Raw genomic sequence first — 72,089 nt, 5'->3', positions numbered from 1 at the left:
TAAAGATTAAATCATGGTGAATATGTGTTAAAGGTTGAATGATGTAGTTAGGCTCTCTGACGCTACACTTTAGAGTTAGCCACTTTCAGAATAGTACCTCAGGGTTTAGAGTTGAAAGTAGGGTGTGTTAAGAGGTCTCGTATGTTGAATTTTAACACGTTAGTGTTTTGATTGTAGGAGGAAGTGTGGCACACGTAGACAGAAACACATACGTGTTTGGTGTTCTTTTACAACACATGTCAGAGAGCACGGGGAGAGATAATTAAAATAGTCATGAATGAAATAAGAATGTTAAGAGAAGTATATTCTATATGTTAATTGCAATGTCATTCTGTAACATTTCATTAAACTAGTTTTCCTTCCAGATCTCTGGAAGGAACCAGAATTGAATAAAGCTCCTGTTTAGATGCAGTACAGATGAAAAAAAAAAAAAAAAAAGATTGTTGTATATCCCGGGAGCTACTATTGTAACAAATTTCTTTCTTTTAAATTTTCTAGTTTCTAGCTAAGTTATGATTGTAAAAGGTTGGCCTCGCGTTAGTTTTTAGAGCTAAAAGTTTTCAACAAGGTCGTTTTAGACCTCAGTTTCAAACAAATTAACTCTGGCGGGAAGTATGTAAGGATCTTAAGTTTTACTAACGTTTATTTTATTTTAAATCTTTACTATCACTTCTTATTTTCTACTTCCGGCCAGAATTATAAGCGTGAAGGATTTTATGCAAAGTTGTCTGGCGAACGCCAAGTATTTAAGTGTGGCCTTTTTGCCAAGCAGGAGAGAGGAAGCAGTGAGTTCGAAGCAGGCCGCTTACCTTAGAAGTTACGCAGTTGCTATTTGCCTTCCAGGCCAGAGGTTTTAATCCTCTTGATAAATTAAACGTATTGTAGTGTTCACAGTCTCTGTGCTACATACGCTTCCTGTTATTATAAGGCCAATCTTATTCTAAAGTTAAATTAGAGTTTAGTTTTATTTTTATACCTTTTACGTTAGACCCCGAGTGGAGGGTCATTGTATTCCGAAGTACGGAAGTCATTGTATATAAAGAAAAATAAAGGGTCTTGTATACCCTTCGTCTGTATCCTGTCTACTTACTACAATTAGTGAACATAGCTTTAGTAAGCTCTCTGTTCCTAGTCAGGTCATTGTATGTTTCCGAAGAAGGTTAGAAGAAACATTGAACCTGATAAACTATCTTAAAAAATTGGCAAAACAGTTTGACAATCAGTTCTCTTTCAACGTTTTTCTTCTTATGCTTGATAATACAGGTTTGGTATACTATGAAATATCAGTTATTCTGTTTCCTACCAGAAAATACAAACTAGCATATTTTCTTATGTATCCCGTGCATTTTATATGCATCCTGTTACCTTTTTCTGCCATTACTATATCAGCTTCTCTCTTATTTGAAGCTTCTGTGGACGTCGGTTCTGAAATAAAAGAACTTCTCGAAAAAAAGTGGTACTCCTGTGGAACTCGACAGACCATACGCGCTTTTGCACAAAAAGAAATTGTGTTAACAGTATGGAAAATAGTTCCAGTAAAAAGAAGCTTCATTTTAACAACGATAGGTACATTTTTTACTTATGTTATTCTCATATGTAATCTTCTGTATGCAGAAAAATAAATTCATTTGTATTTAGAAAATAAAGATAACCCAACAATATATGTCAAACTTACTTATCGCTGCCTTTTCATCATCGCAGAAAAGGAAGATATAACACATATGCTCATTCACCATTTATTCATGACTGCTGAGCTTTCTCATGTATTTTTATGAAAGAAAATCAATCTCAATCTTCATCTAGTTTATAGTGAAATATATACTGTAATATAACTACAATATTTGAAATTTCAGTAGTCAAAATATATATTAATCATTTATAACTATTCTGGGCTACTACTATGAATCATTGGAGTTTACAGAATAAATTCAGAACAAGGGTCTAATAACGACTATGGAAACTGCACATTCATTAAATATGTGATTTAACACTCAAGTAAAAAATTCAAAGTTTTAGAGACATTAGCTTATTTAGAAGCAGGAGACATGAAAAATGAGCAGTGCCCTCACCAGGACTCGAGCTTCGGACCTCTCGAATACGCGCCGAGTGTGCTGGCCATTACACCACGAAGGCTTGCTAAGAAGGCTGGAGAAACACTTTATAAAGTATGATAAAAAACAAAGTGCTTTATTATTGGATTTTGTGCACATTTTAACTAAAGCCTTACATTTTACGCGGTATTGTATAATTTGGATCGGTCCTATGTACTCACATACATGGAAACTGACAAAGCGTTGGCTGAGTTCATTGCAGGAGTGGAGTAAAGTACCATAAAACTAATGTTATAGATACGTTCTCTACTATTAAGGTAAATTTTGACTGTTGCGTTCTTCATCATCAAGAATAATGGAGCTGCATAAACTGAAAAAGTGATTTGAAAAATAGACTATGAAGAAAATACGTTTGCCACATAAAGCGGTAAATAGGATAACTTAAGCCACTCTTCCTAGGAAGCAATTTAGACAGAGAAATTACCTCTTCACTTAGGACAGAGTTGTCTGCCGTAGACAAACCTATCAGAGGACCACTTCGTAGCTTCAGTTGGAAAGAGGCACAAGTGGAGGCCAGTAAATCAAATTTCTCTAACTGACAAGGACCCAATCAGCGACATTTGCTCTATGTATCAGGCTGCACGAAAAGCATGTAGCTTGTTTTCATCTCATTTTAAGCACACGCTGTTGTTCTTTCAACTTAAATAATGCGCAATTATCATTTTATTATATATATATTACTAGTTATTACGAATGCACTGTCATAAATATAAGTGCGAAAAACTTTTGTGGTATTTCTTACGCCTTCTTAGCACGCCTTCGTGGTGTAATGGTGAGCACTCTCGGCCGTATTTCGTGAGGTTGGAGGTTCGAGTCCCGGGAAGGGCATTGCTCATTTCTCACTTCTCTCGCTTCCAGAATCCTAATATCTCTACAGTGGTGCCCGAACTAAATAAAGGTGGTGGATGATGATTCTTCACCATCAGTATTTGGAGATTGGGGTCCTTTAATCCCCAGTCGCCCTTTAAAAGTGAGAATACATAAGGTATTTCTCCCTCATTCTTAGCATGCCTTCATGGTGTTATGGTCAGCATACTCGGCGCGTATTCGAGTGGTGCGAGGTTTGAGTCCCGGCGAAGGCACTACTCATTTCTTCAGTTTTGCGATTTAAAAAAATCCTAGTATCTCTGCAAATTAAGATACGATTATGAGGACAATCTTTGCACATTAATATACGATTATGAGAAACGTATTTTCTTATGCATGAAAAAAACTTTGGTACTTTCTGATTAGCTTCAGTCCCAGCTTCAAATTTCACTAAATTGCAAGAGTATGTACACGATAACAGCAGGCCAAGCATGCGTATACGACACACATGCAGTTACATGTTTTATATTTTAATTTTATTGGATTATTATAGTCACACATGTCTAAAGAGATAAAGCGAAAAATAATTTTGATTATCACTCCCTTCCCCGATTTTCAATAGAAACTTTAAGCAAGTTAGGTTTTAAATTTTTGAATTATTATGTAGCTCAACGTTAACACGTTTTGTTCCTGATTGTGAAAGTTCCTAAAAGGATGAAACGGTGTTTATTAGGACAGATAATTAACTCTGTCTGAGCTGAAATCTAACATAACCACGCGAAGTTTTGTATGACCACTCAATTACATTGTCTACACGCTTCTAGCATGTCATTCATGAAAAAAAAATAGGCATAAAAAACACTATCAGAAGGGAAAAAAAATTTATTTTCTTCACTTATGTTTGTGGTTTTTAAGCATTAAAATTAAACTGATCGAGTTGAAAACAAATGTCGTTGAAGCAAGCAATTTTAGAGATATCTTTCTTAGCCTGCTTTCCCAGCGTCCTCAAAAGAATATGATTCCTTCTTCTTCTTGAAGCTTGGCTTCCCTGTGCCGCCTTATGCTCCAACTCAAAATATGATTCCTGTTCTAAAGATGCTACACATTGGACACCCATTTTTACACAGATTTTTGCCCACTAAAGCGACACGGCAAAGTTTGTTGCAACGCAGTTTCTTTGCGTAAGTAAACGTTTTAATTCCCCTTTAGTTTTGAAACAATTTTGACTCACCTTATATATGAAGGAAAGGCATGGAACATAACTGTGCACATTAACAAGACTGTACGTAAATTTTGACAGTTAAAACAAAACACATCTAAATGCAAAACCACTTTATTGACAACTGTTCTCAACACAGGCGAGATGTCTGATTTTTATGTATGGTACTAAGTTTTGTTTTAATTATTTCATAAATTAAATTTCGTAAAAATTTCCATAAGAAAAATTATACAAGTTCAAAGCATACACTGATGTTCTTACAGTCGAGTCCATTTTACTTACAAAACCCGCTCTGCGAAGTGTTTATGAATAAACCTGAAAAATTAAAACATTTATTAAATTCATACATCCGCATTTATGTAGTAAATATCTTGACATGTTGAAGATGTGTAAGCAGAAGAATTAATAATTAGATTTTCTACAATAAACGAATATCATAAACATGTGAAGTTCTGAATTATATAAATGTGAGGTATTTTATCTACAACTAGCACGAAAAAAAAAAATGGCACAGTTCTATATCTCCCGTTCTACTAGACGATTCTCGAAATTTAACCTGCCTTTTTCATGTCTTGAAAGCGTGACTTATTTTATATTTATATATAGCATTGTTTTAACACAGGTATTTTGACACAAAATCGGACTTTTCTGAAATGACACACCAATGTTTCTTTCGTATTTCCATTCTACGACTCAAATTATGCCTAGATATTAAATTTTGTAACTTTTGATGATAATTTATTTTGGTGCATTTTTTTTAGTTTGAGCCAAGAAAAACTCACTTGGCGAACTTCTTAATTTAAAGCAACCTATTTTCCCTTCCTTTTTTTTTTTTTTTTTTTCGTTGTACAGGAGAGGAAAAAATGTAATCTTTCATAGTTTCAAATAATTTTAACAGAGTACACTCACTACATTTGGCGTTATTATTGCTCATAACGAATTTGCCAAATTTTCAAAACGCGCCAATATGTAAATTCCCGTATATCTTAGGAAATTTTGAATAAAAATCTGTAATTTGTTGCCGTTATTCTTACAAATACATCCACTTTAAGATAATGTTAAAAAAATTTATAGGTCATAATTCAAAATTGTTTTCGAAAAATTTATAAAATTATATAAATATACAAAGTTTAAAAATAGATCACAATAAATGGGCGAATTTTATTTGAAATGAACTTAAATTTTGAATTGTGGAAGTAAGAATGAAATAAGTTTAATAAAAAAGGGATATTAATAAATATATACCGTATTGAATCGATATGGAGGAGCTAAAATGTTTAGAGCTAATTTTTCAAAAACTACTCAGGAGATTTTTACAAAACTTCGCATTGTATAATTTTAGTCGTAGTATCGAAATATGGAAAATATGGAAAAAACGTGGTATGTTATTTCAGAAAAAGGTCCGATTTTGTGTTTGAATAATTCTTTATAAAAATCTAATATATTTCGTAAGTCGCGCTTTCGAGACAGAAAACGCAAAGTTAATTTCGACATTCGGTCCAGTAGAACAGGAGATACAAAACTGTTTTTTTTTTTATTTATTTTTATTTTGTTTATTAATTTTTTTATATTTTCTTATGTGTGTGTCTTTCGTTCGCGCTTGCGCGTAAGCTAATAGACTCACGACTACGAAATTTGGTACATAGGGTGCATCTAGACAAGAGCCAATGCACCTCGAAGCGATTTTTTCGAAATTCAAATTAGAATTTTTTTATTTTATGTTTTGTGACGAAATCGCGTCATTTTGAGATATAATGGGCTATAGGAAAGCGAGATTTTACTCTACACGCTCCATTTTCACATCGTCATGAAACGTAAGCACTTAGCTATTTTACGAACTTAAAATAAATTTCATGTTTCAATAAATCGTTTAAATACCAATTTATTTAAAAAAGGGAGCTTAACAAGTTTCAACGGGATTTTTTCTAAAATAGTTTATTTTTAAAAATGTACAGTTTATTTTTCTTTGATTTTTGGACACGTTAAATCCTTGCGACTGCTTTTACAAAAAGAATTTTGGAAAAATGGTAATATTTTGTATTTTTAAAGAATTTTTTAAATGAAGCTTTCGAGTACACTTCTCACATCTCACATGTTTGAAAATGTGATTTTGGCAACAATTTCCTATCTTATTGTTGTTGATAGATTTTTGATGAAATCGCATCAATTTGAATAGTTACATTTTTTTAGAAATATGGGTTTGGCAAGCAATTTTTATCGTATTTTTTATGTCAAGGTTTTTAAGAGATTGGCATATTTCATTGTCATTTTTATATAGATATAATACATTTTTATTCATTTTTTTATTATAAAGTTGTTCTGCAGAGTAAAATTCTGCGCGGAATTTTATGTTTTTGCGAGTTGCTTTCATGTTATGTTTTGCTTATTTCACTGTTTGTAAGACATTGAAAAGTTTTGCATTCAACGGAAAATTGGTTAATTTTTTATTAGGATAATTAATATTTGTATTAAGGGATATAGCTTATTTCATTGTAATTTTTTTTCTCTTAAAAATATAAGATAAAATACCATTAATTATACTTTGCTTTTTAGAATTTTTTGTATTCTTTTATATTATTTATTGTTCATTTCACTCTTTTTAAGATATTGAAAAGTTTTGAGTGATTTTTTTTAGGAAATAAAGTTCTTAACGTCCTTTATACCATTTGAGTTCTTAAGATTTTGCAAAAGGAAATTGGTTAATTTATTTATTAGGATAATTAATATTTGCTTTAAAGGATATTGCTTATTTCATTGCAATTTTGTTATACGTAATAACTTTTTTTTTATGAAGTTGCTCTGCAGAGTAAAATTCTACAGTTTTTAAATTGAACGTTTGGTGTTTCCTTCAGCCATTTTCCCGGACGAAAGCTGGCAGAGAAGCTGCTAGTTATATATATAAAAAACGTGCTCACTAAAAGAATGATAAAACGAAAATTGAACTTATTCTCAATATTAATAATAGGTACCTATTCGTTTAACATAATATGAGAAATATTGAGAAAAATTGCCTTTACATTTTGAATAAATGTTAAAACATAGACTAGAAATTCATTGCTGTTCATTAGGTAGCTCTAGTTTAAAATGCACGTGAGGGTAGGAAGAAATTATATGCTGAAAACTTTAAAAATTTTATACATTTAAAACATATGCAATCTGAACTGCGTGGACCAATAAATTGTGCAACATGAGAGTTTGCTCCGCACTGCTTTTTTTAACTTAGATGATGAAAATTCATTAAACTATTTTATGCGCAAGTAATTGCGTAGCTTTTCAATCCATTAGCACGAATCCCCATTCTCCTAAGAATTCTTAGATTATTGATGTCTTATAAGTAAACAGATGTGATGTCTTATAAACAAACAAGAAGCTCTGTAGTTGAATATTTTTGTGTTAGACACTTACTTTACATTGTATTTATTATTGGAGCCTATTTAAGCGGTTTAAATTGAATAGGAGCCAGTCGTGTAGGTAAAATTTAATGTATTGTGCCTACACATACTACGTTACTGAGCCACAAGTAGTAATTAAATTGCAAACGTTACTGAGCCACAAGTAGTAATTAAATTGCAAACGCAGATTGAGTGCATGTTCTGTTCTGTTTAATTAAAATTAAAAAGCTGTTATAAAATTCAACTGCAATCATCTGTTCTTTCAAGATATAGCGAAAATTCGTTACTCCTTCTTTTATTCGGGGTTTACAGTTTATGCTCCCTAAACAAACAAGAAGACTCTACAGTATAGCATTTCAACATATTTCGCCGAGAGAATGCATGGATGTTTGTAAATGTATAGTGTCTGTGCGGCAAGGGGTCACTAGAGTGAGCAGTTATTAGACGCGAAATTTAATAAACTAAATTTATACAAATGCAAATTAGTAAAGTTCACTTTGATTAAAATTCTGCATTGGTTATTATTATAGAACATCTTTTTCATATAGACTGCAATAAAAAAAGGCTGACTTCTATTTACATATATAATTGGTGTAAATATTTTTCTCATACGCATAGTTTTATGTAAAGATTGCATTTGGGCTCAGATGTTTATCACATATTTCTTTCTTTATCTTATTTACCACTTATTAAGTAATATTTCACTTCGATATTTTTGCGAAGTATCCAACATGTATTTGTATTTATTTCAACCAGGTAGTGAAATCTTCATAATTTCGTATAACTGATTTAACTTCGCCATGAAAATTTTCAGAAGCAATCGACGATGCTTTAATTATTTTGTATAGAAAATTGCGTGGCAGAATATTTTCAAACATCTTGCTTATTAAAGCATGCGAAAAGTCATGTGACATGACAGAAATATTACTGGATGCTCATTGGTCCATCCTAAAAGCCACTCCCTCGGTGGCTACACAGATGTGCACTTGTGAAATATACGTACCGGTTTTATAGCTGGGTATGTATCACTATTTAAATATGACAGCTGCTGTCCACTTCTCAAACAAGAAACAAATACAACTTAGGGTTGATCTTTACATTATGGTAACTTGGCGATTTTTTGGCGAAAATTTGGCAACCAACTCTCCTACAACAACCCTCTATTTTTTTCCCCGCCGCCATTTTGTCTTCACGAAGTAAAGACATGTTTCTTCTTTTTTTATCTACTGAACACTTCTTCCAACAATCTAGTAGCCGAATTACACTTATGCTAGAAATTTTATCAAACAAAACTGCTTAATCATGACAAATATTCACTGCAAAATTGGGAAAAAGTGCACAATACCATACTCCTTACGCGTTTTTCAAAATAACACATACACATAAACCATGTACACGCCGACTTATTTTTACTTAAAAAAACATCCCAGAATTGCACAAAAATGGCATTGCGCACACTCTTCACTATATCCATGTACACTGCTTTTTTCTCATAAATTAGAAAAATTTCACGAAAATACATGACAATTTTCTCAATCTTTAAACCCGGTAAAAAGAACATATATGAAATTACCTGATCGCGAAAAAGTATTTACCCTTTCCAAATATGAACATTTCCACATATAAAATAAATAAAATATCCAAAAACTTTTACCTCTAAATCATCTATTACATTATACACGTCACCAACGAATTCATACCGCAACCATTACAAATACTTAGTGTCAGATATTTAAATTATTTCCATGCACGTTTATTTCAACTTAAACGTATACCAAATTCCTACAAACATAAAATTCACAAAATAACTATCATTTAATTAAAATATCACTAAACCATGTACACGTCGACTTATTTTTACTTATAAAAACATCCCAGAATTGCACAAAAATGGCATTGCGCACACTCTTCACTATATCCATGTACACTGCTTTTTTCTCATAAATTAGAAAAATTTCACGAAAATACATGACAATTTTCTCAATCTTTAAACCCGGTAAAAAGAACATATATGAAATTACCTGATTGCGAAAAAGTATTTACCCTTTCCAAATATGAATATTTCCACATATAAAATAAATAAAATATCCAAAAGCTTTTACCTCTAAATCATCTATTATATTATAAACGTCACCAACGAATTCATACCGCAACCATTACAAATACTTAGTGTCAGATATTTAAATTATTTCCATGCACGTTTACTTCAACTAAAACGTATACCAAATTCCTACAAACATAAAATTCACAAAATAACTATCATTTCATTAAAATATAATTAAATTCAAAAACACTACGTAAAATATAAATGAGCACATACATTAAATTAATAAAAATTACCTTACAGTCCTAATTACTTTAAACTAAATCATTGCTAATAACAATTTTCCCAATAATACCAAATTCCTTTCCACCTTACATTTAGAACAATGCATAAAAATATTATCCTCAAATAATTAAAAATACTAACTTACCTAATCTTCTTCAGAATCTTGATTACGTGCGGATACACTTTTCTAATTCATTCAATAAAATTATTGAAAGATTTTTTCTGCGAATTTTTCCTCCATACTTCCTCCGCTAAATAAAAAGCAAACTTCTCTTTATCACAATGCCTAAATACCCATTTCGAATTCACTTTAGTTAGGGCCATGGGATCCAAAAATTAAACAACACTGTTTCACACAACACAGAATAAAGCTAAATACAAAATTTCCACATTTTTTCCCGATTTCCTCCCTTTTCCGATTAAAGAACCGTAATTCGTCCATTAATATCACATGACATATCCCATGATCTCTCATTTCCCTCACGCAAAATAATGCGTAATCGGAACTGAGTACTGCTCACATTATTACCCCAGGTAGTCCCAGGTAGTAACCTTTATCGCCTCCAAAATGTCGCCAAACTACCAGTTACCATATTGTAAAGATCAACCCAACTTAGCGTAGAAATACAGCAATTTGGCTTAGATCCAAAAACTGAATTAGTTAAAGCAGTAATGTAAGATTACTTGCGGGGTATTAGATGCTGCATTAAGAGCAAATTTCTGAGAATGAATGTTCCAGTGACAAAGCACCTTAAGGAAGAATTCCAAGATTCCAGTGGTTATGCTCTTGATATTTCCCGTCGAAGCTATGCGTAACGACTCTGAACTAAAACGTTTTAACATTAACAAAGGGGGGATATGAGAACTTTGTTGGGACACTTAACAGAATCTGAAGAGCACAATATTTTACAGTATGGAAAAAAAAAATGTATAATGCGAATTGCTCGGCACTTTGCATTATTCAGATGTAATGTAATTAGAAATCCCTAATTTGCTCTCAGCACCAGCTCCCGAGTAGTTAAACCCGGTAAACTTTGGTAGTTTGGCTCGACTTCCAATCCAGGTAAATGGGGTAGCTGCGTGAGGTTGGTTTTAGTGGTTTTTCCCATGTTTTAAACGTGAGTGCTCTTTCACTAATCATATAATAGAAGTTTTGATTATATATGATAAAAATGTACGAAATTCTGCTACATTCTATAATTCGCATTATATAAATAAATGTTATCAACTTAGGAAATCCTGTTTTCTACCACCAACTGTCTAATGGTTATAGACGCTAAGGATTGACAGTTTGACTCTCTCCAGTCCAAGCAAATGAGGTTGCTGCATGGATGATCATCGTGGCTTTCTCAATGTGTAACAGGAATGCAAGTCAATTTCCCATCAAATGTGCTTCCCGAAGGTTTCCCTTCACTTTGGAAATGTGCTTTATCATGCGAATACAACCTAACTTAATTTATTTTACAAACTGTGTAAATTTTAGTGCATTATTTTTCCATCCATTTTCGATTAGCAAAATTAATTTAATCTAATAAATTTAATGTAAGTGTTGCCATGAAATTAAGGAAATGTTAATATATTTACTATTTGATAAGAATGATACTTTTCCAAACAAATTGTATGCAATACAGTTTTTTTATGTCATGTGCCTAAAATCCAAAGCCTAAAATGATATCAAGAGATATTAATTCATAAGAAAACAAATTCTTATCATAGTTGTTATTTATTCAAATAAAGGGAAAAAAAGACGCAGAAAATCTGGTTGGAAATATGGGAATTCATTGTTTTAGACTAGTTTATTTAGTTCTTAGTTTATTTGATTACAATAATTTGCGAAGAATATGTTAAACTTGCATATTTGCAACAATTTGTGTCTCTTGAACAACAGACAACTCAACAAAGAGTTATATTTCTCTTATATGAGATTTTCTAGCGAATTTCTTGTTTTGAGACTTTCGTGCGATTTTATACGTATTTGAAAAACGTATTAAGTTTTGATTATATTAAGATGGTATATATATACCATCTTAAGATGAGTTTGAATATGCATTCGAAACACCCATTTACCATCATATATTTTCTAGGGAGTGTATTTCTTGCCGTACCTTTTAGCGCTGCGAAGAGTGTCTCTAGTAAGTCTTCATTCTGGAATAATTTTATGAAATTTATTTGCTGTCCGACACCATTTTCTACACTTGACACATTTAAAGAGTAAAGTGGAAATAAATTTTTAGGCTTAATGTTTTTGTTTAGTGCTCCCAGCTTTTAATTTTTTAGAATAGTATGCCTTGTTTCGAACGTAAATTTTAGAATTATGAAATTTTGCATTAATGAGTAATTTTATGTATTCAAACATGAGACTGACTGAACGATTCAAAATAAATATTATTAAATTTAATGTTTTACTTCAATCTATAAAATTATTTCTGCCGGTATATGTCTTGAAAATATTTGCTCGAATGCTATAATTCGATGTCTGAGAGAATATTTCGAATGAAATAAAGAGTAATGAATATTTTTTATTTAAAATATTGTTATTTGCTGCATTAAATAGATTTAATGTTATCTGATAACAATTTATAAATCTTAAAAAGAAATGATTAGCTATTTTAAACGATGAGAGTCGCTGCTTTCATTCATAATCTGTAAATACCGTGATCATGAACGTCAAGATTTGAAAAGGTATTCAATGAACATCGTCTCAGATTTAATTAAATTTATCAACGTATTACCGTATTCCTCTTCCATCGTCAAATGTGCATTAAATCTTACTATTAAATTTAATTTATTATAAATAAATTTCAAAAAATTTATGAACTCTTTATCACTATAAATTTACATATTAATGTAATAACTATGATTATTTGCTAAATGTATTTATATCATAGTTTTGTTTTCTTAGTGATTATTCTCAATCATGAATTATTTCTATATAAATGTAAATTTCTGTATAATGTGATTATGCTTTTATAAATATTTCTCGGGGAAAACTATTAAACTGCATGTTTCACGAACAGCAATGGAATCCGTTTTCAGGTGAAATGAAAATGCAGTAAAATTAGGCAAACCATCAGTCTTATTTTGGCATAGATTTTAAATGAAACTTTAAGGATATTTTATCTAATATATACCCCAAAATATAGCTGATGTTTTAAGTTTCATGTTCACGTGTTCCTCATGATGTTTGAAAATGCATTGTTCAAACTAAAACTAATTGATTTAGCGTAGAGTAGACTTTACGGTACCTCTTGTATTATGGCGACGTTGTTGTTTGATTTATCGCCAAGTTGTTGTTTCATTTATGGTAGCCTGAGTAGTTGAATGTTATGGAAACCCTATTGTGACGTAATCGGGTGTATGATTCTGGGAAATTTTGAATCATGGGATGTTTTGTAAGCGTTTTTGTGGTGTGTGTTGGTTTGATTCTTTAGACATTCAACTACTCAGGCTACCATTAATGAAACAATTTGACAATAAATGGAACAACAACTTGGCGATAAACCAAGGGCCACCCTATATATAGAATAACCAAGTATTTTTTAATGTGCGTACTGAGATATGCAATACTAAAAAAATTGTTTCCAAAAAAATGCCCGATTGTGTCAAATCTACATCTTTCCCATGATATGTTAAAACTGAATATAACACTCACCTCCGCAAAGTCCAAAATATTCAATCCTTGCTTCTATACATTCAAATCAAAGTAGCTCGTGACATGACGGAATAAAACTCTGTGATATTACCGAATTTGGGGGATTTCAAATTTCCACTTATGGTGTCCGAAATTTTTGCGAATATCCTTGAACATTGCTTGCCACATCGGCGTGTTCCTCTTGATGTTTGAAATACATTGTTCATACTAAAACTAATTTAAAGTAACTAAAACTATATATTATAATTTTAGTTTGGGCGAATAATAACAGAAATTCAATACATATAACGTGAAAGTATATGCTTTCATATTATGCCTTTTTTTATCTGCAATAGATTTGAGTACTTTCGTAGTATTGCAACCACCTTGGCGCAACTCAGCTACTTTTTGAAGAAGTAAGTGAATTGTAATTTCAAAACAGAGAAATTTATTTCATTATAATACATAATATTATGTACATATTTTTATCTCAATTCGATAATTATTACTGAAAACAATTTATAAAACAACTTACAAATATTATCTTCCACATGTATTATTCCTGTATACCACAGACTTATCGCCATTTCTAAGTTTTCCAAGCAAACTTTAGCATTCGTTAATTCTTTTCTTCTGCCGTATATAAATATGATGCAGTAGTAAAATGGCAGGCGACTGTTTTCGAACCATTTACGCATTCGAATGCCGATGTGTTCGCTAGACATTTTGACGTTACTTTTCCAAACTTTTTTCCAAAAATACATCATCATCATCCAATACAATTTGGAACATTTCAGCCTTTGTGGCAAAACATAATATCCTTCCAAACACTTCGCAGAACGTTCTTCGTTTGCAGGAAGTCTCACAAGCGCATATTTCAGAATGCAGCTGAAGGTGAAACATATTCCAATTTGCCTTTAGACCTTTAAATATAACCAAAACAGCAGGTAGAAAAATGGCAACTGTGCTTATTCAAACTTACAGTTATCGATAACGTTATCTGAAGAATTGATATGCAAATTCTTTCTACAGTTTGCCTACTTCCGAAAATTGGGCGACTTCTGTCAAGGTGGTTGCGATAGTGCTAAAATGTAAATGCATCTAAAACAATAAATTTTGTACATATATAGATATATTATATATAAAACATTAAAGTAAAGTAATTTTACATGTACGTATTGAGATTTAAAATAATAAAAATTCTTTCGAAATTAATGGCCGATAGTGGCAGGTCTACCTATTTTACCGGTATGATCTCGTTTATTTAATTATGGCAAAGCACTCGAGGGTTATCTCCATAAATGAAGGGATATCTTCGTGAAGACATTCTAAGGGCAACTTGCTCGAATACTTGGCTTGTGACATCACCGAATAAAACAATGTGATATTAGAAATTTTGTGGAATTTTGAATTTCTACTTAAAATGTCTAAATTTATTGCGAATATTAATAATCCGTAAACAATGTTTCCCAAAAATTGCAAATAGGATGTATTCAAAGTCTCAGGCTGATAATGTACACATCGAAACTAAATCATTCCGAGTAACAGATAAAAAAGCAAACCAGTGCTCGCACTATGTGAACTTAATGCAATATTTATCGCATGATTAAATACAGCTCCAAGCATTCAGAAGCTACCTGTTGGGTTAAAGAAGTGAGTACCTGAGTTGCACATTACATTCAGAGAATAGCAGAGGACACTCTTAGGGAATCTGAATTGCGCTTGAAAGACGTGAGATTTGCGTACTCGTTTGCAAACCGATTCCTTCATTTGATTTTAAAAAAATGGGTCAATTGTGTTTTCACAAAGTACCCTCTGGATAAAAAATAATGCTGGGTGAGTTCAGTATATCCCCTTTTAATGGGCCGATTAGCCAAATTTAAATTGCATTTTCCACATCTCGGAAGCGCAACTTGAGATGTATATTATATTTATATATAGCAGTGTTCTGACTTAGGTACTTCGACACAAAATATAAATTTTACTGAATTGACATACCGATTTTTTTTTCATATTTATATTCTAAGATTTAATTTTGCAAAATACCAAGTTTTGTCGAAATCTTACTAAAAATTACCTTTCAAAATTTTAGATCTTCAATATCAATTTAATTTGATATATATTGCTTAATATCTCTTTTTAATTTAACTACAGATATTTTCTGATTACATTAGAGGTTTGTATTTTACAGCAGTTTTTATCAATCTTTTGAAAACATTTTTGAACTATGAACTATAACATTTTTATCATCACCTTAAATTAGATGTATTTCTGGGCATAACCGCGAAACATTAAAGTTTTTTATTCAGAATTCTCTAGGATATACGCGAATTTATGTAACAGCACCTTTCGAAATTTCCTGTTATAAGAGATGATTTACGTCAAATGTGGTTTACACGCTTTGTTAATATTATACGAAAGAATGAACGATTGTTCTTTTTTTCCGTTCGTGCATAATGAAAGGGAAAGTAAAATAGGTTACCACTAAATTAGAAATTCGCCAAATGATTTATACCTGGAGCAAACTGAAATATTCACTCCAAAATAAATTTTTAAGCTGCTCGCTAAGTTTCTCATCAAATGTTACAAAATTTAATTTTAATGGGTAATTTGAATTGTAGAATCGAAATATGTAAAAAATTCGACATGTCATTTCAGGAAAAGTCCGATTTTTTCCGATATCCCAAAATATCTATCTTAAAATAATAATATCTATAAATCTAATATATATCCTAAGTCGCGCTTTTAAGACTTGAAAACTTTTAATTAAATTTCATCAATCGGAGTAGAAGGGAGATATAAAGCTGTTCATTATTTTTTTTCCTGTGCAGAGTGTCTATAGTATTTTAATAGAGTTGACATATAGCTGTTAGCAAACATAACCAAAAGATCAGGATCAACAATTATAACTTGAAGGTTTTTGGATCCGACATTCTTGCAAGGCTGAACATTGAACAGTTACAGCCGAAAACATCACGGACGAAAGCGTCGCGGAGATGGAACGCAAACCGAAAACGTAGTGGTAAAAAAACATCGTGGGAGAAAAGAAAGAAAAAGCATCGTAGTTCTGAACCATCGTCGTACAAAATATCGTCTTCGACAATAAAGCGGTTCAAAAACTTCACAGGTTAAAAACATCGTTGTCGAAAATATTGCGATAAAAAATAAAGCACCTACAAATCATCGCATGACGATAACATTGCAGACATGCGTTTTTGAGGTTTGAAAATTTTTAAATGCATATTAATATAAAGTGCAAGGTATATTAACGACACTTTACGAATAAGCGGAAACAAAACAAGGTATAATTTTCACCAAAATAATAACAGACCAGCAAACGTGAAATAAAGTAATTTGATAATTAACTAAGCAATTTTTATACAGGTAACCACTTGCATTTATTTATCTTCCTACTAGTAAACATTTTAGGCTGTATTCTTCTAGAAAAATAATGAGTAAATCTTTATGAAAGAGGATTTATTTATTAATGGCCCTTCTGAATTAACTGTATCAATATAAAATTCTATTAAGTTCCACATGCATTAATTTTCTACTCATTTTCAATTTTTAATGCTTAAGTTTTCTTCTCAATTTTTAAGCAAAAAATTATTAATTCATTCAAAAATCTGAGACATAAAAGGGAAAAGTGCATTTACAGAATTTAAAACCTGAAAAATGCATGTGTGCGATGTTATCGCCGTTCGATGATTGGTAGGCACTTTATTTCTTACCACAATATTTACGACGATGATTGATTTTAAACTGCGAAGTTTTTCAACAGCACTATTTTCGATGTCGATATTTCGCACAACGATGTTTTAGAACTGCGATGTTTTCTCTTCGCTTTCTTTTCTTCCATGATCTATTGTACCACGACGTTTTCGCCATGAGTTGTTTCCTACGCAACGATTCGTCCGAGATGTTTTTCCACGATGTTATCGGTCAAGTCCACATCGAACGCATGCATCTCTGTGTAACATGCAAAAAATTAACGACTTCTAGTGACTTAATTCAACCTAAGTGTTTCAGGTTTGCCATTGGCAATTAGTATTTTTTTTTTTTTTTGCTCAAGATATAATTTAATTAATCAAGATTTTTTGCTCAAGATTTTTTTGCTCACGCGATTTTGATTATAAATTTGTTTTATAAAATTCTAAGCTGCTGAACTACAAAAATATAGATTTTAAGAAAAATTTTATGCTTAAAGAATGAAAAATACCTTACGGTACATTTAAAATTGTATACGTCTTTCGATACCCTTGATAGAGTATTCGCTACTTTTATTTTATTTTCCAAACGCCAAAGTGTTTTAAATAAAACAATTTTTTTTTCACATCCATATATTATTGTTGCATATTATTGCAAAAAGCATGTATCTGCCTTTGACAAAATACATAAATATTCATTAAATTATTTATAAAGAATGAAGAATTTATTCACTTATAAACAACTGTGAAAGTACTGTGAAGAAATCTAATTATTAAATGTATCTAATTTATAATGATTATAAATGTTATCTAAATATATAATAACCTTAATATTGAATTGTAAACATAAATTGAAATCCTGTTGACAAATACGTTATAAAACTATTTAAGCAAAAATTGTTCGTATTGGAAAGCAATCTGTTAAAAGGTATTGTAAAGCAAATGCTATGAGATGCGCACTTAAGAAAGTAATAAAGAGTTTTGGAATATGTATTGTTGAAATGAAGGGTAAAAAAATATCTGATAAGTATAATTAAAAGAATTATTACCCTTTCATTTTATAATAACTCAGTTACAAGTTTTAAATAATACTTTAAAAAAAAAAACTTATTTTATTTCCTTTCAGAAATGTTCAGAGGAAGTCAAGTGCTATTTAAAGTATTACGCTAATTCCTAATAATTCTCTAATTTAAAATGAACCGAATAGAGCATTAATTATAAATTGACTTACATTTTTCGGTTTAAAAGATGCCTCATAAGCCAAAAAATCATGTCATATTTAAGAAAGTATTTTAGGAAGAAGCTCTATAAATAGAAAAGAAATAATGCATAATTTTAATATTAATAATACAATAAACTTTTATCTTAATTTTTGTACCTTAACCGAATAAAATCGAATTACCTTAATTTTTTTCTAATGTAATTAACGCAAACTTGTGAAAATATTTCATTCAAATTAAACCATTCTGAAAAAACTGTCCTGTGAAAAGTATAGCATTTAATTCCGTTCAGAATGAAATGTTGTTTAAAAATATGTTGTTTTCATATACTTAGGACTCTGAAGTGTTGTAGAAAAAGAAAATATATACATTTATATGTATATTTACGACGTAATTACAAAATATTTACATCCGAACGCGTCAAATCCCATTGAACTCAATGGTAAATGATCCAATGTTTTGGTCACCACGTAGGGATCGCCGGTGCTTCAGAGCAGGTTATGGGAGAAACTTGTTTAGGGCAACTCCATCTTACTTCCTACCTCCATGGTTTCGTCTGAGCTGTTTTTGCCACGATGTTATCGGCAAACCCCACATTCAACTCATGCATCTCTGTGTAACATGCAAAAAATGAACGACTTCTAGTGACTTAATTCAACCTAAGTGTTTCAGGTTTGGCATTGGCTATTAGTAATTTGTTCCAATTTTTAAAGAGGAACTGGGTCACTAAGCCCCTGTATTGATACCAATGCAAATTTCTTAGTTCATCATAATGGCAACATGATGGCATCCTCTGCTGCAAAGAAATCTTTGCATTAAAGTATTTGGCTGCAAGGGAATTATTTGTTTTGAATAAAATTAAATTCTGTATGTTTTTACCGCGATTTTTGTTTTTGCTGAACTTTTTTATTTATTATTTATCTTCAAATCGGCCTATCATTACGAAACTATCCAATATACAAATTTATCTCGGCGTAAAAAATCTTCTGGAAATTCGTAATATTAGCTTGAACCTTGAGCAATTTTATATCGATCTTTTATTACCGTATAAATAAATTATATTACATCAACATTACTTACTTTAGAAACAAGGCTAAATTATTATTTTAAACAAAAAAAAAAAAAAATTTAACAGCATTGAGAATACTAAATCGAGACATGTAAATAAATTATATATTTAAAATACACATTTTTGGTTCATAAACCTAATCGAATAATGGCAATGTTTAATTATTAGATGTACTCCCGATGGTGTTAAAAAAACCTTACTATTATTCCTTTAAACAGAAATATGATTAATACTTAATTCTCTTCTTCCAGGTTTTTGTATGCCTTTTTTTGGAAGTTACTAGAAATGTATTACTAATTTTTACTGATATCACATATTTTTATTTTACTACATATTTTACGTAACTGTCATAAGGCATTAAAAAAAAGGCGTATTACAAAGTGGCGTCAAGGAAATTAAAGACTAATTGATATTTTAGAATAAGTGATTTTATTTAAACAATTCTTGATATCTGAATAATATTTACACAATTTAGTTTTATGCATTTAATTTCAGTTTAAAAATACCATTTTATAACATATTCGTACTTTTTTTAATTAACCTTAGGTACGATTAATTGATAAATCGATTACTTCCGGTAAAGGCTTTGTTTATTTAATTATGGCAAATCGAAGGTTTTTCTGTCTAAAAGGGATGTGGAAATCTTTAACCCAGCTCGTATTAACGTTAAACATGCCGAAAACAATGAAAATGGCGATGATGCCAGCCAGTTCACCATGATTTGAACCCTGGACCGAACTACAAGTGTTCAGCGACTTTACCGCTCGGCCGCTGGTGGGCCTCCTCACATTATGAAGTAGTATGAGAGGATGTCTGCAACTTACTAGACTTTATTTTAAAGTGTAGTAAACGCATGCGAACTATCGGACATTGATAGGGGTGAGAAGTATTATGAAAATTGAAGTCCTAAGAATGGGATATATTGTAACCTCTTTAACACATGAAACGAGGAATAACTCGTTTCGAATGATGAAATCCAATATACTTTATAGTTTGCTTCAAAACCACAGACTTGAAACACAAATCAGGCCATTGAATAATCTTTCAATTTTTGCATATCTTTGTATTTAAGGCTCACTATGATATATATCATTGTGATTAGATGCAAGATGTATTTTTGATTTCTACTTTAATCCGTAAATATACTCAAGTATATATATAATATAGATATATAATATCGTAAATATATTTTAAAACTTTATTTTTGCAGGAATTCCAGATGTGCATTCTGTTGCTGGTTCCCCTCCTATACTAATTTCAGAACCTACCCGAACAATGAAGTCATTCCCAAATTTCCTAACTTCTGAAAAACGCTCAGTATCAGATGCCATAGCTACTAGTATTCCGCATTCAAAGGCACAAATTAAAATCCCAACACAACGCTCAAATTTTTTCCAGAAATTTCCCATCAACGAATACGAAGCTTTCTCAAAAGACCTTCCTAAACTCTTTTTGACGAAAGACTATATTCCTTATAAAGACTTTTTTCATCGTTATACCACTTTTCGAGATTTTAAAAAACATCTTATTCTTATGAAAGCCGAAAGACTCCGACAGTTAAGCCAGAAAATTAAAATAAAAGAAACACGAACAGAGATATTTTATACAGGGTGTATGATGTTTGGAGGTTTTAGCCTATTTTTCATAGTTTTCTTTCGTTGTTTAATTTTAATGATTCTATATTTAAAAAATCTGATGTGTACACCACATGACTTCCTTGTATTGGAATATTAAATTATATGCATTTTTTCTTGCGTTTCATTTAAACTTATTGGACTGAATTAAATCTACTTCGCCGACAGCGCATAAACCACAATAGAATAAATGCATTCTTTAAAACTCACTCTAGTATTTGTTTACCATAGCGACACTCTGGCGCTAGATTCACTTAACAGTATTAATAATTATATAACAGTTAACTTATATAATAATTTTATTACGGAAACTAAGTTAACTGTTATATAATCCAAAAATTATATAACAGTTTACTTATATATTTCGTTCATATTATAACTCATAATGCACAAAATTTATATCATTTAAAGAATAGAATTATCTAATCGTTGCCACATGTTCTATTCAAATACTATAATAAAGCTAGAATGATGTATAAAAGAAATTAAGCAAACAAAACAAAAAAGAAACAGTTTTTCACAGACAATTGAGTATTTCTCATTTAATTAATTCAGTTCTCACTTCGCAAGAAGGCAAAAATACATAAAACCTCAAAATATCTATATTAAAAATTACGAAGTAAATCTTAAACGCTTATTTTCTCGAAAAAATTCCAGAAAGGATTAAGCATGATTTTAATAATAAATGAAGGCGTTATCTTTGTTGTTGCGAAGCTAAGTTTCTCTAAATTGGCAACAAATCCACTAGTCTCCTGTTTCAAATGTAAACATCAATGGCCGCCATTAAAAAAGGCTTAGCGGCAATTAAACAACTTTAAAATTGCTGATAATTCTAAAAGTATTGCACACATATTTACTAAAAATCCTTAACCGGAAGGTAAAAACAACAGAATTCAATCATTTTTAAAGCAAAAAATGTACAATTCCTGTCTTCAGTCCGACAACAGGTATTGCATAAGTCGAGAATTTCCGAAGTCACTTCTGTAGTTTTCAGCAAAATGCTGGAGGTTACAACAGAATTTCATATCGAAACTGTATTTACACGATTAATCGTCTGGATTGCTATATATATTGCTTTCTTTATGTATAGTATTTCTCCATTTTCCCGAAGAATTCTTCTATATTCTCTGACGTAAGTAGAGATGGTAAAATATGAATTAAAATTGCAAAAGTGTTCGCTGACTTGGATGAGTTTCGAGTGGGTTTGTGTTGTCCGATTATATTAAAGCACACAAAGACTTCTGCCTAATGAGGTTTTGCCATCGAGGAGGAATTTCTAGAGCAAACTGGCTCGTATACACGTGACACACGAGGAAAAACACGATCACGCCCGTGCAATCAGCCTGATTGCCGAGATTTGTTTCTCGAACAAACTGTAAATATTCAGCGACTTTCTCGTTCTGCCGCTGGTACACGACTTTTCAAGTGGAAGAGCATTACCATTTTGAGCTGCTACTTAAAGTGCTGCTTGACTTGAAGGCAAAACGTGATAGCAGTGCTGCATATTTAGTCGTCGTATGGATATTTCTTTTAGCCCCTTGCATGTGTTATCATTGTGACTGACGGCGATTGCATTAGCGATATAAGTAGACTATTTTTGTCTTGATTTGACTTTGAACTGACGTTTCCTTAATAAAGGAATATATGGACCAGCTGTCTTCAAAGCATAAACTGCCTTTGAAAATACACTCACGTTTGTGAAAATTGCAACACCAAGAAGGAATCGTCATAATTGAATGCAATTTAATACACAGTTGAGTGGTAGTGGTACAAATAAATGATTAAATGTTCAAAGCAAACAAACAAGAACAAGAGATCAGAATCAGTATTTTGTGTGGCCACCACGCGCCGAAATAAGTGCTGCTACACGACGTGGCATGGAGTCAAACAAAGTTTGAATGTCTGACTGAGGAAGAGCATTCCATATCGTTTGTACGCGTACTCAAAGTTCGTCTGCAGACGCAACAGGACGAGGATCACGAGCAAGACGCCGACCAATGACATCCCACACATGTTCAATTGGCGACATATCCGGGAACACGCAGGCCAAGGAAGAAGCTGTACCTGCTGCGCTGCAAAGAAGGATTTAACAATCCGAGCAGTATGAGGGCGGGCATTGTCCTGTTGAAATACAGCGCCTGGCAAGCTTTGAAGGAAGGGAACAGCTTCGGGCTGTAGAACTTCACGGACATACCGGTTGCTGTTCAGATTGCCCACAATTCGTAGCAATTGAGATCGTCTATGATATGCTATGGCGCCCCAGACCATAACTCCGGGTGTTCGTCCACTGTGGCGTTCGATAATGCACTCCGGAAGGTGGCGTTCACCGGCATAGCGTCTGACACGAATGCGGCCATCATGGTACCACAAATTAAAGCGGGATTCGTCAGAAAACACGACATGCTGCCAATCAGCACGCCAGTCTCTATGCTGATTGGCCCATTGTAGCCGCAGGCGGCGATGGTCGTGCGTTAAGGGGATCCTGTATAAAGGAGTCCGTGCGCGCAGTCCACACTGCAGCAGACGTCTACGAATTGATGAAGCACACAATGAAACACCTGTAGCTATTGACCACAGTGCTGCCAATTGTCTAGAGGAAGCTGTACGGTCCGTCCGCGCCATGCAGACCAGGTGTCTATCATCGCGAGCTGACGTCACATTTCGGGGTCCACTCCCGGATTTCCGAGTTGTCCGACACTCGTCCGTCCACTGCTTCCAAACGCGCATCACTGTGCTGCTGTTACGCTGCACACGAGAGGCTACTGCACGATACGACAATCCAGCTTCACGAAGGCCGATGATTCTCCCTCGTTCAAACTCTGTAAGTTGTTCAAATCTCGCTCTCTTTCGTCGACGAGGCATAAGTACAGATTGAGTTAACGTTTACCACTAGCAGATAACCACCGATAACCATACACGCCTCGCTACAGCCGTCTATTTATTCGGATCCATCAGCCGTTCAGAGGGCGCTGCTCAGCATACGCATGCGCTACGGATTTGCAATTCTAATCATTTGCATATCATGCGCTACTTTGCATTTCCTGAAAATTTCAGCTCACTCGCGTAAGTCCTTCATGGTGTTGCAATTTTCACAAACGTGAGTGTACATCAGCAACGCCTATATTTTCTGTGGAAAATTAAACATATATAATTCCTTAATTATATATTTATAATGAATTGTCTGAGTGCCAGTTTCATATTTAATTTGTAATAGGTATCAGTTTTAATTTATAAATTTCTATGGTATTATGCAGTTTAATGAGTAAGATATTGGGACTGGGTCATTGTTTATCCAAAATATCGGAATTCTGGCTGTATGTTTATTTTCTGGGAAAGTAATTGCCATCTGGTATTGAATCTACTTCTGTATTTCGTTTTCCTTACTGTGTAGACTAAAAGCAAAGCTTGGCTGAATTAAATTATTAAGAAAGACTAGTAATCTGACAGCTTAAACAATTCAGGATAATCTGTATGAATATGCAATATAAAATAAAGATCTTCTTGTTGGTATTCTTTTTTATAATACCCACCTTATTGAAATTTCGACTGGAACCTCGAACTGTGACTGATACTAGCGAGGGTGATTGAAGAAGCAAATGTAAAATGTTGTACAACTTGAATGACTTTGTAGAAAAGAGTAAGAACTTTCATACCATCCGTATTTTTTCATATCAGATACATTTAAAAATGCAGAATTGCCAGTTTCTGGAAAAAGTAAATTTGGATAGGGACAAAGAGACTGTAATATAACCAGTTGATATCAATGATAGTTATTGATATTTATTGCAAAAGGTATCCTTAAACAACTCAACATTAGAATAAAAAATGTGATTATTTCAGCATTTGCAGTGGCATTAGTAAACATGTGCAGGTTAGAACTGCTGGTAAAAATTATGATTCTTTGTCGATGCATTTTACTGCTTTTGTGTGGGTTTCACTTCCTCCAGATTTTACTATGTCAGATATCTTTCTCTACACAAATATTCAAACAGACCTATTTCTTTGTCAGTATTAGAGGCAAGAAATTACGTGCTCCCCTTGTCTGAAGAAATTCTTTATGCAGCCTGTTACTCAAGGTGTATCATCTGGTTGCGTAGCTGTTCGATTTCCTGTAGCTGCAATGAAAGACCTTGCAATATAGACTGGTGTCAGCTGCGTGTATCGTTTAGAATCATCGTCAAATAATTATCCTGAAAGCCGTTTCACACGTTTTCTTTGTTTGAAAGAAATTTACTTTCGTGAATGTTTATTTTATAAGGTTTTATTTTACGCATCCAAAATGAATCGAAGATTTCTAACAGCTGAAGAAGCTTCGCAATATTTTATGACATTAGATGTTGAAGATATTGAGCCAGAAATGATAATAATACCGCCCGATCCAGATGCAGTCAGTGACAATGAAGAGATAGACTATGACTGCACTAAGATTAGACTTGCAACGAAAACGCAGCGGGAACTACAGAAACAGCAGGAACTGTGGAAATTTTAGTAGAAAATGAAGATGAGGAAATATATGTGCCAAAACCTGATTGGAAAGATTGTGTTCCTAAAATTTCCCGTGCTTCAGAATTATTTTCTCAATATTCTAATCAGTCTATAACCGATTTGGTTTCTGGAAAATCTCCTGCAGAACTCTTTGAGTATATCGCTGAAAAAATAATAGACAAAGCTGTTATTGAGAGTAACAGATATGCTGGGCAGAAAAATAATCATAAGTTTTCATTGACAAAACCAGAATTCAAGCAATTCTTAGGTACACTTTTTTATAGTGGCTACCACGTTTTGCCACGTGAAAAAATGTACTGGGAAAATGCGCCAGATACAGGAACTATACTAATTAGTCGAGCAATGCCACGAAGTAGATATTTTGAAATCAAGCGATACATTCAATTCAATGACAATAGCACTATTGATTCGGACCGCTATTACAAAGTACGTCCAATTTATGATTTACTGAATGATGCTTTGCAACAATTAGGTGTATTTTCCGAACATTTAAACATTGATGAAAGAATGCTGCGCTATTTCGGTCGACATGGTTGTGAAATGTATATGAAAGAAAACCAGTAAAATTTGGATACAAACTGTGGATATTAGCTTCTTATGATGGTTATCCCTTCCATATTATTCCGTATCAAGGAGCACAACGAAATGTAAAAGAATCTGGATCTCAAAATGTGTCAGAATAGAAATGTAGTGCATCTGATAGCAAAAAAAATGTGGAAAGAAATGTCAAATGGAAATGAAAAGCGAATAAAAAGTTAGAATAAAAAAAACATCGCAAGCTCAGAAACGGAGACAGCCTCTATCAAATACTGTAGTAGAAGGTTTGCTGGCAATTGTGAAAAATCCAACACAGAATAAAATTTACATGGACAATTTTTTTACATTTTATGTACATTTTGTTAAGTTGAAAGAAACCAATTTTTTTTGCTATTGGAACTGTAAGGAAAACAGAATGGCCAATTGTCCACTAAAATCAATCAAAGTTATGAGGAAGATGGGTCGGGGCACAGTTTATCAGAAATTCGATTCAAATACTGAAATCGCAGCGGTTCGCTGGAACAAAATCAGTGCTTTCAAATTTTGAAGCTACAAGATGTAGGTCAAAAGTAGATAGAACAGTATAGGGTGGAAGACAGAATGTTGCTAGCGGGTAAGCCCGCCAATTGAGCGGACTGCGCTCGCTTTATACACATGCAGAAAATCGGGCAAGCCTGCCAGCTGAGCGGGCTGAAGCCCGCTTTCGTTGGCCTTTATTCGAAAGTCGGATCGAACTACCAACGAAGCCCGCTTTCGTTCGACGGGATTTGAAATTCGGAGCAAACTACCAGTGTTCAGCGATTTTTTCCCGGGCTGCGCCCGCTGTATTCAGATATGCATCCACATTTTCTGGACAGTACGCCGGGATATTTAAAGATGGACCGAACTACTAGTATTCAGCGATTTTACCCGGGCTGCGCCCGCTTTATTGACGTATGCATCCGCGAGATAGTGCCAACACGTTACACATGCGGAAAATCACGAAAACACCCATGCAGTCAGCCCGCTTGGTGGGATTCGGAAATTGTACCGAACTACCAGTTTTCAGCGCTTTATTCACGTATGCATGTAGACGATAGTGCATAAACGATATACATGCGTAAAATCAAGAAAACGCCCATGGAGTCAGCCCGTTCGCCGGGATCGAAAGTTGGACCGAACTACCAGTTTTGCGCCGGCTCCGCCCGCTTTATTCACATATGCATCCAGAAGACACTGCATACACGATACACATGCGGATTTTTATATGTCATTCTGAGAAATAACTTAAGATTGATTTGCAACACTTGATATAAATAAAGGTATTTTTACTAAAGAATTAATATTATTTTCAGACTTTTTACTGTCGCACTAAATGTAGAAGCTGGACAATGTGAATATTTCATCTAGCTTTTTCATTTAATAATTTAATGTATTTTTTCTCCTCCGAAATATTTTAATGACAAATTTATTCATTCATTTACAATGTTTATCAGATAATATCAAATCAATATGTATATCTGGTGTTACCAAAGGTTTTATTATTCTTAGCATTTTTTATATGTACTATAATTTTCTTAGTAAAAGTGTTGTATGCAAACAATTACATACTGGCAATGAAAATTTTGAGATTGTGCCATTGTTGACAAAGAAGATGTTTTTCTTTTCACAAAAAAGCAGCAAATATTTGGTAGAATAATGTTTAATAAACACTTTTTCGCCACAAGTAAAAAAAAATCGCTAAATCTTCTTAGCACTGAGGCATCCAATATGCACATATTTTCGATGAGGCTTATATTCACAGGTATCAACACTGCATAGAATCGACACCAATTCTAGTTTTGAACATATAAGCAACACGATAAAATGAAATTTATATAATGACATAATAATAGGTAAGAGAATTAATGCATATTTGCCCCAGAAATACAACTAATATAGAATATGTTTGAGATAATGAATATGGTTACATCTTTAAATAACTATGCAAAATCGTATTTCTTGCAACTAAAAGGCAGTCCCGGATCTAGTGGGTATATCTGTTTGTATTTGCAGCCCTTAAAGCTAGGTTTAAAACCTCTTTTAAGAATATTTATAATTAATTACTCGAAACCTTTTAATGGAGCAAACAATATTAAAAGTAAGCTAAGTACAGCCGAACACGACTCTAAAGATAAGATCAGAGAGAGGACAATAGAGGGACTCCAGGCGTCATTGAAAAAGTCAAAGTACCCTGTCCCTCTGCCAACCCAATATGTAATTTTATTACAAAGGTACTCCGTAAATGTCTATATGTCTTTGCCTTTGAGTCCGTCTGTTGTCCTCTCTCCTGACGGGAATATTCAAATGAAAAACAGAACGATAGGCGCTTTGATTTTACACCAACGCCACTTGCGAAATAAACGGAGAATCATTGTAAATTGTAACTCTTTCCTAACACCCAATACAAATTAACCTTGAAACAATGAAATAATTCAAATTAATGTACGTCGAGAATATACAACAGAAATGAAAAAGGCATTTCGATTTTTTGCAGCCAGTGAGCAACCTAGGTTTTAAAAATGGGTTTATTATTTTTATAGTTTTTAAAGTTTTTTAGTTTTTTAATTTGGAGGGTTTTTTGTTGTCTCATTTTCTTTTAACATGGCTGTTTCTAGTATTCCTCACTATATTTAGCGAGACGCAACCATTTAGTTAGCGCGCGCGCACGGTACTATTGAATGTAATTACGTCAATTTTTAGCTTTTCTTATTAAGGCAAGTTATACTGTATATTATTTAGGTTGCAAGAAATTATGAGAGGGTCTAGGAAAAACACTCTCAGGGGTAGAATATAGAACCAGTGCAAAAAAATAGGACGTAACAGAGAAAACAAATTGCAGCTAAAATAAAAAATGGATTCACGGGAAAGACGAACCGTCAGACCCTGCCGCAACTTCCGAGGGTGCCGAGATTCTAAACGATGTTGATATTTCTTGCAATTTGCATAACCAAGATGAAGAATTTTCATCTATCATCCTCAGACTTCATTTCAGCAACTGAGAGAACAACTTTCTTCATAGACCTCCAAACGAACATCTAGAGGACATGAAATTAGGATATAAAGTATTTTCTCATTTAGGTGATTGTGGGCAGCAGAAAGAAGACTTAAAATCTTTTGATTTGTCGGACCCAGCTAGTTGGCCAATCACAGAAAAGAGTGAACGATCAGCAACGATCTTTCTTAGCGGTCAAGCTGTATTATTAGCCGAAAAATATCCAGAAAACGTAACCCTTAGGTACACTGAACGCGATGGAAGACATTTGACATCTTCATTGTGGCACAGAACTTTAGCAAATAATGAGAGACTTAAAAGATTTTGACTTATATATTCTAAAATTAAAAGTGCAATTTTCGTACACCCTGTGAAATTTACCAGAAACATGCCACTGCCGTTACATCAGCATTGTGTACTACAGGATTCACTAATTGGAAAAAAAGCTTCAGAAAAGTTAACTGAGAACGAAATATCTGAAATCCGGAGAGAGTGTGTGTATGATTAAGTGTAAAATTCCACTACAACAAACAAATGAAATCGTGTCAAGGCATCGATCATGACATTAAGAGTCTAATTCATACAGAGGAAGAAAAATGGAGAAAGATCCTACAGATGAGTATGGATGCTGTATTGCATCTTTTAACAAACTGTCTTTCGTTCCGTGGGTCTGATGAAACCCCTGGTAGTCTGCTCACAAAGTGCCCTCGGACTAGTCAAGGCAAGGTTTTGAATTTAATGACTCGGCTAGCCAAACGTAATTCTTAAGTACCAGTTAGAATACCTAGAGAAGGGACAAGTATTATATGTAACAAAGTTAATTTAAAATGAAATTACTGATGTAATGGCAAAAACAGTTCTCAATAGCATTTTAAATCATATTAAAGAAGCCAAATATTATATAATAATATTCGATTGCATTCCAGATATGTCGCATACAGAACAAATGAGCCAGGTGATTCAATACGTAAAAAATATGTGGTGATGTGTGTGAAATAAAGGAGAGCTTTATTGATTTCATAGAAATTGGTGGAAAGACAGCAGAATGTATTTCTCAACAGATTGTGGAAAAACTGACACTTGATGGTTTGAATATGGACAATGTCGTGGTCAATCTGAGGATAACGGATCTAATATGGCCGGTACTTACCTGGAGTAAACCAGCCGTATTAGTTCCTGGAGTTAGCCAGGATTACAGAAATGAATAAGCTGGCCAAATGTGTGCGATGTTTGGCTCACTCTTTGAATCTTGTCTGTGTGCATTCTGCCTTGTCTTACTCCGAAGCAGTTAACTTCGTTGGAATTATTCAGAAAATATTTAGCTTTTTTGTCGTATTCACTATTTGATGCGATATTAAGAAACGATGTGCAAAAACCAATTCAAAAGGAAGCAGCCAGACGAGATGGTCGGCAAAATATGTGGCTGTGAAAGCCCTTCTAACGAATTTACCAGAAGTAACAAAATCCTTGAAAGAAATTAATTATCTTTCAAAGTACTATATTATTATTTCAAAATTAATTATCTATCAAAGTACGAAGCAGGACATCTGCTACATGTTGTAAAAAATGTTGAATTTATTATCAGCCTGACAATTTGGGCTAATATTCTTCGAGAAATCAATCGAATAAATACTGAAATTCAAATGGAGGATATTATTCTTATTCGTTTCGTCGCATTAATGGAAGGTCTGACCAAAACTTTGCAAAAAAAGGAGAGAAATTCCTACGGATATTGGATAGAAGAATTTAAAGCAGCAGCCGAAACAAAATTGAGGTTGAACCTATTCTGACAAATAAACGAATTCTAAAACGCAAAAAGGAATTTGATGAATTATGCGAGAATGAATCAAGAATATTTCATCGTGTTCAGCTACTTTCTAATGCAATGAAAATTGTATTTGATCGAACGAATCAGAAATTAAAATGAGAGTAAACAGCGCTATTACACTAAATTCAAATTTCCATTTCCCAATGATTGTGAAATATTGAATATGTCAACTGAAGAACTACAAAAGAATGGAGCAGATCTTGCACGAAAATATGAGCGAGATCTCTAAACGCATTTGAGTTCTGTCAGGAACTTACAGTTTTTAAAGAACAAGCCCCAGTGTTATTCGTCGACATAAAAAAGGCTAGAGCAATTATCTCTTGCAAGAAATCTACACCTATGATCTTCAGGAAGCCTTTCACAATATTTGTACTCTCTTGCGGATTTACTCTATGCTTCCAACTACGTCCGCAAGCTGTGAGCGAAGTTTTAACAAATTAAAACTTATTAAGATCATCGATGAGCCAGGAGCGTTTATCAAGTCTCGCAATTCTGGCTTGAAAATCAAACAGCACATCAAGTTAATTATGACGATGCCATAGATTTATTTACAGAACAAAAGGGTAGCAGAGTAAAATTTTAATTCAGTAATATTTTAAGAGCGTTAGGTAAGAACTTAAAATTATTATTGAAATAAGAATTATGAAAAGAAGTACAAATACTAACCTTTTCCTTTCAGCAGTAGCCCGTATTGTTGTTATGTATAGCTAATGAAAGACATAATTCTTCATTAGCTATACATAACAACAATAGTTACGTAATTAATTAGCTCATCTATTGTCCCAACTTATGTAATCTATTATTTGTAACTAAACATTATTTTAATTACGAGTGCATAATCAAGGGTATCGAAAGACGTATATAATTTTAAACGTATCATAAGGTATTTTTCATTCTTTAAGCGTAACATTTATGCTAAAATCTTCTTTAAACATAACATTTTGCATAAGCATAACTATACAAACTTTATCCATCACACAATGAATGTTTCTTTTATGCGGAAGTGTCCAGTTTTTCGATTTGTATGGAAGTACCGTGTGTCGAAATACGAGTACTATCAATGCGCTGTCAAGGGAGGTTCTAAATGCATACAAAAAACACTCCATCTGTGGACCCAAGCCCTTGGAGCAGTGCTTCACTCGCCATGCGGGGTTGGTCCATCCTTTCTTTCTTACCTCCATGGTCTGGCTAGTTAGTGCTGCAAATATTGCAAAATTGCGTATTTCAGAGAAATTGTAATTTTGACTATAACAGTACAAAAATAGTCTTTTGCGTGAATATGTAAACATTTATTATGTTATTGGACTTTGTGAGGACGATAGTAGAGTTCTTGAGTAAGGCTAAATGAAGGCGTTATTGTGAAATGAATATTTAAAGTGCTAGTTTAAAGTTACTGTTAGTATCGAGAAATTGGTACAAAATTATTTAATCTATTGTATTAGTAATTTGTAATTTGCTTATATTTGTTTAAATGATTTTTTTATTATTATTATTCAGTAATGTCTGATTCCCATTTTTGTGCTGTGCTGAACTATTTTAGTGTTTAGTTCTGAATCGTTTTCTGTTAGCATCATTTATTAGTATGAGTAGGTATTCTTGCAAATATTGAAAAAAATCCCCATTTCAGGGAAAATGTAAATTTGATTATTTCAGTGCCCCGGTAACTGCATTAAGAGTAACTGCATTAAGAGGGTTCGCACGGGTTTTTAATTATGTAACTTTTGGTATGTAGTTCTAGCTGGCTGCATGGGTGTTTCCGCCGTTTCGCTCATGCGTAATTTGCTTATGAGCCAGTTACTCTTACAAAGACCTCAGCGAAGACATCTCCTTTCTTAGGCAGGTAGCTCTCTTATGCTTTGCCACAAGTAAAGAAAGTAAACCATTTGTTATGTATCTTTCTTTTAGAACAAAAATGGCATATAAAGAATTTCATACTATAAAACGGATTTTAAATTTTATCTCGTAAACCACCTATTTCTATGTTTATTTAAAAAAACTAAAATTTCTTACAGAAAGTAAGGGCGGCAATTTTAAGTTTTTACCCCGCCTAGGAAAAATGCTAAATCCGGCGCTGCTAAAAGGCTGTGTATTCATGTATTGTTCTTATTCTACTAAATGTTCTACATGTTCTTATTCTACTAAATAAAAGCTTGTTATAAATAAAATAGGAATACATAAACAATCTAATAAATTACTAAACTGATCGAAATCCACTGTCCTTGCCTTTATTTGCTAACTGTATACAGATGTCTGTGCACGCTGTTTCATTTACTCCCAAGTTATTTAGTTATATGCAATCATATTTTGAATAATGGCTGAGAAATTAAATTACCTAAAAGTCTCTCCTCTATCAATATTTATCACTGAACAAATACTTGAGTGCTTTACATTATAGAACAACAAAGTTTCTCGAAAAAGATATATGTGCCTGTTTGATACTTCAAGTGAGAAAAAATACTTTCATCATTAGCTAATTTTCACCATGGAGAAATTTTTCTAAACTACTTTAAAAACTTTTTATTACTAATACTTACTTCAAAATGAACACTGTTATAAATGATAAGAAAAAACATTTAACTGCGCTCAGCGATGAACAATGGTATGTATATCATTCTATAAGAAATTGCTTGGTGCATGCTATTCTGTAGTGGAAAAGATCTGATATCTGTAATACTTTTTATACCATTACTCATACCAGATCATCATAGTTATTTTCTTCACTCGAAATATTTTTATGCTAACTATCCTGAACCACTGTAAACAGTTCTAAATAGTTTAACAGGAAATGGCTCACACACAGAAATTTCAACATTACTAGAATATGAAATTCAAAGCTCATCATTAACGTTAAAATAATTAACTTTTATTTTCATATGTGTCATTCTATAAATTTTAATTTAAATCATCGTTAACATAAACTGAAATACAATTTAAATTTCTGTAGGTAAAATATGCATGAAAGCATAATTGTATATGTATCTGTATTAATAATATTTAAGAGATTAATGAGCTATAATGATTTATACTTCAATACACAAATATGCATGTTTACTTTCGAAGAACACACATACACATTTATATATATGATACACGAGAAGGAACTTTTTCACATATAAAGGAAACTTTTCTTACGAGAAAAAATGTAATCAGTTTTTTTTTTTTTAAATGCTTAGAACGCGCGTTCATACAATGTCCAACTTTCTTTCCAATTCGATGTACGCGAATCCACTCTCTTCTTCGTTTTGCTATCTCTTTCGATATTTTTTGAACCAAAAGAATGCGATAGAAGCATAATTCAGGTTCCTTGCAAGCTCGTGATTTACATTGGTGTACACAACAAAACTTGTGGTCTGTACTTCTTTCTAAGTTATACATAATGCCCACAACAATAAAAAAAAATAAAACGTTTAATTACTTTTCGATCACAACACGCTTCACAAACTACGTAGTTAACGTAAATTCTTATTTCAATTCTACATTGTTAAACGTAAATACCGATTTTTAATATTTCCACCTTTTAGCCACTAGATGGCGCATCAGAGAGCTGGAATAGCGGATAGTTTAGTAGTTTGCGCATCGCAACTTTGTAAAACGATGTAGCAACGTAACCTTTGTTTCGTCATAATAATTCTGTTCTGTCAAGGTTTATCGCAGTTATAGTGTTTGAATGATAGTGACTACTGTAAACGTACGATAAGAGTCTTTGATTAAAGACTTCTCCGTGCTGAAGCGTGATTTATATTTTTAAGTACTGAAAGCTGAAGAAGTGGGTGATACTTTTTCTTGTAAGCGTTAACGGGGTGAAATGTGCAAATTATTTAGCATTTAAAAGCAAGTGTAAAGCACTAAGAAATCTAGAAGAATCCAAACGTCATATAATAATAATGAAGCATGTATGATGAACTGCGTAAATTAACGAGTGATTGCCTAAATATTCTTCAGCGAGAAATCGTATTTCTGTGTAATGTAACAAATAGATTTTTTCTAAAATGTTCCTGGAAATCAAGTCAAGCTTATGCAGTACGTTAGATAAATCTCATGAACAATACATATTAATATTTTGATCAAGGAGACGTGCATTTACACAAGGCACTGAAAATAATTGTGAAATATCCAGGAGTAGGTTGGCGTGAAATTCACTTAACTACCTTATTTTCCATCCATGCAGAGCATAAATATCATCCTGATTTATATAAGAAGCTTATAGTTATTAGTATCGAATAGAACTTTCATGTCTAAGTGTATGCAGTGCAGCAATTGGAAGAAGAAATATGTAATAGGTATCCATAAAACAACGAATTTCTTGTGTATCATAAAAGTAATCAGACATTCAGACACAAGTTTAATTTAAACAAGCATATGCTTAATTTACACAGGGGAGAAGCATCAAGGTGTGAAGTATCATTTCATTTAAATCAATCAATCTTTTAAAGTCATTTAAGCAAAAAAACTCATTTAAATATGCAAGCGTATTTAAATGAGAAACCTTACATGTGTAAAGAATGTAAGAAATCATTTACTAAAAAATGTTCATTAAACATGCATATGCGTATTCATACAGGAGAGAAACCACACATGTGTGAATTATGCAAAAAGATGTTTAGTGTAAAGTCTTACATAAAGAGGCATATGCGTATTCACACAGGAGAGAAACCATATATGTGTGAAGAGTGTAAGAAGACATTTACTGTAAAGGATAGTTTAATCAAGCATATGCTTAATATTCATGCAGGAGAGAAACCTTATATGTGTGAAGTATGCAAGAAGATGTTTAGTGTAAGGAGTAATTTAAAAAATCATCTGCTTATTCACACAGGAGAGAAACCTCACATGTGTGAAGTATGCAATAAGACGTTTAATGTAAAATCTAGTTTAAACAAGCATATGCTTATTCACACAGGAGAAAAATCATATATGTGTGAAGCATGTATGAAGACATTTAGTGCAAAGGGTACTTTAATCAAGCATATGCGTATTCACACAGGAGAGAAGCCTCACATGTGTGAAGTATGTAAGAAGATGTTTAGTGAAAAGTGTATTTTAAACCAGCATATGCTTATTCACACAGGAGAGAAACCTTATATGTGCGATGTATGTAAGAAGTCATTTAGTCAAAGGAGTAGTTTAAATAAACATATGCTTATTCACACAGGAGAGAAACCTCATATTTGTGAAGAATGTGAGAAGGCATTTATTAAAAAGAGTAGTTTAAACATGCATATGCTTATTCACACAGGAGAGAAACCTTATATGTGTGAAGTATGTAAGGAATCGTTTAATCAAAAAGGTAGTTTAAACAGGCATATGCATATTCACAGGAGATAAAACCTTATATGTGTGAAGTATGTAAGAAAAGTTTAGTGTAAAGGATAATTTGAAAAGCATATGCTTCTTCAGAAGAAGACATTCAGAAGCTAATTTAAACAGGCATATGCTTATTCACACAGGAGCAAAAAATCATGTGTGAAGTATGTATGAAATCATTTATTCGAAGAGTTCATTTAAACGGCCATGTGCGCATTTACACAGGAGAGAAAACTTGTATGAATGAAATCCATTTAAATATTCCGGGAAAGTGCAGAATCACCCACTGCTCGGCACATTTTATAAGAATTGCACATACTCGGTATCCATGTACACATCAACCTATCTTCACTTAAAAAAACATCCCAGAATTGCACAAAAATGCCATTGTGCACTCCCTTTATCCATGTACACATCGACGTATTTTCACTTAAAAAGTCAAAGAAAATTGACAAAAATGCAATTCTTCTTACTCTTGTAAAAAGTGCCAAACAAATAAGTGAGCGATTCTGCAGTTTACCAAAATATTCATGCATGTATTCACACAGAGCAGAAACCTCATATGTGTGAAGTATGTAAGGAGATGGTTATTCAAGTGTGTAGTTAAACAAGCATATGCTTATTCACACTGGAGAGTGTGTGGTATGTAAATTCATTCATTTTCATAAAAGGGGTTTTAAATATGGATAACAACATAAGAGACAAATGTTATGAGTTACGTATGTAAGTCATTTATGGTGATGCAGAAGTTGAAAAAACTTATCTTACTACATAGAAAAAAAACCTCCTCCGTTTTTAATATGTATTTCAAACAACTTTTACTTACCTTTGCAGTAAGCAATGTTTTTGCAACTAGAAAAGATCATTATTTTGGTCAAGTCTGTATTTTTCTCTTGCGTTAACAGAATTCTTGGAATTTAGAGGCAAGTCTGAATAGCATAAAGCTTACTGATGACCCTGTGTGAGAAACATAACTTCTCAATTGATGAAAATAAATTATACACCATTTGTTTCCACAATATGAAATATTTTTCAAGATATTTTTACATGATAATAAATGTTCAGTGTTTATATCTTGTGTGTAATGAAATGCGGGTAAGAACTTCAAAACCTAAAATTCTATAAAGCAGCTAAATGTTTCATCTAATATCTGTGCAGTAAATTGTACGTGTTTTATGTTAACTGTGTCTGAATTTCATACTTTTATGAATTACAGCTGTGTCAATACATATAGTAATGCCATTCTTGGTGTCTGTCATGAAAAATGTATTAGGTATTTCCACTCGTCGTGAACAAGTACTGAAAACCATGCCTATCCTCCTTCAAGATCAAATGTGTGAGTGTATAACATTTCTAAAATCAGTGCAGTGTTCTTCAGCAATGTTAGAAAGGTGAAATGAAATTTCAGACATTTTCAGTCAAATAGAGCAATCCCACATATATAATTCATATAAGAAAAAATTTGGCAAACATCGTTTCACTGCAGGTAAAAAAATCTCTGTATAATAGATATGTATTTTGCCAAAATTTGCTACTGCTAATAGAAAACTGAAAAAAAAAAAAATTGCTAATAGAAAACTGTTTTATATTTTTTCGATGTAATAGTGAAAGAAAGCTGAAATAATTAATTTTTTATATTCTGCTGTGATATTTGAAGATGAAATTATTTTCCCTTTTGGGAACTTAAAAATATTTTGCCTCTAAAAAATAAATTAAATAATAAATGCTATAAAGCACATATTCTAAAAATAATAAACAAGTTCATAAATGCCATAATAGGTACCTTTTTTCCTAGGTGCTTTGGAAAGCATCGAAGTTTCTGAAAGACTGAGCAAAAGCAAAAAAGCTATTCTAATTATTTTAAGATTAACTTCATTTCTCTTCTTTAATATTTTGGCTTTAGTGTGGAATTGGGTGGCCCTTTGAGTGTTGGCAAATTTTGGCAATGAAACCCCATAACTTCTTATTTTGGTGTAGTGGCCATTTTAAAATTGTGCCTTCCTGGTGCCGATGTTGGTGTCAAAAAGAATCACCAAAAGACAAGGGACACCCAATTATAAAATTTTACCATTTTATGGCTTGGTGCAATCTCGGCAGGTCTGAAATTCTCAAAATTTTGCCTTAAACTCTACCCAGTGTGGCAGACTAGCTCTGGCACCGATCCTGGCCTAAATCTGAATAACAAATCAGGTATTCTCAGTTCAAACAACACTGACTATAATCTTTTAGCCTTCGACTATCATTTAAAAAATCTTTTTTTTTTTCCATAGGGATTCTGATATATTTCTCCTTCTTAATGCATTTAACCCATCGGAATAGAGTTAGCTGAAATCTGTGATGCATTTCTCAATTAATAGAATATAATAATTAAAGTTACATTTTTCAGTATATGCAGAGTTTCAAGTAGTTATTTATTGTGAGATGTGCGAGTAACATACCCAAATAAACAAAAAGAACAAAAGAGGGTACTGTTTTGTTAGCAGTGTACCAAATCCAGAAATAAATATGTGTATGTGTTCATGTATGCACTAACATACAAATGTATGTATGTGTGTACATATTCATATATATGCACATACATACACATGCGTATACAGTCAAAAGTCGGGAACTACTCCGATATGCGCCCTCAAGGCGCCGAATTTCTCGCCAAATATTTTTGGCGAGAAACTCCACACTGCCATATTGCTATCTAAATTTTTTGTCTACATTTTGAACTTTAAGCCTAAAATGTCTCCAGAAACACAGTTTTCTTGAATGCAAAAACCACGTTTTAAACACACAATTTAAACTAAAAATCCGAAACAAAAACAAAAAATTTAACAAAACCATGAAGTTTCTACCCAAAATTATTTGACAAGAGTCCATGTACACAGCGATATGTTTTAACTTAAAAAAAATATACGAATGGCACCATCTAAGCAACGAATGAACTACGGACACCTCGCTTTAATAATTAACATAACAACAATAAATTTCAAAGAATACCATGTACACAGCGTTCTGTTTCAACTTTAAAAAACATCTACGAATTGCATGGTTTAGACGGTACGCACTAATCAACAAAATAACTAAAATAAATTTCAAACAATTAAAAAAAAAAACAACAATAACGACAGAAATTCATACTAAAAAAACAATGAACATAACATTCTACAAAATAAGAACAAGAATAAAATAAAATGCACTTACCATTAATGCTTTTTCGAACAACAGAAATACCAATTTCATACCGCCACGTAATCACTATCGTATTTATATGACAGCCAGACACACTATCCAGAAAATTCATACTATGGTTCACAAATAAATAAAATAACAAATAATCACAAATCCCTACTTCTATCACACATAGCCACTAAAAATAATCTCCCATACCTTCTTTCCACATCTCCAAATACTCACTGCCCCTCAACAGGATGGCCACGACGATATTTCCTTATGCCGAACTTCAATTCAACAACTTTCACCATTAAATCTTTCCCCCCTAGCTTCTCAGACACAAAGCATGACGGGAACCAACGAACTCCAGCAAAAGATTTTTCAACGTCAACAGGGTTGCCATACAACACGCAATCGCGCCAAAAACCGGCGCAGAACACATATCGCCACATTTGGTGAAATTAGGGCGTATATCAGAGTTGTACCAAAAGTCGTTAATTCGGACACCCATAATCCGGAATGATCTATAATCCGGACCTCAAAGCTAAAAACTTTCTGTGCATGCGCCGCGTTGACACATGCGCATAGGCGTTTACGCGTGCGCATAAGACCTTTTACCACTGCGCATATGCGTGTGCGCAATCGCAGAATACGTTTTTGCATGCGCGTTTTATGTATAACGGACGATATAATCTAAAATTATCTAATTATCTATTTCAGTAAATGTTGATAATTGTGTTGTTCCTTAATCTTCGAATTGGATCCGGTTTATTATTTTTTGCAGACTGTAAGAGCAATTTTATAAAAGTAAACTTGAACTTTCGATTATGTCAAATAGAGTTTTCGATTCTGGAGCTTCCAAAGGATCGTACAAAACATAAGTATGTTTCGATGTCCATCAAACAAAAAGTGGAATTGCTGCAAAAATTGGATAAATACATGAAGAATGTGACAGAGAGGTTAGTGAAAACGAAAAAATTTTTATTGACAAGTTAGTCGGTATTCTCGGCACAACAATTAACGGGACTTGAACAGCGGAACTTTGTAACTGAACAAGAAATTGTGTCTGTTTATAGAATTAAAGAGAAAGTATTATCACATAAAACGAAGCAACTTAAAACAATTTGCATTGAAAGAAATGTTTAATAAAGTAAACAAATAAATATTAAGCTTTTTTTTTTTTTTTTTTTTTTTTTTTTTGTAAATTTTGATACCCTCTAGATTATAATTATTCTTTATTTCATAAATTAAGGTTTCATATTTTTAATTTTAGAATTTCTGCATGCCATCTTACGAGATTTAAACTGATGATCTATAATCCGGAATCGCCAAAGTCCCAACGAGTCTGGATTAACGACTTTTGACTGTACTTTCCTATATCAACATTACATTTTTGAATATGATTCCAATAGTAAAACAGTACCAAAAAGAGATGGATGCAAATATTTATGTTAGCATCTATGTATGTATTATAATTTACAAGACAAAGTTCAGAATATTATAAGTGATTGATTAATCAGGCATAATAGTTACACTCATGAATTGATCCTGATATGGATAAAATACAAAAAAGTAGCATCTAATTTAATATTATATTGGCAGTTTTCAGATAACCGGCTCTTGGCGATTTGTTGACATCTCGGGAGAGAGTGCATGTGTACCAGAATATGGCAACCCTGATAATTGTTGCAACCCACACAGGGAATTTTCTGTTTACTTTTCGAACATTGCGGTAAGAGAAAATAAAGTTTTAAAATCGCAAATCATTATTAGTTCATATTTTCGCAAAACGTTTATGGAGAGTTAACCCGTAACAGGGAACGTGCGGTCTGACGAACCGTGCCACATGTTCGTCCCATCACCCCTATTGGAGGTTTTGTCCAATTGAATGGATTCTGCGTTTGAGTAAACCAATTTTTAATACGAACAGGAATGTAACAGCAGACAATTGGTTTTCTTCCATAGAACTTACCACAGAATTGTTGAAAAATGGACTGACATACGTTGGAATTGTTAAAAAAATAAGGAAGAAATTCTGAAAGATTTTCTTCCATGTAAGAAAAGAGAATTTAACATTGTATGGATTTGCTAAGGATATAACCTTGATTTCATTTGTTCCAAAGAAAAGGCGAGCAGTGGTCTTGATGTCATCATTGCATCATTCGATAGAAACAGACTCGGAAACACAGACACCTGAAGTAATTGCGTTTTATAACAGAACCAAAGGTGGTGTTGATGCTTTAGATGAAAAATGTTCTGTCCATTCCTGTAGTAGGAGAACAACGCATTGGCCTATGGCTCTTTCCTACTGGTTAGTAGATATGAGTACAGTAAACTCATACATTTTGCACCAAGGTTATAACCAAAACCCTGTTATGACCAGAATGGTGTTTTTGAAAGAATTAGCAAGAGAATTAGTCCAACCACTACTACACACGAGAGTGAAAAATCCAAGAATAAATCAATTACGCCTGACGATAAAGCGGATTTTAGGAAAAGAAGCTGAGTCTAAGGATGTGGAGCAGTGCACAAAAGAAGCAAAATTAAAATCAAAGCAAACATGTCGTCTGTGGTCCCCAAGCAAGAAAAGAAAGACAGCATATTTATGTTTATCTTGCCAAGACCCTGTTTGTTTGGAATGCACGCGAAAATTAGGCAATGAATGTGCTAAAGAAGACGAAAACTAAATTGTTTACTATCAGAAAATCAATGAGATACTGATATTTCAGGTACTGTCAAAATTTTTCTCTATTGTGCTACATACAATTTTCTCCGGTTAAAATTTGCTTTAAATATTAAATAATATAGATAAAATAGTTGGTACTTTTCCATTTTGCCGGCGCAAATGATAAAGTCGCCAAAAATAGTACAACCGATGCCAAACGGAATATCCTCGCTGGTAACCTTTTACGCCTCATTTTCAAAACAAGTCGCAGCCATTTCTTACCAGATTTATTGTTTATTTCAATACTGGCATACAATTACATAGAATTTTTACCACATAGTTAACTTTTATGCCCTAAGGCCATTCGCAGTAATTAAGTCAATTAGGATGCAATTACACCGCTCATCCAAAAATGTAGAAAAAGCAAAGTCAAGGGTTAAATTCATCAATTCTAATGACACTGCACTAGCGAAGTAAAACACTGCGGTTTTTCACAATTTCTGAGTAAGCTATTCATAGGAATTGAAATAATTCTTGCATTTAAACTTGTATTTCAAATTAAGATTTAACTTAAAATTAAAGTAGATAATTACTGAAAGAATTAGATTTTTGTAGCGTAGTCTACGTGAGAAGAGATCACTTGGGGTCACGTGATATGAAACGGCAAATCAAGATGTCGTACAATAAAAGCATAGTGAATTCTTTAATTAATGTCTTTTTACAAATTTATCGTCTTTATTTATTGTCTTTTTACAAAATTTCAAACGATATTAAAATGTTTATGCCTTCAAAATAAAAAATTCCTAAGAACTAATATTTGTTAACTTTTTTTATGTGTATACTGTGTGTTGTCGCCAATAAAGTCTGCTTCGCGAGATATGCGCCGGCGAAACGGAAAAGTACCAAATAGTTAATTCAAAATAGATGCATTCTTATTTTTAGTTTTATAGAATTTAGTGCAGCATATGATTTTCATCGAAAAATTTAAGGCTATGGGGAAATTTTCTGGGAAAAATTTAATTTCACTTTAAAGTGTAAAAACATATTTTCTTTTCAGAGTGAAATGTTCAAAGAACATCTAAGTGAAATATCATGATGATATTTTAATTAGACGAGTTTTAAAAATTTATTATAATGCGCAGTCTCTGAGACCGCACGTCCCCTGTTATGTTCAACTTTTTCACCTCCCCTGTTACGGGTTAAGATGGGTTTTCATCTGCAAAGAACCCATTGGCGCCATTGCAGTTTTACTCGCCAAGTTCACTAACGGTTGATTGATGCCGAGAATGATAGGCGTATGGTTATCAGATTAAAACACATGGAAGTAAGCCATTTAAATGTGGTATTTAGTACATATAATCAAAATAATTAAAGAATAAGTAACATAAATTCAAGTTAGCAGAGAAAATAATATGTTAAGCATATGGAAGTGAAAATTCAAAATTAATTGGTTAAACGTGATATACGAAAGCAAATTCATACTGAATTCAAGTTAGCACAGAAAACAATATATAAAGCTTAATGGAAGTAAAATAATCATGTAATAATGATTCTTTTTCTAGGTAAAGTTATCTATTTAATGAAAAAAAAATAGTAAAATTCAGATCTGTCTTTGAATATCTTTCAGTGCTATAAAATTCCAAAATATACCTGTTTTTAACATTGCAGTTTCTAAAGAAATTGTGAATGTATAAAATCAAAAAGCCAATTTTACGATTAATATCTTCATTGCATGATTTCAAAGTACTTCCAAAATTATAATTGAAAATTCTTTATCATCACATAAATCAATATATATTCTCATTTAAAAAAAAAAAACTTAATTGCAACTACCTGATTACATAAAAGTTTTTTTAGTAATAAATTATATTCTGCTCTGACTTGTTTTTTAAAATTTTATGTGTATGTTCATGTATTGCATAAAAAAAACCCAACATATTCACTCTAAATTTGGCATATTAATTTTTATATATAAAGACTTGCTTTCTAACTCGTAACAAAAACCAAGGAACACATTATTTGTCATTCAGTGCTTTGCAACTGATAATACAGCTCATCAGAAGCCAAACAGTAAAGTGACTGAAGTCTGGTAGTTTGTTTAGCCAAGCTAATGGGCAAATTGTATGGTTGTTTTTATGGTATTCCCAATATGTAACGTGGATTTAAACCTTCAGAAAGACCTCCTTGAAGGCATTTTTCTTCTTATGCAGATATCTCTCCCATGCTTTTCATTAATTTAAACAAACCAAACCCAACTGATGTATGTTGCTAAAAATTTATTTTAAAGTCCACATTTAATAACATTACAAAAATTACAAATATGGTCTAACTTAGATCATTTTAAATGCAGGTATTTATATTAATTACATTAATTGCATATATTTATTGTATGAATATTTTAAATGTCTATTTTATCATTAATTATTATAATATATTTATGGACAATATTTCTTTTTTGACTGTGCTTTTCAATTTATCTTTGATTTTAATTTCACTTTTAAATTTTCATACCATAATTTTATCAAAGTCTTCTAAAATTTAGTCACAATTTCACTCAATCAAATCTGACAGTGTAGATCACAGATGCAATATAAAAACTATATCAGATATCAGTCACTAAGGGTGTATGTATGAATTACATTTTTCATGCCGTCTGTTTTGTTTATTTCATGCTTATGACTGCATAAGAAGACTTACGTGAAACAAATGTTGTGTCACAAGCAGTGACACCGAGATGTTATTTCACATATAACTGGGAAGTACAGCACTAAATAGCTCTATAATTGTTAAAGAAAGTATCCTAACTTTTAAAAAGCTTCGGTGCATGTAATGTGAAATTAATTACTTTATGATTTTAAGAATAAGAAGGGTTTGTGTGTTTATTTAATTAAATATGCAAAGCATGTGAGGGCTAGCTGAAAAAGGCATGCTTTTGTGAATATTTTCTAGGGTAAATAGGCTCATATTTACATCACTTAAGGAAAACCACGAAAATGTCACAAAACACATGTGAAAAAAAATAGGGTTGATCTTTGGATTATGGTAACTTGGCGATTTTTTGGCGAAAATTTGGCAACCAACTCTGCTACAGCAATCCCCTATTTTTTTCGCCGCCACTTTGTCTTCTCGAAGTAAAGACATGTTTCTTTTCTTTTTATTTACTCAACACTTTTTCCAACAATCTGCTAGCCGAATTACACTTATGCTAGAAATTTTATAGAACAAAACTGCTTAATCATGACAAATATTAACTGCAAAATTGGGAAAAAGTGCAGAATCGCAAACTCCTTGCCGCTTTTTTCAAAATCGCACATACACAGTAACCATGTACACGTCGATTTATTTTTACTTAAAAAAACAACCCAGAATTGCACAAAAGTGGCATTGCGCACACTCTTGACTTTATCCATCTACACTGCTATTTTTTCATAAATTAAAAAAATTTGCACGAAAATGCAGGAAAATTTTGTGAATCTTTAAACTCGGTTAAATGCACATATATGAAATTACCTGATCGCGAAAAAGTATATACCCTTTCCAAGGATGAACATTTCCACATTTAAAATGAATAAAATATCCAAAAACTTTTACCTCTAAATTATCTATTATATTATAAACGTCACCAACGAATTTATACCGCAAGCTTTAAAAATGGTTACAAATACTTAGTGTCAAATATTTAAAGTATTTCCATGCACGTTTACTTCAACTGAAACATATACCAAAAAATTCACAAAATAACTATCATTTAATTAAAATATAACTAAACCATGTACACGTCGACTTATTTTTACTTAAAAAAACATCCCGGAATTGCACAAAAATGGCATTGCGCACACTCTTCACTATATCCATGTACACTGCTTTTTTCTCATAAATTAGAAAAATTTCACGAAAATGCATGAAAATTTTGTGAATCTTTAAATCTGGTTAAAAGAACATATATGAAATTACCTGATTGCGAAAAAGTATATACCCTTTCCAAGGATGAACATTTCGACGTATAAAATAAATAAAATATCCAAAAACTTTTACCTCTAAATTATCTATTACAGTCAAAAGTCGTTAATCCGGACTCGTCGGGACTTCGGCGATTCCGGATTATCGATTTTTCCGGATTATAGATCATCAGTTTAAATCTCGTAAGATGGCATGCAGAAATTCTAAAATTAAAAATATGTAACCGTAATTTATGAAATAAAGAACAATTATGATCTAAAGGGTATCAAAATTTGCAAAAAGAAAAAGCTTAATATTTATTTGTTTACTTTATTAAACATTTCTTTCAATGTAAGTTGATTAAGTTTTGCTTCGTTTCATGTGATAATACTTTCTCTTTAATTCTATTAAACAGACATAATTTCTTGTTCAGTTACAAAGTTCCGCTGTTCAAGTCCTATAATTGCTGTGTCGAGAACACCGAGTAATTTGTCAATCGAAATTTTTTCGTTTTCAATAACCTCTGTCACTTTCTTTGCTATCGGAAGCGAATTATAATGACGAGGAACTTGTTTTAAATCATATCAAAGACGGAGCATATCGAGATGAAATACTACATTTGGTAAGGAATTATAAGACAAATAAAATAAAAAGATCTGTGCTGAAGATAAGGATAATGCTGACAGATCAACTTCCAATTCATTATGCGCCCGTCGCGGCGTTCCCCCCGCCGAGCAGCGTGAAATTGATAAACAGATTTCGGATTTCAAAACATACTTTCGCTTTAGATCCTTTACATATTAACAAATATATATCGGAAATTCTATTTGATATAATCGAAAGTTTAAGCTTACTTTTGTAAAATTGCTCTTACAGTCTTCAAAAAATAATAAGCCGGATCCAATTCGAAAATTAAGGAGCAACGCAATCATCAACATTAACTGAAATAGATAATTAGATAATTTTAGCTTATATGTCCATTATACATAAAACGCGCACGCGAAAACGTATTCTGCACTTGTGCACACTCATATGCGCAGTCGTAAAAGGTCTTACACGCACGCGTAAACGCCTATGCGCATGTGTCAACGCGGCGCATGCGTAGAAAGTTTTAATTTTGATGTCCGGATTATAGATCATTCCGAATTATGGGTGTCCGAATTAACGACTTTTGACTGTATATTATAAATGTCACCAACGAATGTATACCGCAATCATTAAAAATGGTTACAAATACTTAGTGTCAAATATTTAAATTATTTCCATGCACGTTTACTTCAACTAGTAGTGGTTTGCTAATTTTTATGACTTTGGCGATCCATAAAACTATTCTGTCACTTTAGAATCAATAATATTTTTTAATTCAATTTAATCATCTAATTGTGTGTGTCACCTGAGATCTTCACAAAGGTTATTTTTGGAAAAGCATTAACAATATATTATCTGGTTAAATTGTTATTGTACATTAAGCCATAAATATTGTTTTTCTCATTATTTTAGATGAAAATAACCAATAATAAAAATAAAAACATTACTTAATTAATTATTTATAATGCATATTTTGGCAGCCCATGAAATCAAATTAATTTAGGGTTTGGAAACCTCATTGTTCTGCGTTCTTAACGTTTTGTGAACAGCGGTGTTACCAATTATGGCTAATTTTTGGAATGTGGTAACAGGTAGTTTAGCGACATTTTTGTAAGGCGATAAAGGTTACTAGCTAAGACTTTAGCAGTGTACATGGATAAAGTCAAGAGTGTGCACAATGCAATTTTTGTGCAATTCTGGGATGTTTTTTTAAGTGAAAATAGGTCGACGTGTACATGGATACGGTGTATGTGCTGTTCTTAAAAATGCGGCAAGCAGTTTGCAATTCTGCACTTTCTCCCAATTTTACACCTAATCTTCGTCATGATTAAGAAGCACTTTTGTTCCATAAAAGTTCTAGCATAAGCATAATTCGGCTAGCAGATTGTTGGAAAAAAAAATGCCGAGTAAAAAAAAAAAAAAACATGCCTTTACTTTGTGAAAACAAAATGGCATCCAAACAAAAACTAGCAGGTTGCTGTAGCAGGGTTGGTCACCAAAAAATCGCCAAGTTATCATAATCCAAAGATTAACCCCAATTATCATTGACCCCCTCCTGCGAACCAGTATTTGTCACCGAAAACCTCCTTAATTATATGAAAATATTTCTATTTATTCTTAAAAGTTCATTAAAAATAGTGTGAAAATATGAAAAAATAATAATAAATAAGTGAAGAATAATTTAAATCGGCAATTGCAAATAATGAAGGTCATAATTCGACAAAATGAACATAAGAGGAATGGTTACAACTTTTGAACAAGCAAATACATAGGTTGAATCCGCTGGGTTACCAAGTTTGAACTATTATCGCGAAAGTTGGCAATGTTTACATTACCGAGTTCTTTGAGGAAGTGCTTCTGAAAAAATACATTTTTTTTCTATTTATTCTGAGAAATAAAACCAATAGCAACAGCTTTTAATTTATTATAACTTTTTCTTATTAATTTTAGATATCTGTACATTTTTTGGTTAAAGTGCAGAATCTCCCGCTTATTTGATTGGTGTTTGTTTGGCGCTTTTTCAAAGAGCAAGAAGAATTGAATTTTTGTCAATTTTCTTTGATTTTTTAAGTGAAAATAGATTGATGTGTACATGGATGAAGTCAAAGGAATGCGCAATGCCATTTTTGTGCAATTCTGGAATGTTTTTTAAGTGAAAATATGTCGATGTGTACATGGATCCCAAGTATGTGCAATTCTTAAAAACGTGTCAAGCAGTGGGTGATTCTGCACTTCCCTCCATTTGTTTACTCTGTCCATAGCTACTCAAAAAGATATATTGGTAGGATATAAGATAAAAGTTATTAATCTTCCCTCCCAAGTTAAATGGATATTACTGTAGTGTACGATTTCAAAAAAGTAAACCATTAGAATATTAAGCTGAAATTACAAGTCTGCAGCAAAGAGACTTTTCTTAAATTTGAACTATGCACAAAACCTTTCAGATGCATTCAAACTCTGAACTGGATAAGTTAATTAATTTACTATTGTGAAACTAATATGAAAATAATATTGTTGATAGTATAGTAAGAGAGTTAAGATGTGTATATTGTACCACCTAAGAATTTATATTCTCTACCACCAAAGAATTTATATAGTGTACCACCAAAGAATTTATGCTGGGAGAAAGCAAAGCTTTGATGACACCACAGAGCCAAATAAAAACTGTCTTAATTTTTACTCTTTTTATGTATAAAGTCTTAGTTGTTAATCTCATGTTAAAATGTATTTTCTAATACAGTATGAAGTCTTTAATCCGGACATCCATAATCCGGAATGATCTATAATCCGGACCTCAAAGCTACAAACTTTCTGCGCATGTGTTGCGTTCACATGTGCATAATACCTTTACGCATGCACATATGCATTTATGAATGCACATAATATGTCAGCACAGGCGCGTTTAATGTGTAACGGACGGCATAAGCTAGGCTAAAATTATCTAATTATCTATTTCAGTTAATGTTGCAGATTGTGTTATTCCTTAATCTTCTAATTGGATCCGGCTTATTATTTTTTGCAGACTGTTAGAGCAATTTTATAAAAAGTAAGCTTGAACTTTCGATTATGTCAAACAGAGTTTCCGATTCTGGAGCTGCCAAAGAATCTACAAAGTGAAAGCATGTTTCAATGTCCATCAGACAAAAAGTGGAATTGCTGCAAAAAATGGATAAAGGCATGAAGAAAGTGACTGAAAGGTTAGCGAAAATAAAAAAATTTGGATTGACAAGTTAGTTGGTATTCTCGGCACAGCAATTGCAGGACTTAAACAGCGGAACTTTGTAACTGAACAAGAAATTATGTCTGTTTATAGAATTAAAGAGAAAGTATTAGCACATAAAATGAAGCAACTTAAACAACTTACATTGAAAGAAATATTTAATAAAATAAACAAATAAATATTAAGCTGCTTTTTTTTTTTTTTTTTGTGTGTGTGTGTGTAAATTTTGATACCCTTTAGATCATAATTGCTCTTTATTTCATAAATTACAGTTTCATATTTTTAATTTTATAATTTCTGCATGCATCTTACCAGATTTAAATTGATGATCTATAATCCGGAAAAACCCCTAATCCGGAATTGCCGAAGTTCCGACGAGTCCGGATTAAAGACTTTGTACTGTATATAAGGATTGACAAATGATGGAAATTTACCTTAAACCTTTTGTTCTATACATACTTCATTAAAACCTTTTGTTCTATACATACTTCATTAAAATCTTTTGTTCTATACATAATTCAGCTTATGAAAGAAGTTAAAGCTATTCCAGCCGCCTATCCCCATATTAAAATTTTTTTGATTAAATCAGGTTCATGTGTAATGCATCAAAAATATAAATAAGCCTTCTGTATTATTTGTCAAATATCATTTTTCATGGCCTTAAATTGGATGTAAGATTTATTTCACAAAGTTAGGTTTTCACTTATGGTTCAAAACTTTTAAATTTATGTTATTTGAACCTGTTGCATTAGTCTTTATTTTAAAGAATATATTGTATGTCATATGGTGATGAAAGCAACCCGGCTAATATAGAAATTAAATCAGACTTTCTAATTAATGTTATTTGAAGCCATTGTGTTATACTTTGAGGAATATGATATATGGTAAATATCTGTGCTCATGTTTTAGAAAGGCATAACATTTTTTTTTTTTTTTTTTTTTTTTTTACAGAAATAAATTACCTACCTAAATCTATTGTCATGGCAATTAATTTTTTTGAAAGAGGAAGATTATTTATACACCAGATGCTAAACCTTTATATTTTTACTGTGATCATGAATTTTTAAATGGTGATTTAATATCATTTTTCAGGTTGAACTGCCCTTCATTGAAAGGTTTTGTTCGATGTGTGGCCTGTAATGACAATACCTGGGTCTTTTCTTGTCAACAGAAATTTGTTACCCCAAAATCCAGAAAGGTAAAATACAAATTTTTATTTAAGTCTAATGTTCTTAAAATATATTAGAACATGTATAGTTGACATTTGATTATTAAAGTGATTACCATAACAAAATAAGCTGATTGAATTGCTAAATTTGTAACTTTTAAACATTGCCAGACTCTGTCTGCTTTAATAAGGAAGTAACATACAGTGCATATATAGCAGTGTTTTGATTTTGATTTATCATTTTATTCTGTTTTAATTATGAGTTCAATCTCATATAAATTGGGATACCTTATGCTCCAACATAAGGTATCCAAATTTATATAAGCTTGAAGTTATGCAGCTCCTTATTTTATTTTACATATTTATACTTGTTAATTTGTTTTGAAATAGTCAGTAATTCATAAAATGCTGATGAACAAACATTATTATGCCTATGTATAAAAATTAGCTGTAATGAAATGAGAAGCATTAAAGTATAATAATTTATGCTGATTCCTCTAAAACTCCATACCCTTCTTCAAAACAACACTTCAGTTATAACTGTGTTAACAGACAATGCAGTTATTCAACATTTTTATACACAGTGCTGTCACTTTCATACTTTGGTTCAGTAAAGTAAATGGAATTTGATATTCTTTATTTGTTTTTTTCCTGACATTATAATTATGAATTCAGTTGTCAGAAAAGAATGATTAAATTTATGAAAACATCAGCATCAGAATAACTCCATTTCTTGCACATTTACGTTCCCCCCCCCCCAATGGCAAGCACTTGCCTGTGCCGTCATTAACCACTCCTGAGGCCAGATATGGTGGTCTCTTTATTATGGAGGCACCTAATAGGTGGGCCATCTTTGCATCCTATGAAGGGACAGACAATGTACATCCTTGCCTTCTCCGGGATTTGAACCTGGGCCCTTTGGTATAGTAATCAGGCTTCCCTAACCACTGTATCGTCTGGTCTTTAATTTTACACATTTACTTTAATATGCTATTTTGTATTGATATGGAATATGAAAATCACATTCTTTATTCCATATTTTCTAAAACAAGTGCTTTTTAGTCATTGGTTCTATTTAACTAAAATTCACATGTATTGTTTTATATGCAAAATAAGTAGGACCCCGACTAATTAGAATCTGACTTCAGAGCTTTCGTTTGATGCATCTATCACATAACTTCAGAACTATAACTGTGTTATATTTAATTTTTAGTGCTTAATGCATTCATACCGAGGCCAATTTTTATGTTCTTCGCCGCGAGGTGGTGCTCGAATTTTTTCCACATTTCACCATGTTCTGACGGCGCGATTATTACCTGTTCTGACCTATATAACGAGTCGTACGTTTGCTAATAGTACACTGACTAATTATAAGTATTTGGAAACCTATGCAAATGATGATATCTGCAGTCCCAAGGTACGCCACGGACTCCGCTGGTATATATCGTGTAGGAAACAGCATCGGCTTTAGTCGCATGCAAGATGCCTCGCAGTTCGGAGCTCTCTGATTTCGAGAAAGGTATAATTATCGGGTATCACAAATGTGGCCAATCCTTAAGGGACATATCTAGCGATCTGAAGTACCCAATATCGACAGTGGCCTATGTGATTAAGAAGTGGAAGGTGAGGGGTGATTGTCGGAATGTGCCCCGAGTCGGCAGACCAACGAAACTGGGGGATAGAGACCGATGAGTGCTGTTCAGAGAAATTCGGAAGAACCGCACACAACCGATGGCCCTCATCTGCAAAGAGTTTCAACAGGCATGCTGGAGTATTGTTTCAATGAATACCATCCGTAAGGAAGCACATCTGCTTGGTTTTCATGGTCATGCTGCTGCCCATAAGCCTTTGATCACAAAGTCCAACCACACTGCTCGGTTAATGTGGTGCAAAGCACATCGAAATTGGACCGTAGATCAGTGGAAACAGATTCTTTGGAGTGACGAATCAGGGTTCACCCTTTACCGTTCGGATGGCAGGGTCTGGGTCTGGCGTCTACCTGGAGAACGTCTCTTGCCAGAATGCATTGTGCCAACAGTCAAGTTCGGCGAAGGTGGAATTATGGTCTGGGGGTGTTTCTCCTGGTATGGGCTGGGACCCTTGGTCCCCATTCATGGTAAGCTGAACTCCGATGCCTACTGCACTATTTTGGATGACAATGTGCTTCCTACGTTGCGGCAGTTTTACGGGTTGGACCCCTGTTACTTTCAGGACGACAATGCCAGTTGTCATGTTTCGACGTTAACCAAGGCTTGGTATGGTGCCAATGGAGTTCATCAAATGGACTGGCCTGCCCAGAGTCCAGACCTGAACCCTATCGAGAACCTCTGGGACGAGTTGCATTGCCGAATTCAGGGGTGCACTACCCTTGCAAAATCGGTGAAGGAACTATGTCTTCTATGTCTTCTCCAAGCCAAGTGGAAGAAAATACCACTAGCTGTCATACAAAGACTTGTGGAAAGTATGCCCTGGAGGGTCCACGCTGTAAATACCTCTCGTAGAGGCTCTACCAACTATTGATTTTGAATTAAGTTAGTTTTTCTTTTCTATCACAGGTGTCCAAATACTTATTGGTAGTCAGTGTATTATGAGTACTAATTTTGCAAGTTGTGTAACTCGTGTGGATTTTTTCATCTTAACCTCAGATTTCTGCCAATAAATATAACTAGAAAAGCAGTTAGAATGTTTTTTTTTAAATTTTTCTCTTATAAGTAATAGATAACAGGGATATGGAAATAAGTGATTCATCTGATGAATCTATCAATAGAAGAAGAAATATTGGTACTAATCGGTTTTGAGGGCCGTAAAAAATCGCCAAACTATTGTTGATGCCAATGCTTGCAAAAATAATTGCGGCAACCTTAATGCAAGAAAGGAAGTATAATAGTAAATAACTATCTAAGATTAATGTTTTAATTTAAATGAAAGGTTAATTTCATATGATACTTTTTCATTATTATAATTTATATAAAAAAGGCTAAACATGACTGAATGGAAGATAAGAGTAAATAACTATTTCAGAACATTATTATAATTTATATAAAAATTGCTAAACATAACTGAGTGGAGGCCTGCATCACTATTTCGCTACTGACTTATCACTAAAGCATAATTTCATCTCGTTGGTTGTTCAAACGTAATTTTCTATAAAGAATGATGCCTTTTCTTTGAAAATATTCAGAATCGAAATTCAGAAGTGCAGAATAGCTCACTTATTTGTTTGCCACTTTTTACAAGTGTAAAAAACAATTGGATTTTTGTCAATTTTATTTTACTTTTTAAATGAAAATAGGTCGATGTGTACATAGATAAAGTCAAGGGGGTGCGCAGTGCCATTTTTGTGCAATTCTGGGATTTTTTTTTAAGTGAAAATAGGTCAATGTGCACATAGATACCGAGTATGTGCAATTCTTAAAAACGCATCAAGCATTGAGTGATTCTGCACTTTACCCAAAATTCTATTGCTGACTTTTCATCATGGGCAATTCTCAAATTGTTAAACCCATGGGATATCAAAAAAGGATTTAAAAATTAACCTAGTATTTCAATGGCATCTTAAGAAACATAGAACTATAAACTTGCCCAATCTGAAACCAGAGCATACGCTAGATTTGGCGCCTTTGCGCATACATTTTCGCTGCAATTTTTTCTGTGCAAAAGAAATTAACTCAAGCTGTTATCATTGTGAATGAATAAAAGAGCAGCTAGAAAATTTATTATAATTCAAAATTAATGTTTAGTACTAGTGAAGAGAGTGTATTAAGTCAGATAGTTTTCACACTAAAAATGTTAACTGAAATACAAAAGAACAAAACTATAAATTTCACCTTATTTATTATTAATATTTTTATTCAATCATATTTCATTATTAAACATGTTTATTACTTCTGTATCTTGCGAAATAGACTGGCTGCATGAAATTTTTTATAACTTCTTCTCTGTGGGACATGAATTAATGCATTCAAAATGCTAACTTTGTATTAATACTCACTCATTTCTTATGCTTTAAAGTCCCATATACTTTAAAGTTTAATTTAGTATTTGTAGTACAGTCAGAAGTCTTTAATCCGGACATCCATAATCTGGAATGATCTATAATCCGGACCTCAAAGCTACAAACTTTCTGCACATGTGTAAACGCATTAGCAAAAAAATTAAGCCGGATTCAATTAGAAGATTAAGGAACAACACAATCTGCAACATTAACTGAAATAGGTAATTAGATAATTTTAGCTTAGCTTATACTGTCCGTCATACATGCGCGTTTAATGTATAATGGACAGTATAAGCTAAGCTAATGCGTTTATGCATGTGCATTTAATGTGTAATGGACAGAATAAGCTAAGCTAATGCGTTTAATGTATAACGGACAGTATAAGCTAAGCTAATGCATTTACGCATATGCATTTAATGTATAACGAACAGTATAAGCTAGGCTAAAATTATCTAATTGTCTATTTCAGTTAATGTTGCAGATTGCGTTTTTCCTTAATCTTCTAATTGGATTAATTTTTGCAGACTGTTAGAGCAATTTTATAATAAATAAGCTTGAACTTTGGATTATGTCAAAAAGAGTTTCCGATTCTGGAGCTGCCAAAGGATCTACAAAGCGAAAGCATGTTTCGATGTTCATCAAACAAAAAGTGGAATTGCTGCAAAAACCATTCCGAAATCTGTTTATCAATTTCACACTGCTCTGCGGGGGGGAAACGTTGCGGCGCGCAATGAACTGGAAGTTGATCTGTCAGCACTACCCTTATCTTCAGGGCAGATGTTTTTATTTTATTCAGCTTATAATTTCTTACTAAATGTAGTATTTCGTCTTTGATATGATTTAAATCAAATTCTTCATCATTATAAATATCACGAATACACATCAAATAGTTTTCTGGTTGCAATTTTCTAATTTCGACTATGCGTAATGTATGCTTTACGCATGCTCGTGTTGAAAGAAATGTTTAATAAAGTAAACAAATAAATATTAAGCTTTTTTTTTTGTGTGTAAATTTTAATACTGTTTAGATTATAATTGCTCTTTATTTTATAAATTACGGTTTCATATTTTTAATTTTATAATTTCTGCATGCCATCTTACCAGATTTAAACTGATGATCTATAATCCGGAATCGCCGAAGTCCCGACAAGTCCAAATTAAAGACTTTTGACTGTATAAGTGTTACTAATATTTTAATTCAGTGCTGCTTTTTAATAACTTTAGCATTTATTTTGTTCGATAAATAAATGAACTAAAAATATAAAACTTATTGTGAATCGATTTTGTAATAAATACTCAAATTATTTCATGTTTTTAATTTTTATCACTTCCAGCTGATTAGGTGTGCAGTAAAATTCACCATCCTGCAGCAAGCTTCATTTTAGCATCATTAAGCTGTGCACAGCCAAGTTAACCATCTTCAGGGCAAGTGGCTGCACCAAGCAAACCCAATGACATTCCAAAAAGGAATGTCAGTCAAAAAAAAAACTTGATACCTAAATTTCGTAAACAAGAAATCGGACAATTAAGCTACAAATCTTGTGACCAATTTTTCAGTTGCTGGGCTTAGTGCCGCCATAAAATTAGATGCGAATAAACTGAAGAGCTATGACAGATATTGTATCTTACCCTTCAATGAAATCAATTTAAAGCAAGCTTATCAGATGATAAGCAAAATGATAGCATCATTGGATATGAAGACTATGGTAATGATTGCAATGCTAGGTGTGAAGGCTATGGGTTCTTACAATCAGCCAAATATAATATCTCAGTATGCTGTCACTATTAAAATTCTAACTTGTTTATTATTATTTCATATTGGTCATATTAGTTCCAGAATGGATGCACTTTTTATATAGAACTATATAAATATAGAAAATCTGAGAAGTTAATTTTCTATGGAAAGCCTTCGTGCAAAATTAATAGCATCTTGTTAGTTTCATATATGTTCTGTGAAAGTAATTGCTGTTGAATTTAGAATATTGCATTATCTGAGATTTGAGACAAAATTTGGTAAATTAGAAGATACTGAAATAGATAAATAGGAAATGAAACTGAAATTTACATATTTATACAGAAATAAATATCTTAATAAAGTGGCTGTATGCAAAGTATAGATAGAATTTTTATAATTTTTTGCTAAAATGCTAAAATTATGTGCTATAAAAATTTTATTTTCATTAATATTTATGATTTTTCCCTCACAAATGTTTTCCCAAGGTGTCTCATGTTTTAGCTCTTTTAAATTTTTCTGTTTTAATGTGAAATATGTCTTTTTTATCAGTCTTACATTAAAATCTGTCTCATAATCATTTGAAAATGAAAGAAATTTCATTCTTTTCAATAGCTTAAAAATATTTTCACAAAATATAATTATAGAAAAAATGAACTGATATATTTATAGTTATATATATGTAAAGAAGAATGTTTGAAAATTTCATGATATGTAATATTAGTTAACCTAATATGTAAAAGGAAAGTTTAATCAAATAATTTTTATTATGCTGTATTAAAAACCACTGTAATTTTAAAATTTATTGAATTTGAAAGCTAAAGAAAAAAACTACAGTTATTTGAAACTCTTTAATAAAACAATTATTTATTCTTGTATGATAATTTTCTGTATATTTAACATAAAATTGTATGCATGTAAATAAAATTTTTATTTATTATTTTAATTGTGTTAGCTTCAATTTTTATTCTCAATAAATCTGATACATGTATTTAATATTCAGCTAAGTTTTATTAACTCTGATTTAATTGTTGATAAGCATTTTAAATTTAATCCTGTCAAAAAATTAAATTTCACTTTTAAATTGGTAGTTTATTCATACAACTCTCATTTCCTGTTTAATTGTAATAGCATACTTATAATTTTATAAAGCATACCTCCCTTCCCTGAGGAAAAAAGTACACAAATTCATTCTTAATTTAAAATTCAATCATGAGATCAATGTGAAAACGAGTATGGCCAATGGAACAAAATAACACATATGTCTTCAATAGAGAACAACATATCTGTAATTCCCTTAGCTTCATTTATCCCATAAGCTTCTTTACCTATTAAAAAAAATTCTGATTCCCCCCCCTTGAGTGCAAAGTCATCAATACCGCTAATGGGATTACACATTTGGTGCCCCTTAATGTAGAAGAATTAATGTTACTTTTCATAGATAATGTTACCTTTATCATTCGATTTTAAAATAAGCATAAATTTGTTTTCTGTTTTGTTTATCAATATTTATTTCAAGATTAACACATCTGCAATTTACATTATTTATACATTGTTACTGTTATTAATCTTATTATATTTTATGGATTGTAAACTGACTCTGGATGAGGGAAATTTCCATTATTAAATATTTTCTGTTAGCTTAAATAAAACAAATAAACAGACGCAGAATGTTTGAAATAGGTTTTATGTTTAGTATATTGACTGTTCTAAGGATGGAAGAGTGTTGTAAAAATATAAAATGTAATTTTGTAAAATTCTTAGGTTTGTCAAAGCAAGAAATAGAACAAATATGCAGTGCCAGACTTAATTATCGAGGCTCAGGATGGAAATCTCTTTTGGGCACCACTTATCGGAATGATCACCATACAAAATGTCAACACAAATATAAAATTAACATTTATTTAATTACAATGAAATATTTGAATTGATTTGAAAAGCAAAGGTCTTAAGATTAAGGAAAAAAATTGCATTTAGCAAACAAGTTTATATTTAAAAAAGCTTATTAATCAGCTATTTTTGATGATTGTTAAATTTTCTGTAAATAAAAGAGCTATAACTGTTTTTAGTGAATTTTGACTTATAAAAGTTTGTTTATAGTTGCGTCAAAAATTCAATGTTTAGCTACCATATTTTCAATGCAAAAAGACTGCCAAGCCGTTAAATCTTGGCGTATTGTTGATCAAAGATAGCTTTTAATCCACTTAAACTTGCAAAAGCTTCTCTAGCATGAAGCAACTGAAACATACACTGTCAAAAAAAATCTTTAGTGCCAAATATGAGTTAGGGATTGATTCTCCCAATACAGACCACATTTTAACTTCGTCCTTAATATATACTTAAAAACTTAATGTTCTTCGGAGGCCTCTCCTCTTAATCATGGCCTGGCTGTTTTGCCTAGCCAGAATATGAAAAGGTGCAATACCCTAGCCGAATTTTCGCTTGCTAGCAATACTTATTTCTAATTACACCACGAGGTCATGCGGTAATAAAGGAGAAGATTCCCTACATTCTCCCCCACTTTAAGGGCGACTAGGAAGGTGGGGACCCAGTTGCTAAATCCTGATAGTGACATATTATAGTCTACCACATTTTACATCGGGCGCCAATAGACAGGAAAAATATACGTTGTCCTCGCCTTATTTTTGAACTCCTAACCTCATGATGGCTAGGCAGACGGGCTTTCGATTATACCATGAAGGACCGCTTTAAAGAGGAAGAAATACCTATAACTCTTCCTATTAATAATGATTAATTTTTTTCAGACTTGTTTTCCAGTAAATTAAATTAATATAGCGTCATGTTTTACTAGCTTTTACCCGCGGCTTCACTCGCGTTGATGTCCTTAAATAAGTTTCAACTCCGAGAGAATTTTAAAAATACACTCCGCGTGAAATTTCAGTAAATACTACCCTTCTTCAATACCTATAGACAGCGGATATGTTGTATTTACGCGGAGTGTATCGCCACGAAATCTAGTAAAACTGCAACGTATATTTCGTAATGACTGAAAAATGTTTGTGAAAGAAGAGCCCAAACCCGGAAATTCTGTAGGATTTTAAATAATAAATTAAATTAAACAAATAAAAATTAATAACTGTTACGCGTTCACGCCTTAATTACTTAACCAATCATCAAGAAATATTTTTGATATATTAGAAAAGTTTATAAATTAAATATCTATTGTCTATAAAATGTTTGCCTGGTTTAAGCCAAGCACCTGCGCGAGCAGACAAACTTTTACATCGTTTAACATTTACTGTTTATACCACGACAATCATTTTAACTATAAAACCTATTATATAGTATAAGTTCCAACAGATAAGTTACATTTTATAGCCTATAAACTTTTCTAATATATCAAAAATATTTCTTGAAAATTTCATGATGATCGGTTCAGTAATTAAGGCGGGAAAGCGTAACAAACAAACTCGCATTTATAATATTAGTTAGGATTATATAATATTAAAAACATTTTTTTTTCCGTTATGAGATAAATGCAAATAACCTTGCTTTGTGAAGTTCCCCACTTTAAAGCTAACCTCTCGTGTGCATCGGCAAAATACAATTCATCTTTCTGTTATATATACAGGCTGACTCAGAACTCATATCTTTAACAAAAGTCAAACGAAATAAACCGTATTTATATAGGGCAACAAGGCCAGAAACAGATAAATCTGTATTGTGTGCCACTGCTCCTGGTAGGCACTAGGAAAGCTTTCTGATTACAACCACAGAGTATATACCGTTTTACGAATTCAGAATTTGAAGACATTCACTTCGTGTATCAAACAGCTGACGGTAAACAACGAGCGGTTAATCTTTGGATTATGGTAACTTGGCGAAAATTTGGCGACCAACCCTGCTACAGCAACCTGCTAGTTTCTGTTTGGACGCCATTTTATTTTCACGAACTAAAGGCATATTTTTTTTTTTTTAACTCAACATTTTTTTCCAACAATCTGCTAGCCGCATTATGCTTATGCTACAGTCAAAAGTCGTTAATCCGGACTCGTCGGGACTTCGGCGATTCCGGATTATCGATTTTGCCTGATTATAGATCATCAGTTTAAATCTGGTAAGATGGCATGCAGAAATTATAAAATTAAAAATATGAAACTGTAATTTATGAAATAAAGAACAATTATGATCTAAAGGGTATCAAAATTTACAAAAAAAGCCTAATATTTATTTGTTTACTTTATTAAACATTTCTTTCAGTGTAAGTTGTTTAAGTTGCTTCGTTTTATGTGATAATACTTTCTCTTTAATTCTATAAACAGACATAATTTTTTCTTCAGTTACAAAGTTCCGCTCTTGAAGTACTATAATTGCTGCGTCGAGAATACCGACTAATTTGTCAATCGAAATTTTTCGTTTTCAATAACCTCTGTGTCACATTCTTCACTATCGGAAGCGAATTATAATGACGAGAAATTTGATTTAAATTATATCAAAGACGGAGTACATCGAGATGAAATACTACATTTAGTAAGCAATTATAAGCCAAATAAAATAAAAACATCTGCCCTGAAGATAAGGATAGTGCTGCTAGATCAACTTCCAATTCATTGCGTACCGCGGCGTTTCCCCCTCCCCCCGCCCCAGAGCAGAGTGAAATTGATAAACAGATTTTGGAATGGTTAGATAAACAAAGTATATGCCTTTATCCATTTTTTGCAGCAATTCCACTTTTTGTTTAATGGACTTCGAAACATACTTTCGCTTTGTAGATCCTTTACATATTAGTAAATATATATCGGAAATTCTATTTGACATAATCGAAAGTTCAAGCTTACTTTTATAAAATTGCTCTTACAGTCAGCAAAAAATAATAAGCCGGATCCAATTCGAAGATTAAGGAACAACGCAATCTGCAACATTATCTGAATTAGATAATTTTAGCTTAGCTTATACCGTCCGTTATACATTAAACGCGCACTCGGACACGCATATTCACTGCCGTAAAGGTCTTACGCGCATGCGTCAACGCGACGCATGCGCAGAAAGATTGTAGTTTTGAGGTCCTTATTATAGATCATCCTGTATTATGGGTGTCCGAATTAACGACTTTTGACTGTAGAACTTTTATGGAACAAAAGTGCTTTATCATGACGAAGATTAGGTGCGAAATTGGGACAAAGTCCAAAATCGTCCGCTGCTTGAAGCGTTTTTAAGAATTGCACATACACGGTATCATGCATGTACCCGTCGACCTATTTTCACTTAAAAAAACATCGCAGAATTGCACAAAAATGGCCCATTGCTCACACTTTTAACTTTATCCTTGTACACTGCTAAAGTCCTAGCTAGTAACCTTTATCGCCTTACCAAAATGTCGCCAAACTACCTGTTACCCTATTCCAAAGATTAGCCGAACGAGCCACTGTAAGAATATATGGGGAAAGGTGTCCAACCACATGTGTATCATAATATTAATTTTTGCGGATTTGCATCAGAACCTGTGTCAATGAACATGGTGTCTTCACGGTAAGAATGTCACATGGTAAAGATCAACCGAAACTCCTGGCATGCAGGAGGGTGGGTCGCATGTTATGGAAGCTGTATATATGCGTATGCCAAAATTAAAATGCACAGAGATAATAACATAATTACAACTCTGATCTTTTTAATGATAAGGAACAAATACATGGTGCAGGAGGTCAGAACTGTGTCTTGAAACTTTATCTCTGGTGCTCGTTGAATTATTCGGTGATTATTGAGAATTGTGTCTCTTCCTTGCCTTACTGCCTTCCTTATTCACAAGACCAACAATATCAAATATTGTTCATACAATCAATTATTGACTTTTCTACTGTTCAGTCAATATATTATTACCAACAGTTTTAATGCACATAAATATATTTTCGTGGCACTGAAACATTCCCAAATTTAAATGGCAAGCAATATTTTCTTTATTTAATATTTGTCAAGTTTTTTTTTTTTTTTTTTTTTTTTTTTTTTTTTTTTTTCTAATTATTCTACCACATATACATTAACATATTGTGCACTGGCCTTTTTATTATGTGGAGAATTCTTTAAAACTAACTAAACATCGTAACAATCTCATCACAATTTCAAAATCGCATCACAGTTTTGTGAATTGCTACATTTTAATTTTGTGATTGTAATTATTAATAACATTAATAAGAGAAACCTAAAGTTTTTTATATACTAACTAGCTTCACATATTTTTAATAAGGCTTACTTTCTATTATATAAACTTGTAGTTTATGCCAATCAGTCCTCCACCTCACTCATATTGATATCAGCATTTATTCGTGTTCCTTACATTTTAAAGCATTACTGTAATGCATATCTGAGGTATGAAGGAATATGTGAAAAACGCGTTTTGCCCCCCGCCCCTTGGGGACCCAATTTTGTAAACTTCTGAAACTGGTTTTTAGGTATTAATGTTCCATTACATTTCAAAACAAGAATCTTATGCACATCTGTTTCTTCCTTATATGAAAAAACGTAAAAACACGTCTTGCCCTCCTTGGGTGCCGAATTAAAAAAAATCTCTTTTTAAATGACGCCCTTCAGTACAAAAGGAATAAGCTCTTAAGTTTTTATATATGTATCTCTAATAGATTTGGACGATGATCTATAAATGAATAAATCAGGAATTCTTCCTTTATATATAGATTTATGATGAATCATCTGAACAAGAAGGTGCAAAAGGGAAAGCATAAATCAAAATAATATATTATTTGACAGAAAATGAGAAATAACCATTATTTAACATGTAAATATATATCTTAATTAAAAAGAAAAATATTGTAGAAAAACTAATAAAAGAAATTGATGTACAGTCGGTCACAAAAGTATTCGAACACCGGTACCCTATCAGAAAATGACAAGATGGCGTTTTTTTTTCTCTTTCTCTCTGTGTGTCGTGTTATTCCATCCTAGGTTTTCTTCTCCCCCTCCCCATCTTGGAAAAAACTGGAAAAAATTGGTTACGATCTCTTTTTGAATGGGGAGATGCCATTTTGAGCAAAAGCTGACGACCCTATCTTGGAGAATGAACATGACCGCTCTACACACCCTTTTATTCTCTCTCTCTCTCTTTTTGAATTGGGAAGCCATTTTGGGAAAAAGCAGACGACCCTATCTTGGAGAATGGAAATGAACGCCTCTCCCTCTCTCTTTGAAATGGGAAGCCATTTTGGGACCCTCTATTCTTGGGGAGGGAGAAAACTGAAGTCTGCATTTCGCTGTCTCTGAATGCGGAAAGCCCTTTTGGGAAAAGCGGACCCTCTTCTTCTGATCTTGGAGAACTGGAAATGAACGCTCTACACGATCTCTCTTTGAATTCAGAAGGTATTTTGGGACCTTCTAATGTTGGAAAACTGAAATGAACGCTCTACACCTTCTCTCTCTCTCTCTCTCTCTTTCTCTGAAATGGGTAGCCATTTGAAAACTCCCTAACTTTGGAAAAAAACAGAAATGAACGCTCTACACCATCTCTCTTTGAAAATGGGGGGGTGTCATTTTGAGACCTCCCTCCCCTAAACTTGGAAAAAAAAACTGAAATGAACGCTCTACACTTTCTCTCTTTGGACATGGGTAGCCCTTTGGGGACCCTCTCCTCTTGGTAGGAAAAAAAAAAGAACTGAAGTGAAGGCTCTACACAATCTCTCTTGGAATGGGATCCATATTTCGGGAAACGTGGATCACCGCATGCTGGAAAACTGAAGTGAACCACCAAGATTGGACTCTATATAATATTTTTTTTTTAAAAAATGACATCATGACCCTCCTCCAATTTGTTATTAAAAAAAATTGTTTTTTTTTTTGTTTTGGTTTTTATCCCATTTCCGATGTGATTTCAGAAATGCAATTCCATGACAGTTCAATTTCATTCGAGGTTAAATGATCTAAACAGTCTTTGACCCACCCATCTGTATGATTATTTTCTTCTCCTTCCTGTTGCACCAAATTTTGTAAGTCCATATAATCATTCCATACGGGAAGGGCTGGATCCTCACAAGGCTGTCTTGAAACACTTGGAGTCTCTTTGGGATGAGTGGAGGGATCTAGGATGTCTGGACCCGGCTGCGATTCTACCTCCATGATTTCTGGACCCGTTGGAACTTGTTTACCCGGCTGAAATTCTACCTCCATGCTTTCTGGACCCGTTGGAACTTGTGAACCCGGCTGTGATTCTGCCTCCATGATTTCTGGACCTGTTGGAACTTGTGGACCCGGCTGACATTCTACCTCTACGATGTCGGGACTTTTTGAAGCTTGTGGACCCGTCTGACATTCTACCTCTACGATGTCGGGACAGGTTGGAGGAGAAGAAGAAGAAGAAGAAGAAGAGGATACTGGAAGAGGTTCTGTCTGTGAGGAGTCCGAAAGAGGTTGCCTGTTTGAACAAGTCGGGGAAGAAGAAGAAGAAGAAGAAGCTTCTGGATTCTGAAGCGGATCTTGCACGCCAGGTAGGTTCCGGTAAGTCGACCGTTTTTTAAGAGGTAATTTTTTTTCTTCCTCCTCATCTTCAATCGTGATGACTTCAATTTCATTCCGTTGCCGGGTCGATTTTGTTTCGGGCCATGACGACGGTTTGGTCCAGCTCCTCTTATCATCTAAGGAAGGGATGGGTAAAGGTGGCGGAGGGTTTTCTTCTTCTTTTTCTTGAAACATCATCGGCGATTGGAAAGAAATCTCCTCTTTCAATTGTTTCCAAAGCGAGTACGAGCACCGATCGACGAGAAAGAGACTCTTCTGGGTTGTGACGATGAGATATTGCGTTTTCGGGGGAACGACATAGTTTTGAAAAGGTCTTAGAATATATTTCTTATATTTCATCCTGTCGCTGACTTTAAAACTTCTTTCCTTCAGATTGGGGGACGATGATTCGTAATAGGCGAGAGGAGCGGCTGTGGTTTGAACAATATGAACTTCGTCCTCAGCCGTCGTTCTCACTCCAAACGTAAAATATCGTTTCGTGAGAAAAATATTCTTCCACCGAAAACTCGTGCGCGGATCTGTATATCGCCGGTCTGTTTGAATGGGCCGTCTCAAAGCTCGATCCATCCGATTCCAAGAGAAGGGAGATTCCTCTTTCGTTTGTTGCGATTCGAATAAATTTCTGTATATATTCTGAACGAGCAGGTTGGAGGATTCGACATCTTGGTTGAAAGAAACGATCGCTTGATGAGGTGGTAAATGCGGAATAAATGTCGCACAATGACACGCCAAAAAATTTTTCAAGTTGGAGATTTGCTTTAGCGTCTTCAAATCCTCCCCGTTCGAAATCCGTTGAGTTGGAAAAACGTCTAATAGCGACATGGCTCCCAATGGAAAAGAAATGATCTCGCCCAGTACTCTCGTCTTTTTATATATCTATATAGACACACACAGACACACATAGAGGCTCTATGACGTCCGTTTTATTTGTTTTTTTTTTTGTTTCTCTCTCTCTTCTTTCCAAGAAATCTTATCTCCATGACCTCTTTTTCTTTTCTTAAAAAGATGAATGTGTGTGGGAATGAGGAAGTGAAAGTAATAATTTAATAAACAAAAAAATTATCCAACCATGACCTTTTTTTTTCAAAGTGAACCTTTCCAATCCAAGGACGTCCAGAGATAGAGGAAGCAGGGAGAGAGGAGGAGGAGGGAAGGGAAGGTCACACTCTCTTTCTCTCTATAAATAAAAGGGGAGAGCCCCAAAGTCGTATTTTTGTCCAAGTGGATCATGAGGAGGCATCCCCAGCTCACTACGTGTATTCCTTTCAAATATAAATATGTTGATCTTTCCTTTTATATCATCCAAGGAGTCGTTTACCTGAAAGCCTCCGATTTTTCAAAATGTGCGGGTTATTATACCGTGGGGAGTTATCAAAAGATGCGGGACGAATTTTTATCCGACGAAAACGTGTTGATGGCTCGTGACATTCCACCTTTGAATGCACAAATTTTGTTAATGAAACGAGCCAAATATTTTTACACGTCCCACTTTCTAACCGTCTCGCAAATGAATAGGATTATGGATCGTCTTGAGAAGACAAAAGGGATTCTCGTTCATTTTAGTGAATGGTTGCATAAATGTTTGCACGAACCTCTCTCGATCGAGAAGACTGGGAAGAATACCTATTATATTCTTCTCGAGGACTCTCCTCCTTCGTCTCATCATAGAGAGGCCACGACTTTTGAAAAAATCCTCGAGCAAGAAAAAATAGAATGGTGGAACAACTGCCCCATCCCTCTCCCCGAGCATCAAGAGGAGCCTGTTCAGAAGAAAAAGAAAAAACCTTTCCAAAAGCCTATCCTCATCCTCCTCGATAATGATGGGGATGAGGAGAAGCCTGTTCAGATTCCTCTCCGTTTGTCAAAACCCGTTGAGGATGAAAAACCTCTCCCTTCCTCAAAACCCCTTGAGGAAGAGAGACCCCTCGAGAAGGAGAAATCTCTCCCATTGTCAAACCTCCTCGAAGATGAAAAACCTCTCCATTTATCAAGACCCCTCGAGAAGGAGGGACCTCTTCCTTTATCAAACCCCCTCGAAGATGAAAAACCTCTCCATTTATCAAGACCCCTCGAAAATGAGGGACCTCTCGATTTGTCAAAACCCCCCGAGGATAAGGGAACCAAAACTTCTCTCTCTTTCGAAGAGGAGGGACCTCTCAATTTGTCAAGACCCCTCAAGAATAAGGGAACCGAAAATCCTCTCCCTTTCTCAAGACTTCTCGAGGAGGAGGAGGAGGAGAGACCGCTCCATGTCTCAAGACAGGACCCCCTCTATCTCTTGAGGATCCGAGGGAAACGATTCCTATTGAAAAACCATCTATCGACGATCCCCAGAAAAGGTCTTCGGAGGAGATTAGACTTCCATGTAGAAAACGAATTTGCCACAATCATCATCATCATCATAATAATAATATACCCCCTTCTCAACAACAGAATCCTACAACATTTGCAGATAAATGCATTCAAACCAATCCCTTTATAGTAACCCTTTTGATTGGAGAACCCATTAGCCTCGAAAAATAAAATGAGATTCTAGACTGTTTCTATGACCAGAATGTTAAGCCAATAGATAGGTCTAGCTCAGAATTTTTCTTTTTAAAAGAAAATAAATAAATAATCCAAAGACTATTCGTATATATAAATGGTAAAGTCTTGAGTCGGCTGGAAAAAAATTTTCAGAGCTGAGAAAAATTCTACAACTCAAAAAAAAAAAAAAAAAAAAAAAAAAAAAAAAAAAAACTTTTTGTTAATTTTTACCATGTCTTAGACATGATAAAAATTAGCGACCCCCTTCCCTTTTCGTCTGGGAATGTTGTCTCACTCTTTTGAAAAACAAATCGTGATTCATTCATGGAATGATTGCTATTAGAGAAAGGATGAGTCATGATCTATTTTTAGAAAGGGTGAGACATCCTTCCCAGACAAAAAGGGAGGGTCATTAATTTTTATCATGTCTAAAACATGATAAAAATTAACCAAAAGTTTTTTTTTTTTTTTTTTTTTTTCAGCTCTGAGAAATTTTTTTTCTCCCAGCCGATTCGAGATTTTACCATTTCTTTTTAAGAATGATTTCTCTCTGATCTATTATTTCAAAATTCCAAGTTTCGCTTCAGAACCATCTATGCTGTTGAAGAAGTAACGTGATATATGTATTTTTTTTAATGAGTTCTGTCAAGATTGAATTGTGCAGGATCGACCTTGCGAATTTCTTCTCTGTGTCTTTAAATAATAATGATACCGAACTGCTTTTTGTAGAGCGCAATGGAAAAAACCTTTTGTATGGTTAGGACAATTCATGTGTTCGATCCCATTGTATTTGAGAATCTCTTGCGTCGATCCCGAAATGCAATAAATGGATCTTTGCAACCATTTCTCTAAAAACCGCCGTTTCATTTCTCCTCGCACCCAAATCATCGAAAAAGGTTCCGTCAACATCGTTAACACCCATGGAAAATAACTGTACGGAATTTCTCCTTCGTACCACGACAAGCCGTGATAATAATCACTCGCCCACACAGCGGTTCGTTTTTCTTTCTCGGTGAGCATTTGCCATGGAAACGGGGATTTAAAAACAAATACCCCTCGAGAAGTACCGTCCAATGTGACGTAAGCCAATTCTTTCACAATAAAGGCTCCTTGAGAATCGTAGGAACCTTCAAAGTCGAGCACGAGTTCCATGTTTTTTTTTTCTTTTTCTTTCCAAGGTGACCTTTATTATTATGATGATGGATGTGTATTGAGATACGCACGATCTTGATCAAAAAACAAATATATATACGAATGTGACCTTTCCCAGAATTCATACGACCTGTCACGTGCAACCTTCTCTCTATATATATATATAAAAGAGGAGACGGCGAGAGAACGCTATCCATTTTTTCCTTCAGGACACACAGCGAGAGAGAGAGAATTTTGTTTTCTTTTTTTCCTCAATTGAAGAAGATGGACATTTTGAGTGCCAAACCTCTCAAAGATTCCTACATTGTTCTGGACATGGAATACTTTCACTGTTATGATCCAAAGACGGGAGATATATGTTTCATCTTGAAAGAACTGGGCTACATCACTTGCGATTTAACCTTATGCGGATCCATGATTTTTCTCCCTCCTGTCCATTACGATGACTTATCGTCCCGCAATCAAGCTGTGGTCAACCAGACTACAAATAACCGACACGGCCTGCAATGGACCGAGGGTCGTCTTTCCTACGAGCATCTTCCTACAATCCTGAAAATACTGACCGAAAATGTGGAGACGATCTACGTCAATGGATACGATAAAGCCGAATTTTTCAGCAAGCTCTGCCAGCGATCCGTTTATGAGTTTTACATCCCAGGGAAAACCGAGTTACGGAACAAGTCGAAATGCACGCGACACCAATATTTCCAAAAGATGATTCATTGTGCCGAGAACAAGGTGAGAAATTTTCGATACCATTTGATGGAGGGTAGTTACGTTTTCCGGAAATTACATTGTAACCCCTCCGAGAGCAAAGCTGTCGAAGACGAAGAGGAGGCGGAAGAATCTCCCCAGGAGAACTCGTGCGACGATGAGGAGGAGGAGGAGGATGAACTTTCTAATAATAATAATAATAAATGTCTAAGTTGGGATGCTTTAGAGACCCAAGAATATTGGTCTCAACCCTTATCTCACCTAGACCTGAAAGAGGATCCTCAAGTGTACTCTTTGTGGTCCTCTTCTAAAATTTGGTCTTGGAGAGAACCCTTGAATGTTCATGAATGAAATGGTATGTAAATCCCTAGAGAAAAAAATAGAAAAAAAAGTTCCTTTTTTTCTAATGTGTTGATTTCTTTCCAATCCCATTTCTTTTCCATAACTCCACCCCAATCGACGAGAAGAAGAAGAATTTTCCAAGTTACACAAAACGAATCTTCCAAGTTACACAAGACGTAGAAAGATTTTACAAAGAATTTATAAATCACACGCTCCCACATGATATATGTATAGAGAGAAAAAGACTAGCCAATACGTCAAGACTTCCCTAAACTAAGAGAGACCATGAGTACCGAGGAAACCTTAGCAGAGCAAGTGGAAAGACTTTCAAAGAGATTAGAAGAGTTAAGACGGGATAGATTTACAGTTCCGCCGACTAAAGAGGAAATTATCATCGATTTCAACAAACCGCTGTACTTTCATCCCCTACCCCAAAGAATGAGACGAGTGGACTCGCCGTTGAACAGTTCCAATGAGAAACAAAATGTCACTTATTTGAATAGTCAATTTCAACACATGAATATTTCATAAGTATTTTTTTCCCTAAAGCGTAGGGAGATCGGATAAGTAGTTTTTCCCTTTTCATCGTCGAAAAAGATTGGGAGGAAAAATCTTTCTCAGCTCTTTCAGAAAAATTTTTCAGTCTTAAAAAAAAAAAAAAAAAAAAAAAAAAAAAACTTTTTGTTAATTTTTATCATGTCTTAGACATGATAAAAATTAACTCTACCCCCCTTTTGTCTGGGAATGTTGTCTCACACTTTCTAAAAATAGACCATCACTCCTCCTTTCCTAAAGAATAGAATTCCAAGAATGGGATCTGGTCTATTTTTAGAAACGGTGAGACCCTATTCCCAGACAAAAGGCGGGTAGAATTAATTTTTATCATGTCTAAAGTTCAGGGTCCATCCATCTTCTTATGTGAAACGGTGACCCTGACAAGATCGAGATAAACAAGTCCTGTGAGTTGTTTTGTAATCTTGACGCGATCCAAGAAAGAATTTTTTTTTTTTTTTTGAAATAGGCGGGGGGTGGGGAAAGAAAATATTCTCACGACCCTCAGATATCTTTTCATAAATATATTTTTTATCAAAGTGTTTCTTTCATTCCGATCCTTTTAAGAGGTTGGAATGACCCTGACATTTAGATGGGGTCGCGATCCCGACAGATGTCGCGCGAGTATAAAAGTGTGTGTCCTCCACGAGATTTCTTCAGAGAACAGAAGAAGACGTGAACTGAGCTGGTAAGTCCCTTTGATCCTATGAATATGGTTATCTATAAACTCGATTTGATTCTTTGTTTCTTTTTTTAATAATCATAATAATCATAACTTCATTTAAAAAGAACTCTCTTCTTAACCCTTTGAAAAGAAAAATGTCTCTTTCAAGACGACGACTCTAAAACGTTTTATTGTTTTTTTCCCCCTTTCTAGATCTTCCCTGTTATACATATATACCTTTTCGATTCTTATTTTTGCTCCTGTTTGTGGAAGACATCACCGTATTCATCGCCATGGCGTGTTCAGAAAACTTTATCGTGCTCGATCTAGAGGGTTTCCAGTCCTACAACCACAAGAAGGGTGAATTTACCTACGTTTTAAAAGAATTGGGCTATGCGACAAAAGATTTTTTGACCGTGGGATCGTTGACGTTTGCTCCTCCTCACCCCTTCCACCAACTGAGTGAAAAAAACCAAAAGACGAATGCCTGGCTGACGAGAAACCGGCACGGACTTCGTTGGAACGAGGGTCATATTCCCTACAACCATTTAGGACGCATTCTCCAATCGCTCACTCACAGCTTCTCCACGATTTATGTGGTGGGATGCCAGAAAGCTAAATTCTTTGCTAAAGCCTTGGATTATCAAAAACCCGTGACGGAAATTTATGTGCCAGATGGAATCATTTGGAAGTATCGGGAAAAATGTGCCCGACATCATCAAAGGATGAAATATTTCCATTGTGCCGAAAACAAAGTGCGCAACTATCGATGGCATATTACGGAAGGAGATTTTCATATCAATCACGTCTATCCAGACGAAACGGAGAAAGAGGAGAGGATTCAGGAGGAAGCAGACAATCCTCTGCATGCTTTTGATAAGGCCTA

The 72,089-nt window shown here is 33.4% G+C and overlaps 1 protein-coding gene across 2 annotated transcripts; it reads left to right on the top strand.

The window, feature by feature from the left end:
• The first annotated feature begins 34,557 nt into the window (after nucleotides 1-34,557).
• Nucleotides 34,558-57,721, top strand: LOC118194642 (uncharacterized). Of its 2 annotated transcripts, none has more exons than XM_085826802.1 (3): nucleotides 34,558-37,793; nucleotides 50,974-51,079; nucleotides 56,378-57,721. In XM_085826802.1, exon 1 carries the CDS (start codon nucleotides 35,465-35,467, stop codon nucleotides 36,326-36,328), a length of 864 nt encoding a protein of 287 aa, XP_085682928.1. In that variant the 5' UTR covers nucleotides 34,558-35,464; the 3' UTR covers nucleotides 36,329-37,793; nucleotides 50,974-51,079; nucleotides 56,378-57,721. The 2 variants fall into 2 exon arrangements, with proteins under 2 accessions (XP_085682928.1, XP_085682927.1); XM_085826801.1 differs by having other exon boundaries at nucleotides 34,558-42,198.
• The last annotated feature ends 14,368 nt before the right edge of the window (nucleotides 57,722-72,089 follow it).

The sequence above is a fragment of the Stegodyphus dumicola genome, chromosome 11, assembly GCF_044657685.1.
Source record: "Stegodyphus dumicola isolate Sdum_Otavi_A_Nest chromosome 11, ASM4465768v1".
Taxonomy (NCBI): domain Eukaryota; kingdom Metazoa; phylum Arthropoda; class Arachnida; order Araneae; family Eresidae; genus Stegodyphus; species Stegodyphus dumicola.
Note: the sequence above shows the minus strand (reverse complement) of the source record. Positions and strands in the feature narration are given on the sequence as shown.

Bases quoted from the DNA above. Each gene is read 5' to 3' on its own strand.
- LOC118194642 (XM_085826802.1), top strand. From the start codon at position 35,465: ATGCAAGCGTATTTAAATGAGAAACCTTACATGTGTAAAGAATGTAAG.